General features: G+C 35.7%; 2 protein-coding genes and 1 pseudogene across 7 annotated transcripts in view; 1 reads left to right on the top strand and 2 right to left on the bottom strand.

The window, feature by feature from the left end:
- The window catches only part of LOC107568432 (ephrin type-B receptor 2), a 177,605-nt gene extending 169,889 nt beyond the window's left edge, over positions 1–7,716 (bottom strand). The window contains exon 1 of the mRNA XM_016254435.1: positions 7,564–7,716. Within this exon, the coding sequence (XP_016109921.1) occupies positions 7,564–7,618 (55 nt within the window). The 5' untranslated portion in view covers positions 7,619–7,716. The remainder of the gene's footprint in view (positions 1–7,563) is intronic.
- Positions 7,717–21,699: 13,983 nt separating this feature from the next.
- On the top strand, positions 21,700–57,146 carry lactbl1b (lactamase, beta-like 1b). Of its 6 annotated transcripts, XM_016254198.1 has the most exons (10): positions 21,700–22,161; positions 32,061–32,158; positions 40,737–40,914; positions 44,963–45,032; positions 49,727–49,877; positions 51,272–51,378; positions 52,286–52,443; positions 54,294–54,541; positions 55,682–55,787; positions 56,010–57,146. In XM_016254198.1, the coding sequence occupies exons 4-10, from the start codon at positions 44,970–44,972 to the stop codon at positions 56,986–56,988; spliced, it is 1,812 nt and encodes a 603-aa protein (XP_016109684.1). In that variant the 5' UTR covers positions 21,700–22,161; positions 32,061–32,158; positions 40,737–40,914; positions 44,963–44,969; the 3' UTR covers positions 56,989–57,146. The 6 variants fall into 6 exon arrangements, with proteins under 6 accessions (XP_016109684.1, XP_016109541.1, XP_016109755.1 ...); XM_016254269.1 differs by lacking the exons at positions 21,700–22,161; positions 32,061–32,158; positions 40,737–40,914; positions 44,963–45,032 and adding an exon at positions 47,641–47,809 and having other exon boundaries at positions 54,294–54,386; positions 54,480–54,541; XM_016254055.1 differs by lacking the exons at positions 21,700–22,161; positions 32,061–32,158; positions 40,737–40,914 and having other exon boundaries at positions 44,864–45,032.
- A 5,997-nt stretch (positions 57,147–63,143) lies between these two features.
- On the bottom strand, positions 63,144–66,134 carry LOC107581998 (neuromedin-U receptor 2-like; annotated as a pseudogene).
- Between the last annotated feature and the right edge of the window lie 5,955 nt (positions 66,135–72,089).

Genomic DNA, 72,089 nt, shown 5'->3' with positions numbered 1-72,089 from the left:
ACCTCAAGGTAGAAAAACACAGCGATCATTCAGCTGTTTTAGAAAATCCCACATGACCTTCATATTTTGTAGCATACAGACCCTCATTTGTCCTCTCTACACTAACATTAAAGTCAGCCAAGCTCAGGTAATGGTCAAACTGCCATGATACGGTTCTCCATCTTTGAGATAATGTGTAAATAAGCACAGAAATAGCTAAGTATATGTACAGAACATAATGTGAAACAAAAAGCGATTTTAATTGATTGTCAACAGCTGCATTCATGTTTTTCCGCACACATTACAATTGTAATTAAAGTTTGTTTAGAGCAAATATGTTCATTGCAATTTGCAAAACTGTAAAATTACCAAGGACAAGAAAAAAGTTTTTTTTTTAAATCCCAACAAAAGCAGTAGCCAGATACAATACCAATGAGCACAGAGAGCACAAAGTCAAATTAAAAGTCATTAAACATAATCAACTCTTAAAGTTTTAAAACAAATCTTGAGTCATGCTGCAATACTTCACAGAAGCCTGAACCATTCGACTTATGAGCATTTACATTTATTTATTTAGCAGACGCTTTTATCCAAAGCGACTCTGAGACAACAAGCAATTCATCATAAAGAGGGAAATAAACACAGGAAGTGTTTCTAATACAAAGTTTCAGACATTGTTTAGATTAGTACAAGCTAGACATTTTTAAATGAGCATTAAAGGAAGAAACACAATATCAATCAATTCATTTTTCCCCTCTGACATCTGGCACCAATTGGTTATTGTACATGTGTGGGGAAAAACCAATTTGGGCCACTTTCAAATGTGAATTTAAATGCAAAATATCTGATACCTGGCCATTATCTTACATTTCAATACTCATATATGATTTAGGCTTGCCGCGATAGACGGTGCTGCAACACCGGTTACGTCACTTGCCCACCGCGTCACCAACCCCCACCGTCGTTTTGATTTTTTATAGTAATAAAAATTATTTAGTTCAGTAAAAGGACAGACACTACAATTAAAAACTGAACACGGCTGTTCAATGCAGTGTGCCGAAGGACAGTCGCATCACAGATCAGATTTCATTTCTCCAGTGAGGAGAGTGAGTCGAGCTGACTGACAAGAAGAGTGGGGTGAGACAGACAAGACGATCGCGGATGATTTAGTTTCGAAACGAGATGCAGAAGCGTCTGGCAATATTTTGGATTTTTAAAAGCCTGTTGACTTTTGCTGTTTATCTAAGGTGATTTTTTTAAAACATTTGTTTCTTATTGGTTCTACATTGTTCGCTGATTTTTATTTTATTTAAACTGTGTCACTTATTTATTTTATTTGACATTTGTTTTGCTAATAAACGTTCTACGGAAAGCGAGGAAAAGAAGGAAAATTCAAACGAACTAAAAACAAACAATTGCTTTATGCCGAATTGCCGCTATTTGAAAGTTAAAGTAAAATGGGCACACCGCTTTTACAAGCTATTTAAAAGTGAAGGAAAGCGAGGAAAAGAGGGAACGCCCCGCCCCCACGGTGATACCGGTATTACCGGTGTTGTCACACGTCGATTAACCGGTGGGAAAATTTCCTCACCGTCACAACCCTAATATGATTGTCATCATATTTTGCAATTGTAATATGACAGGTTAGATCTGAAGTAAAATAATAAGGTTAAAGAAAAGTAATAAAAAAATAAATATAAAATAAGGTTAGAGAATACATTTTAATTTCTATTTGTCAATTAGGGTGGGTAGTCAGAGGAACCAAGAGGAAGTTATCAATCTACTGTCAAAAAACAAACTAGAATGCAAAGAAAAATAATGTCATATTCAGTAAAACATGAAAAATGGAGGTAACACTTTACAAAAAGGTTCTATTTGTTAACATTAATTAATAACAGTTAACAACATAAACTAACAACAACAAAAATACTTATAAAGTATTGATTGCAACATTTAAAATGAAAAGTTGTAGTCTGAGGTTTGAAGGGATATATATTTCTACACCACTGGAGGTGTGTGACCCTTTCATTGGAAGGAGTGACATCACTTTTCTGACTCATCCAGAAGGGAGGAATGTGGTAGAGAGTAGGGCTGCTAATATATAGCTAAAAAATGTATCAACGATATAATGTTTCATATCATTCGGTATCGATAATTATTGAAATTTTTTATAACCTTTTTTAAAACAAAGAGCAGCAATAGAATAAAACGTTTAAATTTAACCCCTGTATTTTTAAATCAACCCAATTTATTGAGACAAACAACAAATATTTTTTGTTTAAACAGTCAAACACAAAATAAAAATTAAACAAATATCTAATTTCTAATGTTTTATATGCAGATTAAATAGGTCTGAAGGAAACTTTTGGCTTGTCTCCCGAAGCCACAGGAGGGCGCAATGAGCAAAATAATGCAGCACATTAAATTGCCAACGCAAAGGAAATAACTGTCTATAAAAAGAAAAATGTGCATTACGTCTAAATTAACTCATATAAATCAAACATAATTTCGTAAATTGCATAAACAATTATGAACAGAACCGCAACATGTATTTATGCATTGCTTAATACAAAGAGCCGAATCGCCCATCACACAGATTGCCTTTAAAAACATATGAGATGCAGTGAAACGGAATAAACCTCCACAAATTCGTGATGCGTTTTCTAAAAGTTTAAACCGTTTTAACTTTGCATGGCTTTCTATACATCTCTCTTGTGAGACGTGAGAGCAGCAGTTATATTTGTCCGTCTAAAAAATGCGCTTTGAGCTACTATATTTCTCTAATATTTTGAATGAATAACTGAGCAACTGCGCGTCTTGTGGGCTACTTATAAAACATTAAAATGCAACAACGTCACTTACATCATCATGACTGCATCTCGCGCTCCACTAATGACACTCCCAGACACACACCTAACATTGAATTGTACTATTTTTGCATTCAAATGCAAATGTTTATTTTAAATTCGACTGATATTCTTTTTTTTTATTCACAATCTCCTCATCACAGGCAGGCACAGCACTCAATTCAGCATGTGTTCGTGTTTGTGTGTGCGGTCTGCGTCACTCATAGCACATGCCTATATTGAATATTTTTTCTATCGTTATCGAAGAGGGTGAACCGTCGATAAATACTGATACCGTTTTATCGCCCAGGCCTAGTAGAGAGTGCCTCTGATCCACCTCTATAGGGAGTATAAAGGGAGTTTCCAGTGAGCATCAGAGTCACACTCAACACACTAGCAGGAAACTGCCTGGACCAGACCAAAGTAAGCCTATATTACAGGAAAATAATTAGATAGTGTGAGATTTAGCGCATGTGGATCACACCGATATGGTCAAATTCTGAAGAGGGGAGTAATGAGCAAAATAAGTTCGGCAGTCATTACTAAAATGATTTTTCAATTTCTGCTAAATTGCCAGTCATAATTACATAGCAAGACAAGTTTAACTCTAACCGGCATGTTTTATTAAATAGACTGACTCGACTTAAACAAAAGTTAACTTCTTTGATAGGGTGACTGTCAACAGATTGTGAATTCCTTAAATTGCTGAGTGCATAGGCAGTTGCCAAACACAAGAACCTGCTTAAAATACACAGCAAGCGCAGAAGTGACACACTCATGAAACAAAAACCTCCAAGTCCAACACTGTCAAAGATAGCATGCTGTGTCCAAAGCTGCTGGATTTCTGCAACAACAAAAAAAGCCCATTTCCCATGAGTCTCTCTGCTATTCCAGACTTTCTGCATGGTCAAGGTAGCCCTCGGCCGTTCCATCGAAACGTGACACCCGTCTCACTTGAGAAACAACTGGTACCAGCACTAATTGAAATTTTGCATGCAAAGTGACAATAGCCGGGCCCTGGGCAGCATGGATTAGACACTGAATGGAGGCGGATTCTTTGTGAACGCCACTGTGGAGGCTGGCGTACAGACGGGCTCCCTGCATCTGCTCATTCAGCGGACTGAGAAAACACAGGATTGAGAGCAGCCGCTCGCTATACCTTCTATCTAATCCTGTTTCTGAACCTCTATCACCACCTCTCCACCCCACGCTCTGCCTTTTGTTACTCGCCCGAAAAACTGTAATGCTATGTGTCGACTTACGCTGCAGTGGCCCACACTCGCTGTATAGCTAGAAACGGACAAGACGCATTTACATTTGAAAGCAGATTATTCAAACTTGGCAGGCATTTCAAAGTGGAAGTGTTGATATGAGGGCTAAAATGTTAACAAACAATAGCTTGAATTATCCCTCCCTCTGTTGTTTAGAGTGTTATGGAAATAGATTGTGAAAAGCTTAGCTGAAACAAACTTTGCCCTGACTAGCACAAAATGCTGAGCAAAAAAAAAAACTAAATCGGAGAAACAGCAGTATTTGTGTAACTTCCGAATCAAATGAAATTCAAATTAAATATTTTGATAGCTTTACAATGATAAACTGACCAATAAATTACAAAAAGCAGAAACTAAAATAAATGGAAAATATTCATATACACAAGTCATGAAAATAGTATTGTGATACTAGATTATCATCAAGGCCCTTATTAAAACCAGCTGTACAAGCTATTTTTACTCTTGAACAAAACAAGGTTGTAGATTATGTGCAAACTTACTAAAGACAAATGTCTAAACATTTTCCTCATGTTGGAGAGCACGTTAATATATAATCAGCATTCAGATATTTGTATACAGTATGGGAACAGACGCAGCTGCATATGGGACGTCTCAAGATGAGAGAGAAGTCACATTGTATCATGACATTATGACAGCAAAATGGAATGCATGCTGGGAATATTGAAATAGTGAGGAATCTTTTGTACGACTGGTGTCCTACTTACAATAGATGCCAACTGTGACGTCGTAAAAACAAAATGCAGCTCAACCGCGGCCCTACAGATAACCTGCTTAATAGCATTTTAAAACCATCAAGCATTTAATTGTGATTGTAAATCACATAATGCAAATCCAGCGGATATAGTAAACATTCATTTTCTAAATGTATTCGTTTAAAATCCTATACATAACATTGTGTCATTACACTGAAGCAACTGAGACGCAAAGCAGAACAGAAAAAAAGGGGGGGAAAGGCAAAATCAGACAACTTTGAAATAGAAAAATGACACAAAATACATTTTTTAATAATCACTGAAGATGCCACAGGCACAAGAACTAATGCTAAATTACACTGTAACTTCAAACATCTGCATAATGCAAGCGGACATTAAAAAAAAATAGCCACTGAGGAAAACTTCAAAGTCCCTAAGACTGGCAGCATCATTTGATGTAAAAACACAATGAAGAGCTGCTCCATATTTTATGGTCACCTATTGGGACAAATCTGTCTAAATTCACGAATGCAATTCCCGCTTGGGCTTGAAAAAAAGCACTTGATGCACTTTATTCTAATACTAAAGCAGCCGCAAACGCAAGAGCAATAGAATCTTATATCTTGAGTGTCACTACGATGGCCATGCAACCTGTTTTAATTATGATATTTCACACAGACAAGTACATTAAACACAAGAGAACTTGCAGCAAAAATGCATTTGAGTTACCACATCACAACTGAAATAAAACATCTAAAATTACATGAGAATTTACACACTTAGCGAGGCGAATAAATGCTGTTGTATAAGGCTTTAAGATGACGTCAAATCTCACAGACCCATCTCCACTACTGCCTGCCATCACTTTGTTTTTAAGGTCGAGGCAGCGTTGACCTCTTTTTCAACTCTCTAATTTTTCATGTGTAAGCGCAACGCTTTAACACCATTGGCTGAAAAACTAGGGTGACAGTCAGACGAAGAATGTGTATTGACCAATCACTCCTGATTTTGCGATTAAGCAACACAAAAGGAAAAATAAAAAAATCTTAATTAGACGGGGGAAAAAAGCATTAAGACATAATATTATGACTAATAATACATACATTTACACATATATGTACACACACACACACACACACACTGTATACATACACACACCATCGTTAATTCTGGTGAGTGTGAAATACATATAGTTGCCAAAATCCACTCGATACAAAATATGGAACCTCTTTTCCAGTAGAAAACAATGTAGAAAATCATAATTTATACTTGTATGTAGAATGAAGACAGTGATAAAAGCAACATTTACATTACAAAAAAGAAAAAGGTCAAAAACTTTTAGGACCATAAGTGCTTAATCAGAACAATTATTTTAGTTCTTTTAATTCCTTCATTAAAGGCCCAGGCTTCTTCTATTTTTTTATTTTATTTTTTTTTTTGAATTACTGTACATATTACTCATTATTAAAAGCCTGCCACGTTTCAAATTAAATTAAATTTGGCTGTGAAATATTTCAACGTTTTAAGCAAGTCCATGGGAAAAAAAATGTACCTCTTTATTCAAGTGACATGATTAGTAAAATGAATATTCAAAACTATCTGGAATTGAAAAGTAGGTACAACATAAATGTAAAAAGTTATAATAATGTGTAAGTAGTTATGGTTTATACTGCTCCGTTATTATTATTTTTTAAAGAAAGATTTATTAGCAACAGAAAAGGCAGTCCTGCAGTGCTGTTGAATGAGCTCTTATTTAATTAAAATACAGTTGTGCCTGAGTATCCAAATGTGTTACTTGTATTATGATTCTTTTTATTATTGTTATTATTTTTTATCTACACTGTTGTTAGTCTTACTGTGTGTTGAGCATGCTAAATATCTGATAAAACCTTTAATCCAAAAACATAAATAAAATGACCTCGTTTTAAAATCTCCAGCCTAAATGTACAGATTTGTGTATGCCTATATCCATCCATTACATGACAATAAACACAAGTATCATTAAACTTGAGAACTACAGCCACAAGAGGTTCCTGTAATACCAGCAATGCCTACTTAAAATTCATTGAGCATAATTCACTAGACACAGACACTTCAAACTGAAAGTGTGTTCAGTAAGTGAGAATAAAGGACTGTATTTGGTTGTGTTGTAATTGTATGCTCACTGAAACCTGTTTCATTGTCCAACACGCCGAGTCCAGCATCACCATTTCAGCTCTGAATAACCCGCTGCACAGAAGCTTAAAACAACACGTGAATGAGTTAAAGAAATATTAATAGAGAAAAATAAGATTAGCATACCTATAGAAGGGGTTTGGGTTTAATATTTCACCTCAGAAATGAAGGGACGCGAATCTCGTGCATGGCTCTCGCGCACACACGTATCCGCGCGTGGGATAAACAAAATAGCCGTTTTAATGTTCCTACTGCATATTACATTATGATAAATATATTATTTCTCCAACTCATAAAGTCATTTATCTGATGCTCGCCAAATAAATGCGTTTATGAGCCACCTGTGATGATTTTACTAGAATAGAATTTGCCTGACAGAACAAGCTCTATCAAATGAATACGTTCCTGTCAGGGGGAATTTAACCGTTAAAAAAATCTCATTCCACATTCGTTAATTAGCGAAAAACGGTTTCGTATCTTATTTCTTGGATGGCATTCAAAACTAACGTGCCGTGACCGTAAACTCTCAGTTTGTCGGCAAGATGCTGGACTCGCAAAACACGGGGAGAAACATCTTACCTTCAATAGCCAGGACCGAGGGTAGTGTCCATAAAATCCAAAGGATATCCATCATTGGTTTCTTAGGGGAGGAATTATATAAAGTCCAGACATTCAAATAAAATGAGCCCTGAAAGCCATTGATATCAGACGCTGGCGCAGACCGGCAGACTTTCACCTTCCGTTGAATGAATACGATGCCATAAACACAACTAAAATCCTAAGCGAGTATGGACGAGACCAAATGAGTCAGACGAGGGGGGACGGTGGTTGGGAGCTGCGCGTGAGATCGGCTGGAGGATGAATGTGCATAGGAAACGTCGCTTTATAAATAAGACAAAGCTGTTTTAAATATTATTTCAATAATAAGAATCAACCCGAGTCGATTCCCGTCGGACAGACTATAAAAGCGTCAAGCCAGTCAACCCGAAAGCGCAATTGTATTCGGTCCCACCTGTCAATCAATGCAAGAGCGTAACTATTCAGCCTTATCAGCGGATGCGGTAGAACAATTGTGACAATTGGGAATACAGGGAGGTGTGAATTTAGACAGACTCTTAGATGATTTATAAAGATGAATCGAAAATTATGTTTGTTGTAATTGTTGTGATGGTATCGGAATAGTCTGTCGCCTTCGTTTTTTTTTCTTCTGTTTACCACATTCTTCATTAAAAAAAGTAAAAGGTAAGATGGCTTTTAAAATTACTGTGAAACGATGGGTATACATAAATACCAGAAAGTGTATAAAATAAACATATGCTTATTATATAATTGTTTCTAAAGTATTCACGTTTATATTGTGCTTAATAATATATGTTTAAAATAAAACATCTAAAATTACATGAGAATTTACACACTTAGCGAGGCGAATAAATGCTGTTGTATAAGGCTTTAAGATGACGTCAAATCTCACAGACCCATCTCCACTACTGCCTGCCATCACTTTGTTTTTAAGGTCGAGGCAGCGTTGACCTCTTTTTCAACTCTCTAATTTTTCATGTGTAAGCGCAACGCTTTAACACCATTGGCTGAAAAACTAGGGTGACAGTCAGACGAAGAATGTGTATTGACCAATCACTCCTGATTTTGCGATTAAGCAACACAACAGGAAAAATAAAAAAATCTTAATTAGACGGGGGAAAAAAGCATTAAGACATAATATTATGACTAATAATACATACATTTACACATATATGTACACACACACACACACACTGTATACATACACACACCATCGTTAATTCTGGTGAGTGTGAAATACATATAGTTGCCAAAATCCACTCGATACAAAATATGGAACCTCTTTTCCAGTAGAAAACAATGTAGAAAATCATCATTTATACTTTTATGTAGAATGAAGACAGTGATAAAAGCAACATTTACATTACAAAAAAGAAAAAGGTCAAAAACTTTTAGGACCATAAGTGCTTAATCAGAACAATTATTTTAGTTCTTTTAATTCCTTCATTAAAGGCCCAGGCTTCTTCTATTTTTATTTATTTCTTTTTTTTTTTTAATTACCGTACATATTACTCATTATTAAAAGCCTGCCACGTTTCAAATTAAATTAAATTTGGCTGTGAAATATTTCAACGTTTTAAGCAAGTCCATGGGAAAAAAAATTTACCTCTTTATTCAAGTGACATGATTAGTAAAATGAATATTCAAAACTATCTGGAATTGAAAAGTAGGTACAACATAAATGTAAAAAGTTATAATAATGTGTAAGTAGTTATGGTTTATACTGCTCCGTTATTATTATTTTTTAAAGAAAGATTTATTAGCAACAGAAAAGGCAGTCCTGCAGTGCTGTTGAATGAGCTCTTATTTAATTAAAATACAGTTGTGCCTGAGTATCCAAATGTGTTACTTGTATTATGATTCTTTTTATTATTGTTATTATTTTTTATCTACACTGTTGTTAGTCTTACTGTGTGTTGAGCATGCTAAATATCTGATAAAACCTTTAATCCAAAAACATAAATAAAATGACCTCGTTTTAAAATCTCCAGCCTAAATGTACAGATTTGTGTATGCCTATATCCATCCATTACATGACAATAAACACAAGTATCATTAAACTTGAGAACTACAGCCACAAGAGGTTCCTGTAATACCAGCAATGCCTACTTAAAATTCATTGAGCATAATTCACTAGACACAGACACTTCAAACTGAAAGTGTGTTCAGTAAGTGAGAATAAAGGACTGTATTTGGTTGTGTTGTAATTGTATGCTCACTGAAACCTGTTTCATTGTCCAACACGCCGAGTCCAGCATCACCATTTCAGCTCTGAATAACCCGCTGCACAGAAGCTTAAAACAACACGTGAATGAGTTAAAGAAATATTAATAGAGAAAAATAAGATTAGCATACCTATAGAAGGGGTTTGGGTTTAATATTTCACCTCAGAAATGAAGGGACGCGAATCTCGTGCATGGCTCTCGCGCACACACGTATCCGCGCGTGGGATAAACAAAATAGCCGTTTTAATGTTCCTACTGCATATTACATTATGATAAATATATTATTTCTCCAACTCATAAAGTCATTTATCTGATGCTCGCCAAATAAATGCGTTTATGAGCCACCTGTGATGATTTTACTAGAATAGAATTTGCCTGACAGAACAAGCTCTATCAAATGAATACGTTCCTGTCAGGGGGAATTTAACCGTTAAAAAAATCTCATTCCACATTCGTTAATTAGCGAAAAACGGTTTCGTATCTTATTTCTTGGATGGCATTCAAAACTAACGTGCCGTGACCGTAAACTCTCAGTTTGTCGGCAAGATGCTGGACTCGCAAAACACGGGGAGAAACATCTTACCTTCAATAGCCAGGACCGAGGGTAGTGTCCATAAAATCCAAAGGATATCCATCATTGGTTTCTTAGGGGAGGAATTATATAAAGTCCAGACATTCAAATAAAATGAGCCCTGAAAGCCATTGATATCAGACGCTGGCGCAGACCGGCAGACTTTCACCTTCCGTTGAATGAATACGATGCCATAAACACAACTAAAATCCTAAGCGAGTATGGACGAGACCAAATGAGTCAGACGAGGGGGGACGGTGGTTGGGAGCTGCGCGTGAGATCGGCTGGAGGATGAATGTGCATAGGAAACGTCGCTTTATAAATAAGACAAAGCTGTTTTAAATATTATTTCAATAATAAGAATCAACCCGAGTCGATTCCCGTCGGACAGACTATAAAAGCGTCAAGCCAGTCAACCCGAAAGCGCAATTGTATTCGGTCCCACCTGTCAATCAATGCAAGAGCGTAACTATTCAGCCTTATCAGCGGATGCGGTAGAACAATTGTGACAATTGGGAATACAGGGAGGTGTGAATTTAGACAGACTCTTAGATGATTTATAAAGATGAATCGAAAATTATGTTTGTTGTAATTGTTGTGATGGTATCGGAATAGTCTGTCGCCTTCGTTTTTTTTTCTTCTGTTTACCACATTCTTCATTAAAAAAAGTAAAAGGTAAGATGGCTTTTAAAATTACTGTGAAACGATGGGTATACATAAATACCAGAAAGTGTATAAAATAAACATATGCTTATTATATAATTGTTTCTAAAGTATTCACGTTTATATTGTGCTTAATAATATATGTTTAAAAAAAAATAAAAAATAGAAGCATCTTTCAATGTACAAACAAAATTGTCTGGCATTATGGGCATTTGAAACGTAGTTTTAAAGAGACGCAGATGTTTTATATGTACACACTGAAGCTAAATCAATGAGAGCAGAATGAGATACAATGTGTCTGGCAGCTGTGACCAACTCACTAGGCCTCATTTGCAATTTTAACAATGTGTGTGTCTAACAATATTTCAATGCGTTTGTGTATGTGCCTAGAACAACTAAAATACAGTGTAAAAAGGTCAGTCAGAATAAGCTGATAAAAGTACAACAGGAAAGCAAAATGTCTTTTTTTATTCAAATACAAGCCTATATATATAATTTTTTATATATATATATATTTTTTTAATATATATAATATTTTGTAAGCTAGTTTATGGAAGTACAATATAATAAAGCAAATTAATTTGTCCCTTAGATGAAAACAAAAACAAACAGATTTTCAGACATTGTAGCAGCTTTGTGTCTTTGTTCAAACAAGACATCTTGAGCATGAATTTAAATTGTCAGCACACTTCACTCGGTTTCCTTTCAGCACCCGGGTGATTAAAAATAAATAAATAGATTATGAACCTTGAAACCTTGTAATGGATGAATCATGTTATTTTTCAATCACTTATTCCATTGAAAACAGTGTCCCGGCAAGAGATGGAGGGTATTAAATTTGTTATGTGAATAATAATGGTGTATAATTTAGACACCTGTTCATACTTTTCTATTCGCTACCTCACTTATAAAATAAACTCATTTGCAATTTAGTAAAATAAAATAAAGTAGCAGACTTGGTGTAGAAAGAAAGAAAGAAAGAAAGAAAGTCCTGTGCTCTCTGGTATGTAGGGCTTTTTTATTCTTCCCTACAGCTCAGTTGACTCTTGAAAATCTCTCAAAAGTCTGGACATAGAGTTACCTTATCTCAGCTGGTTGTACTACACATAGCTGTGCTGTTACACATCTTCAAATCACTATACAGAATGCTTTACCAAGTAATTTGTGTGTGTGTGTGTGTGTGTGTGTGTGCGTGCGTGCATGTGTGCGTGCGTGCGTGTGTGTGTATATATATATATATATATATATATATATAAAGAGTTCGGATGCAAAAGCCTCTAAGTGCCGTTTGAAATTTAGTTCTAAAATGAGCATTTTTCTCAGGCTCCTATGTTTATGTCCAGTTATTTCACTTTAATGGCAATGAAAAGATCCTATTTATTGCCATTAAAGTGAAATTACTGAACCTACACATTGGAGCCTGATAAAAAAATATTCATTTTAGAGGAAAATTTAAAATGGCACTTAGAGGCTTTTGCATCTGAATTCTTCATATATAGCCTATATAAAGAAAAATTTTAAAAAGAAAAAGAAAGAAAGTTTCAAAAGGGTAGTCACTATAAATGCAGGTTGTATTGATTATATACTATTGACAAGCACTGTGATTCTGGTTAAATGAAAAAATTATGAAAAATGTAATTAATTTATGAACTGTAGAGCTGTACTAGAACTGCATTACATTATTACTATTTTCATTTTCTTACCTATATGTTCTAATTTTCCACAAATATTAGTTTTCAGATGAATAATTTAAATAATGTGTCTCTGTGGGTCAGAAGACAACAGTAAAATCCATTGCTCACTGGTATTTCAGTAAATCGATATTTAAAAAAAAAAATAACTAAAGCGCACAAATCACATTTTTGCTTTGTTGTTAAATCAATTTCATGAGTGGATTTACCTTAAAGTGAGAATGTGGCCTGAAAACAAGCTTTGATTAATCACCTCCACTCACTTTAAAGCAATTGGTACGTTAAGAAATTATACTCGCTAAAAATGTGGAAAAAAGAGGACAGAAAAAAAATCCCTGAAACAGATTATTAATAGATAAGCTTTTGACCTGTCAGTTGTAGTTTGTAAGAAGCGACAGTTGAATTTATGTGCCATTGTGTGCCAAGCCACAAACTCAATTTTGAAATATTCCTTAAAGCAATATACAGTACAACTGATTACCTGTCTCAACAGCTGGTAGTGTAATCCAAATAATGTTAAGCATAATAACCAAAAACTGAGGCACTAGCCCACGGCGAAGAGGGACACAGGCAGAAGGTACATTTTGGAGAAGCCCACGAGCTGATTTTCTACACAGATGGAATGAAATGAGTTGTTATAAGCGACAGTAGCAGGGTATGGGGCACGGATCTCAGATTAATGGCAGCTGAGACCACTTTTACCATTCCCTGCGAGGTCACAGAATTTGACCAAGTAAATCACGGCCGCCTTAGAGGATCACAATATATCAGAACGCAGATATAGACCTATAAGGTGTCTGTCTAAATAACCTGAGACTTGCGGGCAATGGCAGGATTAAGTTATTCTGTTCCCTGTTATTGAATTTGGAATCTGCGTTTTGTTAGTATATGCTCTCATGGAACAAAGCTGTTATTGTAATATAAAGAACTGGCAGTATTTTACTTGAAAATACCAGTCAGTCTGAGGAGAAATATCAAAGGATATAAAACTAGACTAACCATGGGAGACTGGACTTTAATACTTTGACTTATGTCTGCTGGAATATCAAGTAAGAAATGTTTTAAATTATTTTGATCATTTCCCGTATGGAAAAGAATGTGTATTGTGAATTGATACCATTCTCTAGTATCACTGGACATCAAAGAGAAAACTACTGTGTGTGAGAACCGTTTCTGGAGGAGTCATTTAGCCTGCTCATTTTTTAAACCCAAACCATCACATTATAACATTAAAATCGCATTATAACATTAAAATCCAAACCAAGGATTACATTTTAAATTAAGAAAAAGAAATGGTCTAATTTATGTATATAGTTTAAGTTGTTTTGGACGGTCTCATGCATAAACATGTTTAACTGCATGTTAATAGCACCAAACTGGTTTTTGTGTGGGCTCTGCACATTTTTATGCAAAACCATATATTAAAAAATAAATAAATACATGATTAAAAAAAATAATACCAAAAATTTAGCATGACAGCAATATTCAAATTTAAGTTTTGTTTTGCTTTGCAAAATTAGTATGTATGTCACGTGTATTTTATTGTCAAATGTAAATTGTGAAACATAATACAGAAGCATAATATATAAACAACAATATATAGGTCTAAAATTAATGCAAAGCAAAGCTTCCTGAGGTTTTCAAGCCAAATTCAATCCGAGTGTTGCCCTTTTTTTTCTTTTTTTTTGGTGTGTATTTTGATTAATTACAGATCAAAAAATGAATAAATAAAAGATAATGCTGAAGGTTGTGCCCAAAAGTTCAACACATCACACAAATATAGGGTATCTAATCTATAGGGGATCAAATGTGCTGTGTGTAACTTTGAAGCCACTGAAAAATATGGGAGCAAATTGCTTCAACAGTGCCACCTAGGGGTAGGGAGAATCACTTCCGTCTTCATTCTCATTCTTGAGTTTCTAGTTTTTAAATCAGTTGTAGTTGTTTTCTTTAAAAAATATATCTTTAATAAATAATTTGGGTAAACTTTGATTTAATTTAATTAAACTTTGGGTAATATTAAATAGCATTAGTACTTATTCAATTTGGATTTGAAATGAAAATGCCAAGATTTTATCTCAAGTACTAATGTCTTACAAATCACCTGTAAATCAATTATTTTCATCCATAACATACAGTACATACACAAACTCCCACATTTTAAGATGAAAATCAATGTTCTCCTTGTATCCGTTCAAAAGCAGAGCCATTAAACAACCTTTTAGACGTTCTAGCCACCCTTATCTGTATTTAGCTACTGGCATGGCTGTCTGCAGAACTTAATGAAGGTAGGCTTTAAAGTGCTCTGCTATCTGTTAATTATGTGTGCTTGATCTCTGACCTTTGTGTCAGATCCTGGCTGCTCTATAATCTGAGAAGACTCTTCAGATGTGGATTAACCCTCGAGGGACACTGCCTCACAGGTCAGAGAGAAAAGATAAGGCTTTTATACAGGCACTTCACATTCAAGGCTTAAAATTAAACTTGGGCTTGACTTGAAGCGTATTCCACTTGGGATTTCTTTTGCGGTTACATCTTTTTTTCCCCTATTTTAAGGTGATAAATGAGCCTTCCGGCGATAAGGGCTGAATATAATGTGCGAATTTGAAAGTTAATGAATTCTATTCTTTAGAGTGAGCGCAATAATCAAACCCATTGATATACAACGCCAGCTCTCTGTACTTCCCCTGTGGTCAGGTTTAGTTACTGCTTATCCTATTCACTTAAGTCATCCTATTAGTGTTTCAGTGACTCGCTGCCAAAAGGTGAATTTAACCTCAATTAGGCTGTGCAGATTTAATCATGAGGCCAAAAGTCCTGTCCCTTTTTAATTAATTTATGGAGGATTATTACCATGCAATGTGCAACTTATGTGATCCGAGTTCCTATAAAAGACGAAGGAAAAAATGCAGTAAAGCTATTCGTATGAGATCAGAGCTAAATTGGAGGAAAGTTATTCTTATAAAGTAGTTTTAGCCATTTCTCATTCCGCATTACCTCACTTTTGGGTTGTTTCGTTGCAAGAATGCGCTCAGTCAATGTGTCACCGTGTAGCATTGCATCTTTATCTGTTTTTGAGGGAGAAAAGGCTGTGTTAAACAGTCCCGGAGACCGAAACCTCACAAATCAGACACTGCAATTCAGCACATAGGTTTTATCACCAAAATAAATCCACATCTGTCACGGAAAAACATAGCCTCTGCAAAAATGACTCAAATGAGTCATAGATAGGCAAAAGGCATGTTTCAACGTTTGTCGTCAATCATAGACCTTATTCTAATTGATACAGCTCTCTTCATATAAAGTGATGATTGCTCCAGCAGCCACGCTGAAGTACTTTGGAGGGGTGGTTGGGGTAACTTTAGAGCCAGACCTCCTGTAATGTTCCTCAGGTGAACGTATGCAGCCCTAAAGAGTGGCTTTCATTAACGACATGAAACACAAGCTCCCTGTCCATAGCTTTGTTCACTTTCCAAATGCAGATTTGCCAGAATTCTCTTGCAAAGCTCCTGTGCATCCTGTCAGATTTCTTGTAGCTGAAAAATATAATCCCAAGAAGGGGATTTTCTCGTGTGCACCTGTGTGCGCATGTCAAATGCCATATGTAACTCTAGACAAAACATGTGCGTTAGTTTCTGTGAAAAGCCAAAGCATATGTTGATTTTGTGGAGGATGCTTCAAGCTCCCTATATTTTCATTCAAAACAGACTGTTTTGTTAAAAGCCGAGAAAGATTGGAAAAATTACATAGATAATTCCCATTAACCTTCATTCACTTACGATCTGACAAAAAGATTCAATTTATAATATTGGTCTTTAAAAGCATATTTTAAGCAGAATTTAAAATCTTAGGTTAATCTGTAGTCTAAGTGGCCTTGTTGAAAATACAAGAATGTGTTTCTGTCTGAGATGTTTTGGAAAATTTGGGCACATCTAATCAAATTTGGATACCGATGAAGAATAAATTGCAGAACATTTAGATTTATATTCTCTTTTAAATAAAGGAAATTAAAAAATAAAATAAAATAAAGAAAAAAAGTAAAGCGATAAATAAATAAAGGATGGATTATTATTATTATTACCATAACAATCAGTATGTAACTAGATAGCTAAATAAAGTAAAGTGAAAGAAAGAACGAAAGAAAGAAAGAGAGAAAGAGAAAGAAAGAAAGAAAGAAAGGATTATTATTACTAATATGGTTATTAAACAGCTGCATTGTTTTTACTTCTGGGTCTTTGTCAAGCTAGCTAAATAAAGTTTAAAAAAGCAAAATAAAGAAAAAAGTAATAAACATGATGGATTATTATATTTTTGTAAATTTATTAATCAACTGAAATGTTGTTACTTAGTTATAGGTCTCTATCAAGCTAAATAAGACATACAAATAATTAAGTAAATTAATGGTGAATACAAGTTTTCAGCACTGAACTTAAAAGGCTGAGATTTCTGCTATACGTTTTAAAAAAAATTTCCCCCTATATTTTGTCCACACATCTAAAACACCAGATGGAACTGGTAAACAGGATTCGGGGGTTAATAGGATTAGCCACTGTGAAGGTGGACATTTTAAATGTATTGGGATTCAGTATCCCACCATACACAACAGCATTTACCGTTCCTGACATAATCTCCAAGACTCTGTCCACTCCGCAAAGTGAAAATCCTCTGTTTACGGCAAGTACGGCAGCTCAGTGAACTAAAAGATTAAACTCTCCATGTGTCAGTCAAACCATTCACTTCCAGTACATTTCCATAAACATACCATGACCGACACTAACGGCCCATGATGTGGAACCCTTAACATCTGCCTATAGAAAGTGTTCAATGAAAATGTGTTTAATCCTTAACAATTACATTTAGCAGACACATATTTTGGCCGATCAGTACTCTGGCAGTCTTGTTAATATAATTCGCTAATGCAAAGACCTCACCACTTTCAAACTAATTCCTACTGTAAGTTACTTTCTGCAAATTCGGTAACTATTCATTCTGTGTTGTTCTTCTTCAGGAGATTATTACCGTGCTACATCTGGAAGATATTTTCCCGATTTACCACCAGGCCTGTGGAACACTCATTTTTAATCACTGTTTCGTGGTCTGAGGGCGGCTGGGAGCACCCATTTCTTACTGGGCTCCTCGGTACCATACTGGCTGTAAAGAAATACAGCGTTGTGCTAGGGAGCTCTCAGCAGATGTTTTATTAATGGATGGGGACGACAGTGTTATGGCCAAGGCGGTGAAACCTCAGCAATTACTTTTTCAGAATAATTTCAAGGTGTTTAGATGGTGCCTAAACATGAATTACTCTCCAGATTTTCTCCTGTTCGGGATGCTTATTTATAATAGTTTTAAGATTGAAGTACATTTTTTTATTTTAGAACTTTAAAAAAATTAATTGTTAATTTTAAAAAATCATCTAATAATTTATTTCGAAGCTCATAACATTTAATTTGTATTTAAATAATGGAAAACATACGTGATTCTTCTGGGTAGAGAAACTATTTTAAATGAACAGAAATTTAACTGAACTTATATTATCACTGTTTGAATTCATAACATGATTTCTAAAAAAAAAATATGTGTAAAGTCATTTTTGGGGTAAATGTGAGTGACTTTAATTTGTGTTTTTATAATAATCGATAATTTTGTATATTTTGTATCCTTTTGTATAAAGAAGCAATTAATAATGAACAAATTACTATACCATATCATTGTTTTAAATCGATAACATAATTTATTAATTATTTTTTTTAAAAATTACAATATTTTGGGTAAATTAGTAACTTTAGGAATAAAAATTACATGTCATTTCCAAAAAGAATACTCATTGCAATACTAATTTTCTGTACTGAACTATAAAGCTACAGTTTTAAAATAATAACAACAATTTTAGGCAACACTTTACTTAAAAGTGTAAAACACTTTACTATAAAATTCGTTTTAATGCATTAATTATGCCTTGTAATGCACCTTATTGTACAATCTCATGAATAATTGTAACCATAGTTAATACATTATAACACTTATTAATTCATTGTTACACTATGTATTTTAAATTTGGTTATAATTATTTAACACAAGATATAATGTATTACAATGCACATTAAGAACAATTATAATGCATTATAACCCTTTATAATGCATTATACATAAAGGCTTTAAGTAAAATGTAACCCTTTTTTTTGTAATGCATAAAATTACATATAGATTTTTTTTCTCTATCATATTTTTTACCAGTCCTTTGATGTGCTGATGCTTTGCCAGTATTGTAAATTGTGCCAATAAAGTACTTGAAATTTAAATTATATTAAAAACAAACATTATGCCTGTAATGCGTTTTTTGCTTTGTACTATTAAAAAAATCTAATTCAATCAAATGTTTTACCCTAATACAATTATTGGATCAGATTGAAAAATTAGCAATGTTTGTCAGGCTATAAGAGCTTCACAGAAACAGAACTTAATTAATAGCCAGTTAATTATTAAAAAACAAATCTTGAATATATACAGGACTTAAACGTTACAAATATGGTTTTGTGTATGTGTGTGTATATAAGCAACTGTGTGTGTATTACTTTGTGCGGAGCAGCAGAGTTGGGAAATAGAGCAGAAGAATATAAGAGTGACATACAAGAATCTGGATCATTCTGCCTCAAGATGAGCGGGGGCAGCGAAATAGCAGACTGAAGGATCCAGGGGTCGTTCCTATGACAACCTTTGCCCAGGGAGTTTGCTGACCCCTTCAGCCTGCCAATACAAGCAGAGTACAGATTGTAGGTCACATATGGCACAGACAATCCAATCAGGACTAATCTGGCTTGACTCAGGGTCATAAATTACACTGCAAAGCTGGCTTCTACCCAAGCTTATCTCGCTGGACAGGTCAGGGCCACATTAATGTGAGTTTATGAAAACAATACGCACAAAAGAATCTAGTGTTGGAGTAAACACTTGTTAGCATGATACCTTTCTGTTGGCCTGTTTCTGGTGAAAATATTCTTTGGAAGACAACAGTACAGAAACGAAATCATTAGAAGTCCCCCCCCCCCCAAAAAACGATTTTCCAAGGAAAAAAGATATATATTCAAAAACAATAAATCAATGGCATTAATTTTTCCACTAACATCAGATGAATGACCAAAGCTAAATGCTGTGGTGACAAAAAAAATCTGAACATAAGGCTCAATCAATCAATCAATCAATCAAATTTTGCCTGCATCCCAGCTGTGGAACCACAAAGGGGGCTGTTAATCTTTCTTTTGTGTGTGTATAAATTTGTTAACCAAAGGCTCTGTCAGTGACTGGTACTCAAGCAGACATATGCAGACTTAAAATGATTCTTTTGTACTCTAATTTCTCCGTTTGGCCCATCTGAAGCCCTCTGGTTCTGACATGCTTGTAGTCTTGTGCATTATTTATAATATTCTGCAGCAGTGAAGACAAACTGCCGAACAAGAGGTTCATGTCTAGAGTAAAATAAGATATTCAGTGTGCAAGAAACTGGCACAAAGCAAGATTGCTGACAGATGGGAAGCCATATTCTGTGCTTCATAGCATTTGCCAGGCTCTCATTTTTAATGATAGAGATGTTTCGTATGGCAAAACCTTTCTTTGCCTCATCTGACACCATCACACAGATCAACTGCCTTTTTTGCTGTTGTTATTTGTTTTGTTTTTTGGGGGGGGTGGGGGCAGCGTCTGCTGTTTTTCATAAAGGAAATTAACAGTAAAGACATTTATAAAGCTACAAAAGATTTGCATTTTTAATAAATGCTGTTCTTTTTAACTTTCTATTCAAGGAATCTTGAAAAAAAGTGTATCACGGTTTAGACAAAAATATTAAGCAGCACAACTGTTTTCAACATTGATAATAGATGTTTTTTAAGCAGCGAATCAGCATATTAGAATGTTTTCTGAAGGATCATGTGACACTGAAGACTGGAGTAATCGCTGCTCAAAATTTAGCTTTGCCATCACAGGAATAAACTACATATTGTAGTAATATTAGTATAATTGTAGTAACCAGTTATTTTAAATTGTAGAAATATTTCACAATATTACTGTTTTACTGTATTTCTTTGATCAAATAAATGCAGTCTTGTTGAGCAAAATAAAAAATTCCCAATGGATTCCATGAACAAACAAACAAACAAAACAAAAAAATTATGTGAAAAATATACATCTAGATAAATGTACTTGAGAAGCATACTTAATTTAACCTTATTTTTGTTCCCCAAAAAAATGTAAGTACTTTTTTTTTATTTTTTAGAATCTATGGTAAAAAATAATAATAATTATAATAATAATAATTGTCCAGAGTACATGTGGATTATAGATACTCTACATACTTGAGTCCTTATAATGTGCCTTTATCCAGAGAGACCCTGTACAGATTTCCTATACCATAATTCGTTTTTTATTAAGACTTCTTATTTTTTCTGGTTACTGGTCGACTGCTTTCAGAGTCATAGAGGACGATCAGCAGGGGAACAGGTAAGTATGATTTATTTGTCATGTCTTTGGAACAGCAAAACAGAGAAGATACAACCACCGAAGGGTCTGGTTTTATTTGGAGATGGTAGAGAAATTTAAGAAAGTTGAATGTACTGTTTTTTATATAGGCTGAAACATTAGCTAATGGTTTATGGCCTACAGTCTGCATCTGAGAATGTCTGTGATTTGTATATAAATATATATATATATATATATATATATATATATATATACAGTCTATATATTTTTTTTTTCAAGTGGGACAAACACACTTGTGGAAACACTTAGTTGTCACCACACAATGCACACACACACTAAACACATCTACTTAAATGGTTATATAAAGCTGCGTCCACTAATCCAAAAGCAATCACTACAAAAAAAAGGGGCAGAGAAGAAATAAAGCTCTTAGAAATGAGCAGATGTTAAAAATTCAAAGCAAATTAAAATGACACACATATAAGATGCAAAGGTCAACGATTAGGACTCGGGTTCATGTAAAGAACTATGCTTTCCATTTCAGAGCAATAAAACATACAACTGTTAAGTTCACTCGCCTTGCACTCGAAGTTCAAATGAAGAGGGCAGACTGAGCTCAAAATGCCAGCTTAAAGAAAAGTTCACCTACGCCTCCTATCTCTGCCCCTTGGATGGAAATTTCATGAATGAACTGATAATAATCACGGGTGAATGGACGGTCACCTTTTCCAGTGAACGAGGGCCAAACGGAAATATAGAAACAGAGAGCGAGGGCAGCCACACAGCGGTTTTTAATGGACAGATGTGAACATCTCGATGAGACTCGGCGGTTGGCAAGCACGAGCGGACAAGGTCTGCGGAGAACGCTGAGCACCGAGACCTCATTTAGCCTCTCTGACGTGCTGACAGGGAGGAAGCAATCAGAAACAATATTCCAAAACCAGACGGCGGATAACTCATATTTTTCAGATGGGAGGTAAAAGCCTGCAGCTGCAGAATTAAACTAATATGATTTTGTCATTAGCAGTCATTAGATTTTTCACACAGGATCAAAGTAGCCGCCTCAGGAGACCATCAATCAAGTCGTATTGTTTAGCTAGATTTAGAGAGATGTCATTCAGAAATATTTAACATTTGACATTCCATCTGAACAAATTAGTTTTTTTCCCCCTCTAAGTATGTCTTGAAATCTGTTAAACAGCTGTTTATACTACACTTAGGGGCCATTTTTTAATTTTCTGGCCAAGGACATTGTTACAGTGTATTTTCCTACAATTTTGTAATTTTTGTTAGAGAAATAGAGTAGTTTACATCCTGTATGCATTCCACAAGTAACACTATGACACAGTTTTCTTCACATCTGACTGTGTTAGGATCTGATTACATGTCATTTATGCATCTGGAAAAATGTCTGCCAAAGTAACTCATACTGCATTCAAAGTATATTTTAGTTATTTTAGTTTTACTTGGGAAATGAACCCAAAACCCTGGTGTCATAAGCACCATGTCAAGTCAAAATACAGAAGCACTTTCATTACTGAAAGAGTCCAGATATGTTTTCAGTACTAATAACAACTAAAATTAAAGGAAAAATACAACGATGTTATGCAAGATTTGCTTTGATTGCTTATGCATTAAAAGCAAATCAAAGCTTTTCGAACTTCACATCTATTATGTAATTTTACTTATTACATTTATAGCTGATTAAAAATATTAAATATGAAAAAAAAAAACTAAAATCAATCATTGTAAATGCTACAAGTGAAATTAGGGATCACAACAACAATGTACACTATAAAATTTGATTATCCATTTTGAGATTTGCTCAAAATAATTTGCATCTAAATTATTAGCACTTTTAAAAATTAATAACTGCTAAATGACAGCAAGGCACAGGTAATCTAAAATAAAAATGAGAATGCACAATTAATTATTCCAAATCAACTGATACATATTACAGTTCAAAAGTTTAGGGTTAATATGCCATTTTTTTATAAATTAACACTTTCTCAGTAAAGGCATTTACATATTTACAACATTATATTTAAAAAAAACCTGGAAAAAATGTATTATTGTATCCACAAAAAATATTAAGTAGCATTTACTGTTTTCTACATTAATAATAGGAAATGTTTCTTGAGCATCAAATCAGCATATGAGAATGATCTCTGAAAGATCATGTGACACTGAAAACTGGAGTAATGGCTGCAAAATATTCAGCTTTGCATCACAGCAATAAATTGCATCTCATAAAATATAAAAATATTTATTTTAAATTGAAACAATATTTGACAATATTATTGTTCTGACTGTACTTTTTAATTATTTTAATGAAAAAAAAACATTCTACAGCCATGGTGTCACACCCCTTTGGACTTTTGTTGTGTTTTTATTCCTCATGTGTTCTGTGACCCAGTTTTCCCTCATGTTTGATTGTGTCATTTAGTTTAGGTGTGTCTGGTTAATTATCCTCATTTGCTACACTATATTAAGCCGAGCTCACACTGTGCGATTTTGGCCACGATTTGGTTGTCTGATACAAATTTTGAAAATCCTAAAAGATTCATATAATCCTAGGCTAAAATCTGACAGTCTCACAGTCACTGAACGTGTATGGGTTGATAAGGTAAAACTCCGGACAAGTTTTCTTGCGCGCATCCGTTTTTAACATGTCTTGACTGTCATACAGTCTGACATTAATGACAACTGAGATCCCACAGTGTGACATGATCATCATGTTCGTACAGTCTGATGAGTACAATCCTAAAGGACTTTTAAAAACTCGCACAGTGTGAGCCTGGCTTTAGTTGTGTTCTGTTCTCTGTTTGTCGTCCGGTCTACTACGTCCCTATGTCTGATCCTGCCTGTCCGACCTGTGTTCGCCCTTTTGTGGATTATTAAAGAATATTTGCATTGTTCATCATCTTCTTCGCGCATTTCATTCACCATAGCTGTGACAGAAGTCCGGACCTAGAAAGAAATTGTAAGGGGCGCCTTTCCCCCCGCATTTTCGTTTCGTTTTATTGAAAGTTTTTTGTTCGTTATGGATTGGGCGGCGAAATACTCTGTCGTGGCTCTGGGATTCGCTCCCCTTGCCGCCACGTCCCATTTCGACAACGAGACGTTGCAATCCCTGTTCCGGATCGGGGCAAATTACCATCACCCCGTGGACCTCCCAGACGCCACCGGACTGAACTGGAGGAAGGCCATGTTTCGGTGTCTGGAGAGTGTCCTACCCCGATCCTGAACACGACAGGACCCAGAGCCCAGCCCACCATCACCCCGCTGTGCGGAGCAAGAGCCTGAGCCCGCCGTGACCGACGAGCCATCGCCATATGGAGCGACCGTGCTGAGGATCGCCCCGGAGCTAGAGCCCAACACATCAGACCAGGTGTGAGAGCTAGCTACAGAGCTTGCCACGGGGGAGAGCGCTATGAATAGCGAGAGCGCGGAGGTAAGCTCCGCCCACTGCACCATGACTGACGGTGAGCCAAGCTCAACTGTGATGTGGATATATATGCAGACATGTCTCCTCTTCTCCCGCCTTCGTCTGAAGTCTCTGTCTGCCCTGAACTATCTGCCAGTCCTGAAATGACCACGGAGGTCGTTCCCCTGTCCACCGCACTCCCAGTGTTGGGAGTCGCGATGTGGTGTGTGTGGGCGGCACACACCATCCCTGAACCCTCAACCTGTCTGGATTTCAAACCCACCCTCTCCATCCCTCCATCTGATCCGCCCTGGTTCCTTCTGCCTCCAAAATGGCTCCTCCCTCTGTCTGATCCGCCCAGGCTCCTCTGGTTTCCTCCCTGGCTCCTCCCTCTGTCGTCTTCACCCTGGATTCTGTTTGTCGTCCTCCTCCCGAGTGTCCGTCCTCCGCCCGAACCTCCACCAGTATCTGTCTGCCTGCCTTCCTGTCAGCCCTTTGCCATCCCGTCACCATCCCACATCCCCTCCTTTGTCTTCCTCCTAAGTCCCCTTCCATCCCTTCCTTTGTTGTTCCTGCGGCACGAGGTCACACCTTCCGGGAGGGGGGCGAACTGTCACACCCCTTTGGATTTTTGTTGTGTTTTTATTCCTCAAGTGTTCTGTGACCCATTTTTCCCTCGTGTTTGTTTGTGTCATTTTGTTCACGAGTGTCTGGTTAATTATCCTCATTTGCTCCACTATATTAGTTGTGTTCTGTTCTCTGTTTGTCATCCGGTCTATAACGTTCCCTACATGTGATTCTGCCTGTACGACCTGTGTTCGCCCTTTTGTGGATTATTAAATACTATTTGCATTGTTCATGGTCTTCTTTGTGCATTTCATTCACAGTAGCTGTGACATACGGTAGTGTATGTTTAACCAATAATCAATAAATTAAAAAATGTGTTGGTGTAACCTAATAGGTTGATTCAGTTATGTTGTTACTTTAATAAAATCTCTTATGAACCACATGAAGCACATATCTGACTAAATGCTTTTGATAGTGTTCATTTTAACATGATAAAACATCCTTGGGATTTAAACAAACTTCCAAAAGAAATGCCATTCTGTATCATGACTGAATGAAATATTACAGCCAAAAATACATTCATGTAAATCAGAAAAATTTTGTTATTTATTTACCATCCCACAAATTACTCAGCAAAACTTCCGACTGCTTATAGCACCACTCGACTCTTCATTCACCACCCGTGCATACACAATGTGACAGAAATGCAGAGTTTGGATTTGAGGGCACTAATGAAATTAAGGCACTAGAAACCGAATGTGTTCCTTCTCACAGCTCTCAAGCGCTGGGTCTTTAAAGAATTGTTCAGGTTCACTGAGCAGAGCTGCAACTCTCTGGTGCTGTCATGTGCACAGGAGCATGAAGGATTTCATTTCAGAATCACGCGGAGGTCACCTCCCCAGTGTCTTGTTTTTAGGGATGCATCTTATCCGAAGTGTGAAGGTGGTGGTGATTAGAAGTTGAGGAAGGAAAACAAAAAAAATCAGGGTGTTGAGGACGAGGTGGCAAGTTTTTTACGTTTGATGCTAATGTGAGCCGAAACGCTTCTCTAATGCCATTGCTCCAAATGGGAAAAATTGACTTTCCGAGGAGAGGTGCCACACGCCAGCACTCCGAGAAGCCGGAAAGAGGCTAAGTGGAGTGTTCTGAGCAGGCAACAGCGAAGCCCGGAGCACAAGCAAATATTTCATGATTAATTTAATATCTGGAACATGAACGCTTCCCCCGTATCATGGGTTGCGAGAGGACACAGACAGCCAGCGATCTGGGAGAGAGAGTCAGGAGGGGGGGAGACGATGGAGACTGGCATAGGGAGGAGGGGGCAAGAACTGTGTGCATGTATGTTTCTAAGGGCCAGTTAAGGGTTGAGAACACCCGCTATACTATGCTCTGGGTCATTGCCTGGACTCAATCTGTCTTGGCCTAATGCGCCTTGAACGGCGTGCCTACTTACGGTGGGGCCAACGGCAGACACACGCAACCTATCAGCGGGAGTTTTGCCTTGTCATCCTGCAGGGTCCTCCCTCAGTAACCTCAGTGACCGATGATGTGTAATGAGCAGCCATTAAAATAAAACTGTGGCTCTAGTGTTTTGTTTTTTGGATTTGTGGAGTCGTGTCTGCTCTACCTTGATTGTACGGCTGAATTGAATGAATTGCAGGGTAAACGTTGCATGCTGCCGTCCATGGGCAAACGATAGACAGCAAGACATTTTCTAAGGGTATTTTTGTTGAAGTTGGGTCACTAAAACAACAAGCAGCTCCACAACTGCCACAGGGTGTGTCTTAATCAGCTCCCTAGTTCAGTAATAACTGCACTTCCTAGCGAGACCATACTGCAGGACTGTCCCAGTTGAAATCATTTGTGCACCAAAAATGTTCACTCCATAGAAAATGCAAGTATAAATGTATAAAAATAGAGCCTTATTTTTTGTCTTTAATAGGGACTTTCTTTCTAATTAGCTCTCTTTATGCATCCCTAACATGCATAAAAGGAAAACAATGCTGTAATTTGTATTTGTTAAAAAAAGAAGCAAATAAAATAACGGCATTGACAAAATCTAATTAAAACAAACAAACTAACTAACAAAAAATAGAACAAAATTGATTTTCAATTCATTCATAAGATTTTAAATGAAAATTATACTTTTGACCACTTTTAAATTTGTTCTTTTGAACTTTTTATGCATTAAAATGTCTATTCAGCTTGGCCATCACAACAAATAAATTACATTTTAAAGGATTTTTTAAAATATATATATATTTTAAATAATATTTCACAATTACTGTTTTTACAAGAATGATCAAATAAACGCAGCCTTGGTTAGCATAAGAGACTTATTAAACAACAACAACAACTTACCAGCCACAGATTTTTGAACGATAGTGTATGTATGTCTAGCTTAAAAGTATCTCATAACAAACAAAACTAAATTTAGGAGTTAAATCTGGTAGAAATTACTCTCTTCAGTAATATCTTAGTAAGAACCACTTTTTACATTGTACAGTAGTAATGTCTCAAGGCCATTTCTAATGTCCAAATTAATGTTCAAGATATACTGATCCACATCATCACGAACTAGGGAACAGAATGAGACACAAGAACAGTTTCCCCAAGCGTAATGCATCAGTTTATCATTAGGAGGAAACCAAGGACAACATGCAAATTAGCAACACTTGCTGAAGGTCAACCACAGGAATGATCTAAATTCAAAGCATGGCTACACATCACTACATTATCTGTAATTATTCTCAGTGTGGCCAGTAAATACATGACTTTGAGGATGGCATTATTTATCGTTATTCCTGTCTAATGTCCCTAATTGGAGCCAAGAGTTCTCTAACAGGCAAATATCCCTTGTGATGGTGTTAAATAAGTGAATTATTCATTCACACAAACCTTTTTTCCTCTCTTTTTTCATTTTGTTAATCCATCTAGGTAAAGCTAGCTCGTGATAAGCGTGTAAGGGCAACTCTGACATGCAGAATCTGTCGGAAGCTCGTGAATGTTTAAGAAATCTCTAGGAAAACACTGCCAGCAGCACACTGAGTGAAATGATGTTAGTGCTTGTAAGAACACGGAGCATGTATTAAGCAAAATGTACAACTATAAGGCATACAGCAGCACAGCGAGAACATTAGCTATGTAGGTGTAAGTGATGTTTTTAGCATGTAATAGATCTTAATGTTTTAGCCTCTTTTGGGTGTTATGAAAATGTATGAATGGAAGGCAATCGTTTTAAAATATACATAACGTATATGAACATTCTTATCATTCTTATATACAAATTATTTTACATAATTCTTCCTATAAATATAAATCACACAAAAAATTATAATTAAATTAAAAACTTCACAGGACACATAATACACATGGCAACCTGCCTCAACCTGAAATATATGAAAAATATTTGTGACGAGTGGGGCGAGGCCGAGAGCTTTATAAAACTTTATATTATGTCTTTTGACATAGCATTTTTCAAGAAAATCTAGCAAAAATCCAAACACATAAAACAGTAGTTCGTAAAATAAACAAATTATAGTTATATATTAGAAATTTGCTGAGCTTGCATTATTGGTTTCCAGGACAGTTGTATTGTGTTCAGTTACTGATCCGGGAACAATAACAAAAATAGAATGATACTGGAATTTTTTTTAATTAAATATTTAATATCCTAATGTATGATGTAGGCCTATTAAGGATACAGCAAGGGTTGGAAACAAAGATTTTAAACAAAACCCCGGCTGAAAACACACATTTATGAAATTCATGGCCACCAAGATATAGCCTTTGCCACAAAAATAATACACCGTAACACTTTACTTAAAGCCTGAATAAAAGTAGTTATAATACATTAATTATGCCTTGTAATGCACCTTATAATGCACTGTACAATCTCATGAATAATTGTAACCACAGTTAATACATTATAACACTTATCAATTTATTGTTACACTATATGCATTTTAAATTTGGCTATATTTATTTACAAGATATAATGTATTACAACGCACATTATGAATAATTATAATGCATTATAGCTTTTAATAACACTTAGTAACGCATTATACATAAAGGCTTTAAGTAAAGTGTTAAAATTAGTTAGTGTTAAAACAAAACAAAAAAACAAATAAACCAAATAAACACAAAATGAAAGCAGATAAAATTTAACAAGAAGTTAACATATGATAAAACATGATTAAAAATCTTTAAAAATCTTACTAAAGGGCAAAATGCACAGGTCAGCAGATAACAGCACAACATACTGTAGTTCTCATGGATACGCAATTATTTATTCCACGCCGCTGGAAGCAGCCCTTGCCCTTTTTATTCTGAACGCTGATCAAAGCCCTATCCTTATGCCTCAGCCTTAATCACTCTAATGGCTTCTGATTAGAGTGTTTACAGGTCAGTACAAATGGGACACACCCACAACTAGTCACTCTTTGAGAGGTGGTGAGTTTTTAAATGTCTAGTAATAAAAATATTAACAACACCAACAATCAAAATAGTAAATAAATATATAAATATTAGGGCTGTCAGTTTAACGCGTTAACTTAATTAATTAGTTATGAAAAATAACGCGATTAAAATATTTTAACGCAGGTAACGCACTGACCCCGCCCCCAGACCTGTATGCCATCTTACGTTTCATACAGTTAACTGTTGACAAATATGATGCAGGGCAACAACTCCATACATGCAGTTATGCCCTAAAATTCAAAATGTTGGTGCAAAAAATGCCCCTGTATGAGTTTTTATCTCATATTTATATCATACGATATCACGCGACCAGCGAGAGCAGTATCACATGAGTGCTGATTTTGTCCCGAATATCACGACTTTAAATGTTATTTTTTTACAACAGTTCAGTAAATAAGAAGTTGATATTGTGTTATATTTTAAACACAATATTATGTGATTTTGCTCAATTTTGCAGAGAACGTATTACCATAGCAGAATTGTTGTGCATCTCCGAGCAACACAGCAGTGTTTAGTTTCTGAATGAATCCGCGTTTTAAACAAATCTTGTGAATCAAATGATTCAAAGTCCCATTTATAAAGAGAGCCGTTTACTGAATTCCTGAATGAATCAGCCGTTTGAACGAATCGAATGAAAGACTCATAAAGACGTTTATACTGCCACCTGCTGGCAGATTAATTTCTTATTTAGCGTATCATTTCATTAAAAAAGAAAAAACATTAAAAGGACAGTTCACCCAAAACAATTCAAATTCTGTCATCATTTACTCACCCTCATGTCGTTTCAAACCTTTCTTTTGAGTATCATAAAATAAGTTATTTTGAAGACTGGTAACAAAGCTGTTTTAGTTGCAATGACTTCATTGTATGAACAAAAAATACTGAAATGTTTCTCAAAATGATCTTATTTTATGTTCCCAAGTTCATGTTAGGACGTTGTAGCCTAAATGTTTATGTGCAATTAATTTTATGTTGAATCAAATAAAATAATGCTTTCTAAAAGCAAAGGAAATAAAGATTTTAAACAAAACCCCGGCTGAAAACACATTTATGAAATTCATAGCCACCAAGACATAGCCTTTGTCACAAAAATAATACACCGTAACACTTAAACCCTGAATAAAAGTAGTTATAATACATTAATTATGCCTTGTAATGCACCTTATAATGCACTGTACAATCTCATGAATAATTGTAACCACAGTTAATACATTATAACACTTATCAATTTATTGTTACACTATATGCATTTTAAATTTGGCTATATTTATTTACAAGATACAGTATAATGTATTACAACGCACATTATGAATAATTATAATGCATTATAGCTTTTAATAACGCTTAATAACACATTATACATAAAGGCTTTAAGAAAAGTGTTACATTTAGTTAGTGTTAAAACAAAATAAATAAATAAACACAAAAATACTGCAGACAACATTTAACAAAGCTGTTTTAGTTGCTCTTATTTTATGTTCCAAAGTTTATGTTAGGATGTTGTAGCCTAAATGTTTATGTGTAATTAATTTTATGTTGAATCAAATAAAATAATGCTTTCTAAAGCTACAATTTGTAATGTCTACTTGATACGTTCTAATTTAACACAAAAACAGCTTTAAATAATCTTTTGTGGGTATTTTCACAGTCAAATTTATTTTGCGATTAATTAGATTAATTAATTAATCGACACATCATGTAATTAATTAGATTTTAAAAAAATTATCGACTGAGCCCTAATATATATATACATATATATACACAGTATATACACTATATAACAAAAATTACAAGTACATTTTCTATTAAATGTATTTTTTCCCACTAATAAATATTTAACTCGAAGTATTTCTTAATCTAATGGACAGTGATACACCATGAAATTATTAAATACAAGAATAAAGCTCCAGTACATTACAAAATATTAAAAAATGCTTTATAGGGGTTATGACAGGGGTCCTTGGTTCAAAAAAAGTTTGAGAAACCTTATGATAGTGAGAGCTGGCATTTCAAAGAGTTTTATAAATATGAAACAGAGAGATGAACCAATTCACCCGACCATGTTTTGATTCACACTCGCTTAGCTTTGAAAAGCTCTCAGAAGACTCTGCTTTAATTCCCTTTGAATCTGTATTGAAATTCTTAATGTGTAGAATGTTCAATCCGCTTCGATTAGACATGCTGACCCTTACTGAAAAAAGGCTGAGCCATATGTGTTTAATCAAAGTGTGTGCATATAAATATGTAAATGCTTACATGACCGTGTACACTAATGCAAATGTTCTCAGAATGTTCAAGAGTGCACGTATGCATTAGGGAATAGCCACACTTCCGCTACAATGTGAATGCTTGCGTGCCTGTATATGAGTGCATGTATGTAACTGTAATATTTGCTGTAGGCATTGTTCTCTGCAAAAGAGGAGGCTGTTTGGAAGATGCCGTCCTGCTGGCCCAATGCCAGACTGGATAACGGGTGCGATTCAGGGGTCACTGACTGGTGAGAGCTGACCTTTTGAACTATGGGATATTAGTTGCTCCTGTCGATTTTCTTACCCCCTCTAGCTTCTCTGCCCCGGTTACACTGTCTGAAAAGATCAAGTGGAGAGGGCTGCCATTCTGTTGGAGCAGCCTGCATTACGTAGAATAAAACAGCGTTTCCGTGCCACTGACTTTTCATTTCATGTAAGTGTCATTTTAAACACATTTGTCAAAAAGTACTATTAATTCCTTAGGTGTGTCAGGAGTTTTATGAATTCAACATGTTGTTCCTACAATACAATAATTTTTATAACTCAAATTAAATATGTCTAAATGTATACAATAAAACATTACAAATAATTTTAATTGATTTTACTACTAATGGATTTTTGCCAAGTATCCTGTAGATTTGCATTAACCTATAAAAACAAAACAATTTAAGAAATATTTAAGTGTTTCTTCAATTTCTCTAACCAGTGTGTTTCAAACTAATATCCTAAAATTACACACATTTGTCTGATAATAAGAATGTGAAATATTTCAAACTTATATATATTTTAACCCTGGACCACAAAACCAGTCAATTTTTTGAAATTGGGATTTATGCATCATCTGAAAACTTGATGTATGTTTTGTTAGGATCGGACAATATTTGCCTGAGATATACAACTTTGAATATCAGCAATCTGAGGGTGCAAAAAAATCAAAATATTGAGAAAATTGCCTTTAAAGTTGTCCGAATTAAGTTCTTAACAATGCATATTACTAATGAAAAATTAAGTTTTGATATATTTACAGTAGGAAATTTACTAAATATATTCATGGAACATGATCTTTACTTAATATCCTAATGATTGTTGGCATAAAAGAAAAATCGATAATTTTGACCCATACATTGTATTGTTGGCTATTGCTACAAATATACCTGTGATACTTATGACTGGTTTTGTGGTCTAGGGTCACATATTATAAATAAATACATTAAGTGCCAAAGCCAGAGCATTTTTCTGAAAAAAATTTAATAGAAATAATTCCTGAAATTAGTAAGTATTGTGAAGGTCATTTTTAAAATTAAGAATTTTAAATGAATCTTAACTAACACTCCTCTTCCTTGCATACCTAACATCTCTATGCTTTTGAGAACAAAATGTACCAGCACTTTAGTTAGAATGTTGCAATAATGGATGCATATAAACAAGATGGCTAGACATCTGTCTGAATATAAAAATAATCATAACAACCCATGACTTGAGTAATGAGCTGAAGTAATCAAAAACTACATTTGCTTTGTCAGTAACAGGAGAAGTTTGCTAAATTCCACATAAGAACCAATTATAGAAAAATGGTGTAATGAATCATCTCATCTTTGCCATGTACTTATAAACTGTTGTACTCTTTATGTTGTGGGAATTCTCTGTGATTAGTATGAGGTCCTCCCGGCCGGGATTAAAGCATGTTCAAAGGCATTGTCTAGACTCTAGAGTCTATCTGTTACTGCTGTGCAGCAGGTTAATGGAACATTAAAGATCTTAGTCCTGAGTGATAATGTTCAAAAGGGGCAAGACGTCGTCCAACTCAGTATGTGCTAGATATAGTATAAATTTGTATGTGTATATATTTCTGTAACAATAATAATAATAATTTGCTGTTGTTAAATTACCATCATTAACAATGTCTCAGGCATTAGCTAATTAAAAAAATTAAATGAAACAAAAAATATATATAATTGACAATGTAAATGTCAGTAGTTTTTTTTTTTTTTTACTTTCTTACGTTTTACAATAATAATAATAGGAAAAAAATCTCTATCTAACCACCATCATATTCATTCTCACATTGTTGTAAATGGCAACAATGCCCATGAAATTCCCAAAATGTCAATTGTCAATAGGCGAGTTTTCCGCAGTCCTGCTTTGCTTCAGTGTGCTACACAGTTTGTATGAAAGGGCTAGAGGACACTCTGGATAAAATCAGTAAATGGATCTGCACAACCGTCAGCAGTGAAATAGGCATGAAGCCTAAAGAGGCACTCACAACAGATGGAATTTCCACTCCATTGTATGGCATACAAAACGTAGGATGGAAGTTACACAAAAACACACGCACAGGCCCTGTTCTCTGCTGCTTCTCTCTCGCTCACAAACACACACACACACACATATTCAGGGCAGACTTGGTGGTCGTCATCTGACCTAGACATATCGGGTCATGCTGCTTTGTGGGTTCCTACAGGGCACGTCGTGTCAAAATGCCACACTCCTGACGGAGGGCTGAAAACGGGTTGAAGGTCAGGGTGACCGGATGAAAACAGGAGATGCAGGCAATCAGCATGAGGAGCACTCAAAAGCAAAGGGGGTCTGTTCTGTTTGCCCCAAGAAGGAGAAGCGAGAGGCAGAGCCCCTCTCATTATTTCAGAGTCTGTGGCAGCAGACAGCAGACACTGCGGGCGACAAACCCGGCATTCACAGCAACCTACTGAGGCATGAGGCGGGGGGCCAACATGGGTGAAAACATTGTGTACTATTGAGAGACAAGTGGCAATGGTGTTTTCTTCTGCTTCAGTAGTTCTAAAAAGGATTACGCTGAATATTTAGGCATTCTCGCACAACACTAAAACACTCACATAAATCTACAACAAGTGCGAATGATTAAAGGAACAGTTCACCCAAAAATGAAATCTCGCTGAAAATTCACTCACCTTCAGGCCATCCAAGATGTAGATGAGTTTGTTACTTTACTGGAACAGATTTAGAGAAATGCAGCATTACATAACTTATCCTGCCGTGAATGGGTGCCGCCAGAATGAGAGTCCAAACAGCTAAAAAACATCACAATAATCCACATGGATTATTAGCCAACGAAAGTAATCTTGTCTGAATCAGGACAGAAATATGCAAACAGTTCTAAAAACATGTCTCTGGATTTTGATGTTAGAGGACACTTTTTTCACAAGAGGAAGTGTTATTATGGACTAATATTTTGGCTAGAAGTTATGGTTTAACGTTAAAATGCCTTAACAATGGATTTGTTTCTTATAAATACACAGCTTTTTGTTTCACAAGACATTGGTGGATTGGAGTCGCGTGGATTACTTGTAGATGTTTTTTATCAGCTTTGGGACTCTAATTTTGACGGCACCCATTCACTGCAAAGGAGTAATTGATGAACAAATTATGTGATGCCAAATTTCCTAAAATTGGTCCTGATGCACAAGCAAACTCATCTACACCTTGAATGACCTGAGAGTGAGGTCATTTTCAGCAAATTCAGCAAATATTCCTTTAAAGAATTCTGAAGTGCTGGAATATCTACGTAGTTCAAAAATGCAATAAAAATAACAGTTTAATGAAAGTTTTAATAAGAGTATCACAAAATGTCAATATTTTATTCGCTCAGCCTCACCCTAAGGATTCATCTTGATTGTGAATATTTGATCAGCGATGGAAAAATTAGTGTGCATGACAGCAGATGACAACTGTAGCCATGTCTTGGTGCATAAATGCCAAATAAAACATTTGGAACATGGCTGTAAGGCACTGCAAAGCAGTCAGCTCTGTTTTCATCTGGACGCCAAGTTCTTCTGGACCAAAGGGGAAAATGTCAGGCATGCATTTTGTTGACTGAAACAGTGACATTGGTGAAAAACCACACGGCGCTCATTTGAGAAGAGGCTGACTCTGCATGCATTCTCTGGTGGATAGGTCACCCTCAGGGATGTTCAGACGGCACATCGACCCAGACTGCTCTCCAAAAATGCTCGAAAATAAATACTATGAGACATACTGTGATAACCTGAATAACTGTGAATCTTTAACAGATGTGAGTGTGGAATGCTTATTATTTGAAACAATAAAATACATTTATTTGTATCTAACTCATTGCGATTAGGTGCTCTGCATACAATTCATACAGTACTTCCTTCAGATGAAAAAATTATTTTCATTTCATTCATATACTGCTACTGTACTATATATTCTGTTAAATGCTATACAAATATGATATCTTGAACTATTTTCCATAGCTTTTGTAATTATAATATGTGTGTTCCTGTGGCTCAGTTGTAGAGCATTGCGTTAGCAGTTAGCAGTGCAAAGGTTGTGGGTTCAATTCCCAGAGAACACACATCCTGGTATAAAATGTATAGCCTGAATACACACTGTAAGTCGCTTTGGATAAAAGCGTCTGCTAAATGCATTAATTTAATTTAATATGGCATCAATGAGTCATGGATTTTTTTGTATTAATTGCAACAAAACATGATTATTCACAATTATTCATGATTTCTTAAATCAAACATGCTATGCTGGATTAACGTCTAGACTTTGCCTGGTCACTTCAGGGCATGAACTGTCCTAGTCAGTCTCTGACCCTTGGCATTGTCTGACTGCTTACAAGAGCAATGTTTTCTAATCAACATCTCATGACATCTGCTTTACACTGTGGATTAAAGCGCAATATTCAATATCTAGAAATATTAAGGTTCAGAAACAACCGTTTTTTCAAAAAACAACAGTCGTGCTTCATTCTTGTCCACCACACAGCTTGAACGTACAACTGTTTTCTCTAATTTACAATTTACACACACTACCATTTAAAAGTTGGTTTTGAGATTTTTTTTAATGTTTTTTTTTTAATAGAAAGAAAGAAAGAAAGAAAGAAAGAAAGAGAAAAATAAAATAAAAACAGTAATACTGTGAAATATATTAATTTAATTTAATATGGCATCAATGAGTCATGGATTTTTTTGTATTAATTGCAACAAAACATGATTATTCACAATTATTCATGATTTCTTAAATCAAACATGCTATGCTGGATTAACGTCTAGACTTTGCCTGGTCACTTCACTTCTTTTTTTTAATGTTTTTTTTTAATAGAAAGAAAGAAAGAAAGAAAGAAAGAAAGAGAAAAATAAAATAAAAACAGTAATACTGTGAAATATTATTATAATTTAAAATAACTTATTATTATAATATTTAATCCTCATGTATTTATTTATTTCATTTTAAATGGAATTTATTCTTGTGATAGCAAAACTGAATCTTCTGCATTACTATAGTTTTCAGTTAAAAAAATATATATTATTGAAAACAGTTATGCTTAGTATTTTAATGGAAACCATGATACAGAATCATTTGATGAATAGAAAGTTCAAAAGAAAAGCATTTAAATATTTTAGAACATGTACTTACTGTTACTTTTGATCAATTTAATGCATCTCTGCTGAATTAAAGTATTGTATTAAATTCTTTCAAAAAGAAAAGAAAAAAATTATTGACCCCAAAACATTTGAACAGTAGTGTATATGCAATAGAAATGTGCAAAAGAAGGTGAGAAATGAATAAGTATTTACAATCCAGGTTATACCAAGTTTTTTTGGTGCCTGTGCATAAAAAAGGATAAAATGAGGTAATAATAGTTAGAAAAGCAGTTGTATATGGGGATAAAAAAGCAAATCAATTAAGGAAACAATATTGCATCTGAAATCATCAGACAATCCTCTCTTTGCTGACACCCTAAAAAACTAGATTCATGAAACATGCATAATACCATCCTATCCTGTCTTCCTCCCACCTCTGTGGACTGCAGTTCCTTTAGTGTTCCCATAGGCTTGTGTTGGCTTGCTTTATTTAGTATGTTTCCTTAAGCCTGTTTTGGAGAAAACTTCAATTGCACACTGTCCAATTAAGTAAAGCAATTTTGTGAAAACTGGAAAAGAAGGGTTACATGAGAGGTAGCCTAATTTGGGTGTGTCAAAGCAAGCTCAAAGGGCAATGAGAACGGTCATCTTGTGTAATACTGAGGGGTGATGCAGAATGTTCCCTCTAGAGAGCAGCACATAATCAGGTTTTCCATTCAGAGCCCACTTTGTATTACAATAGCTTTGTTCCGTACGCCATCTGCTGGTGATACATTTCATCAACTTTTTGCAAAAAGCCTCACATTGCTACTTGTTCATTTTTATATGACCTAAACCAGTGTTTTTCAGTCCTGGAACTTTTTTGTGCTGATCTCAGTTAAATGGTCAGTCTTGTTTATGCCCTGTACTCCACTTTTGAGTATTCTGCTGGGTGAGTTTAATATACATTCTGTCCTAGTGATTGCCAGTTATTTCTATAGTCTGCCCTTGATTAATTAGCAGAAATACATGCAGGGCCGGGTCTAGCTTCTCTCCGCTCCAGATTCTTCTTATGGCCCTCAATCCTCCCCAGGATACATAATTTGCTTAATCTTTGTGATAGCACAAAATATAAAAAAAAGAATCTAAACATTAAATTAGTTACATATTAAAATGATCAGAGATATAGTGCGGTGGTATTTTTCTTGAGCGCCTTCGTGGCGCACATCCCTACAGCTCCCCCTCACTGACAGAATTTCATGTGAAACGTTCATGCCATATTACTGTAATTTTAGATTATGACTTGTAAAAAGCACTCACGTCCTTGTCCTTTTTATGAGCTATTTCCTGAAGCTTTCTCGCTTCTCAAGACGGCCACCGATAATCACATACAACAGCTCTTAATTGCACTCTAGTCTATAGTCAAACGCGCTCAAACCAAGGCAGCCTAATGCTTGTCCCTGCCAGCTTGTATCTGTGTATTCGGTAATACTGTGGAAAATTAGTAATGGAACCGTGTCAGATATTTCAGTATCGGTATCAAAATATAGATATTTATGATAACACTACCATGTTGTTTATTTCTTCAAACTTTGAGTCCATAAATTACGCTGAGCTCCCTCACTGTCTGATCAGCGCCTGCAACAATGACTTTTCCCGGTTCAGATATCAGGACTTTTATTGGTCCCTTTACGATCGGATATCTTTATTGGCTACTGAAGTGCCGTCAAAGGTTTGAATATTAATTAAAATTGTGGGCGTACTCAGTAACGAACTATGATTTAAAAGTAACCAAGTAGATTATTTTGCTTAATTTGTACTTAAGTACAAGTAAAAGTACAGCTTTAAAATATACTCAAAAAAGTACAAGTACCCGAAAAAACTACTTAATTACAGTAATGTGAGTAGTTGTAATTCGTTACCTCCAGTTTTTGAAATGCCCCCCCCCCCCAGTCACGCAAACCTAGAACCGGCCTGAATGCATAGTTTGTAACTACAATTTGTCTCCATCGAAACATTTAAATTAAATAAATATATATTTTCATGTGGTACGTACCTGAAACAAAGCTCTTGAGTATCGTAAAACGCACATTGTAGTAAGTAGGCCATGATCCAGGTATGTCAAGGGTTGCCATCTTGAAACGCTGCACCTGCTCAACTGGACATCAGCGGAGAAGATTCGTCAGTTTGCTGAACATGACCGATGTTAATTTCGTACAAATATTAATTTTGTATAGTTATTTGGAGTTTACAAAATACCCGTTTTATATGAGAAGTCAAATTAATTGTGCAACAGGCAGTGTTGCCAAGTCTGCGGTTTTCCCACGGAATTTGGCTATGTTGCCACGGGTTGTTTTTAATGTCCGCGGGTTTAAGCAAACCCAATAACGTGACATTTAGCCCCTATAATGCTAATTTTACCAGGGGAACCTCGCCAAAAAACATGTATTTTACCACCCGGAACATGATTTCCTCCATTTTTAAAGTTTACTCCATCTGCAATATGCAAAATTGTCTGCCATTTATGACAAATCAAATCAACAAATGAATAAGTAAATACCTTCTGGCAAAGATTTTTGATGCCTGTTCCAGAAACAGTCTGTCAACTCAATTACTTTATCAGGTAGCAGTAAACAGTATGCTAGCCATCTTTAAACAAAAAAAAAGAAGAAGAAGAAAAGAAAAACAGAGCAAGAAAATTCAAGTCAATTTGTGTAGCGCATTTCACAATCTATGTCATTTCAAAGCAGCTTTGCAGAGAATCATACATTAATGGCTCAAGCCTTAAAGCTCCCAGTGTGCAAGCCAAGGGTAGCTGTGGCAAAGAAAAAGGAGCTAGGGGAGAGAAAAACCTTGCAATGAACCGGACTCTGTTGGGGGAGCCATTTTTGTGAGAGAATCAGACAGTCATTGAAAGGCCTGTAGGTGGTCAGCGGATGTACTGTCTGAGACCAAGTCTTTATACAAACTCAAGAGAGTCTGTAAAATGTGCATCAATAACATATATTCTACTATGTTTTCAAATAAGTATTTTCTCCCACATTTTAGTAGTTTGGTTTCCTTTATCACAGTATACTGCACAAATACATATCATCTTTTTTGTTCTGCAAAGTTGTATGATGGTGTATGGCAAGTGAATCATGACAGAATTGTTCTTTTAGTGTATAGTATTACCTGCATACAATTTCTTCATAAATCCACCCAGTTTTCCAACAACTCTGTCAAACAATTAATAAATCTATTTAATGAAAAGCAAAGTCAAGTGAATGAACTATACCTGATAAAAACCTTTAATATTGTATTACAGTGTCATTGTACCTTGCATCTTGGCCTCGAATGCAATGCATTTAATACACTTTTAATTGTGGCCTAAGTGTCCAAATAAAAGCAGCATTGCATGCCAGGCCATATAGTAATATTGTCTGCTGTCTAACACTACAGCTCAATCATTGTGCTGCCTATTCTCCACTGTTGGCAGATGTTGCAGATGGCAGATAATCCAGAATCTTGGGTCTGATGCAAGCTGGATTTATCTATGACCATGATACCAACATCTGTCGTGACTTCACAGTAAGCTAGCTGAACACGAGAGAGCGTTGAGTGTGAATACTCCTTCATCATCAAAGAAGTAAAGTGTTCCTAAACCTCAAGTAAAGGTAAGTTCATATTAAAATAGATGTGTTTATTGCAATTTGGTTTAAGCAGTTACAATAGAAGAAAATGTGTAGTCTAATGCAGTGTACATAACTGCCATCGTCAATAGCAGTTCCTTTCCAAAGTGGAAAACATGACAGAAATGTATGTTGATGTTGAGTGTGACTGAAATTCTTTTCTTTATAAAATAAGGGCATATCATGTTTATTTTAATGTGTATATGTAGTTTTTTATTGTGAATGTTCTAACCGTTCTAAGCAATTTTTGCATATGTTTTATTTGAAAAATTTCAGTTAAAAATTTTGTGACAGGACAAAGCATGATACTAAAAGAAAAAAGGACCAGAATTATTGAAGCCTGTAGGAAACAGCAAATCACATAATCTCACTAATACCCATGGTTCATGAATGCTTGCTAACTGGTTGAATTTTGCATTAAAATATTGCACTTGTCATTGAAAAATGGCGTTTTGCATTCACTATTTTGCATAACTTCATCTTTTCTGTAAAGCTGGTTGTACGTTTTTTAAAAGAAAATGATTTGGCTTATAAAAATATTACATGGTTTATGTATGCGAATCCCAGAATTGTCAAATTCTGTTTGTGGGCCATGAGGGAGTTTGTCTGGACTGAGAAGCTTGCAGATGGCCTCTTATACGAGCCACTGCTGTATATATTAAGCTGGTTGCTCTGTGACTGAGTTCAAACAATATTGTGAGTCAGCCTGCAGGGACAGCATTAAAATGATGACTGTTTATGAAAAATGATGTGAAGAGGCGAGTTTGTACTCATATCACGTGCACATTTTCCTGGTGGTCAAATTATCAGTCACACTGAGGTTTGGATCATCTGCTTTATCTGTATGGAAAGAAAGAACAGTAAACGCAAATTACATCATCACCAAAACTCTACTCTGCAAAGAGAATTGCATACATAGCATAATTTGACTTGGCCTTTAGCAAGGAAGGGAATAGTAGTTTTTTTAGGTTCAAATGAAGAGCTTTAAATGGAATAAAAGCTTACTACTTACTGAATACTGCACAATATATCATATTGTATCATTAATAAGTAGAACAAAAGGCACTATTCCATCCTAAATGTTTTAAATCGTAGTAGTGTGCTACTTTGTTGTCCCCAAGGTTATTATAGTTAACTAAAACTTAAACCATAAAATAAAAAATATATAAATAAAACCTATTTTATTTCAGCTTTAACTAGCATAATTTGACTTGGCCTTTAGCAAGGAAGGGAATAGTAGTTTTTTAGGTTCAAATGAAGAGTTTTAAATGGAATAAAAGCTTACTACTTACTGAATACTGCACAATATATCATATTGCATCATTAATAAGTGGAACAAAAGGCACTATTCCATCCTAAATGTTTTAAATCGTAGTAGTGTGCTACTTTGTTGTCCCCAAGGTTATTATAGTTAACTAAAACTTAAACCATAAAATAAAAAATATATAAATAAAACCTATTTTATTTCAGCTTTAACATTTCTAACATTTTCATTTACAGTAGTTTAACGCAACGTACTAAAATAAAACTGAAATAAAAACGATGTAGTTAAAACACCTGTATAACTGTAACTATAAAAACTATAATTTAAAACTTTAATTCAACATTAAAAAATTGTCACAAGACCTTACAGTATTATCACATGACCTCATCACATTGCATGTTTAATTCAGAAGGTGTCTTCCATATTTCATTTTGGAATTAATATTGATTATTTTACTTTTTTATCCTAATATTTGTATTAAAAAAAAAGTATTTTTATGTCATGCACTCTAAAAATGCTGGGTTAAATACAACCCAGTGCTGGGTTAAATAGGGACAAACCCAGCAATTGGGCTGTTTTGACTCAGCATTTTTTAGAGTGTGGTTTGATTAAATACATCAAGAAAGGGGTTAAAAACTGGGTCATTTTACTTCGTTACACACTGGTTCACCCTAGAAAGGTCAACTGCTCTGTTGTATACTGCTCATTTTGTTAAGTAACAGGTCATCTTATACAGAAAATTTACACTTACTACACTCTAAAAAATGGTGGGTTAAATATAACCCAGCATTTTTTAGAGTGTATATATTGTAGCAATAGTAGTAGTATGCTAGTGTGCTATTCCAAACATATAGTCAGTAATGTTCCTTTTAATACTTTTAAAAAATTGTACACTGGTGCAGTGTGAGATGCAAATCCATTCCCATTACCCAGTGTAGTCTTACCAAAGGGCAGCATCCATTTGGAAAATACTTGTATTTATTATAATAAATACAAGTGTTTTCCAAATGGATAATGTGCTATAGCATGTCATCAAACACTCCCAGGCATGTCTGTTTTTACAAAACAAGTTTGTAATGATCCTAAATTTTGCCCTCTCCAGTTGTGGCCATGTTATCGTATTAAAGCCCTTTGTTGAGCTTCACGTCATTGAATTCATCCTTATCATTGAATTCAAATTTCCATCCATCAGTGGCAAAGCATTTTGTGAGCTTTACAGCGAGATAATTAGGATTCTCAGAGACTAAAATAACATGAGTTCATTTAATATGCAGTATTCATTCATTCGAAATTGTGTAATTCTGATGCCACCAGCATTGGGTTTCAAATGGAAAAGGACGAATTTCAATTGAAAGTGTACTGATGAAGCACATCCTGTGTTCTTTTGAAAAACAGAACCTTTACTGTTAAATGTTAAGTAATACTTCAGTGCATGTTTCGTTGCATGATTCAGCTTGTGAACAGCAGTGCTTCACTGAAAAATGTAGGCTGCTTTTTTATTTGCTAGACCAAATTGCTACCCTCTCAGGACAATGACTCATCTGCACTGCAGCATATATTGTTCAGATTTCACCCTGCATTTATATGAATGTGAGAAAAGAACGGGTCTTTGGTGGGCATGTTAAGCTCTCAGGACTTTGCTTGTGACACATTTTCTGAGTTTTAATTGCTCACATTCACATATAACTCGCAGGATGTGAAGGCTCATCAGATATGTGCTATTGTTCCCTGAGCTCAATAGACTGAGTAGACGGTCAGAGCCCGTAAGAGTAATGTGCCGTAGCCCTATAGAGGGCTTGAAGTCATGTTTGACTGCCTGGGTTTAAAAGGTGTGAGTCACATACAGATGAGAAGATGTACTGAATTTCTTTCTTATGCTGAGTTAACAGAGTCGAATGCAGTAGAAGACCCAAAAGAGAAGAATTTATTCACAGGTGGCAACTGCAGATAACTGAAAGAATGGTGAAAAAACGACAAGCCTTCAGCTGAATAAAACATAGACTGGTGTGAGGAGCAATTGTTCTCCAAACTGCTGGAAACAAGACAATTAACACAGTTAACAATTTAATCGTTATTTTCAAAAATGTGTTGGTAACACTTTATTTAAAAGCTTTTATTTATAATGCATTATAAAAGTAGTTTTAATGCATTAGTTATGCCTTGTAATGCACCTTATAACGCATTGTACTGTACAATCTCATGAATAATTGTAACCACATTATAACACTTATCAATTCATTGTTACACTATGCATTTTAAATTCAGTTAGAATTATTTATGATGAGATATAATGTATAACAACGCACATTCTGAATAATTATAATGCATTATACCCTTTAATAACCCTTTATAATGCATTGTACTGAAAGGCTTCAAGTAAGTGTTTCCAATGTTTTTTGGGAGTTGCAATTTTTATTTAATTTTATTTTATGCCTGCATATTTCTGCATGTTTGGTGAACCGCATGATATTTAAAAAATGTCTTCCAAATATAATCTTGAAATTAACAGATTTTCACTTCATGATCCCCAGAAATATGAATTCTTTTGAAAGAAAATTTATTTCAGAAAATAACAACAGTTAGGTGTATGGAAGACATTGTATGGTTGAACAGTTTTTTTGTTTTTGTTTTCAAATAAATTAATGGGTAGGACACAAACGATTGTCAACTCATTTGCCTATTCTTAAAAAAAATGCAAAATGGGATCTTGCCTCTGTTTCCATGTAATTTAACAGAACTAGAATTGTCTTGTATTTTCCGCTTTGGCAGAGAAAACATGGGAGAGACGGGGAGCAAGGTGGTCTTGAGGGAGACATCTGTTGATGGAGTCCAGCCCCAGGTAATCTCCATGCACACTTCAGCTTCATAGCCCAAACACATTCTACTCCGCAGAGAAATTGTGCATGGCCAAATCAAACACAAATCCTTCTCTTAAAAGTAAACATAACGGAACGTACTAAAATAAAACTGAAATAAAAACGATATAATTAAAACAACTGTATAACTGTAACTATAAAAACTATAATTTAAAACTTTAATTCAACATTAAAAAATTGTCACAAGACCTTACAGTATTTATCACATGACCTCATCACATTGCATGTTTAATTCAGAAGGTGTCTTCCATATTTCATTTTGGAATTAATATTGATTATTTTACTTTTTTATCCTAATATTTGTATTAAAAAAAAAGTATTTTTATGTCATGCACTCTAAAAATGCTGGGTTAAATACAACCCAGTGCTGGGTTAAATAGGGACAAACCCAGCAATTGGGCTGTTTTGACTCAGCATTTTTTAGAGTGTGGTTTGATTAAATACATCAAGAAAGGGGTTAAAAACTGGGTCATTTTACTTCGTTACACACTGGTTCACCCTAGAAAGGTCAACTGCTCTGTTGTATACTGCTCATTTTGTTAAGTAACAGGTCATCTTATACAGAAAATTTACACTTACTACACTCTAAAAAATGGTGGGTTAAATATAACCCAGCATTTTTTAGAGTGTATATATTGTAGCAATAGTAGTAGTATGCTAGTGTGCTATTCCAAACATATAGTCAGTAATGTTCCTTTTAATACTTTTAAAAAATTGTACACTGGTGCAGTGTGAGATGCAAATCCATTCCCATTACCCAGTGTAGTCTTACCAAAGGGCAGCATCCATTTGGAAAATACTTGTATTTATTATAATAAATACAAGTGTTTTCCAAATGGATAATGTGCTATAGCATGTCATCAAACACTCCCAGGCATGTCTGTTTTTACAAAACAAGTTTGTAATGATCCTAAATTTTGCCCTCTCCTGTTGTGGCCATGTTATCGTATTAAAGCCCTTTGTTGAGCTTCACGTCATTGAATTCATCCTTATCATTGAATTCAAATTTCCATCCATCAGTGGCAAAGCATTTTGTGAGCTTTACAGCGAGATAATTAGGATTCTCAGAGACTAAAATAACATGAGTTCATTTAATATGCAGTATTCATTCATTCGAAATTGTGTAATTCTGATGCCACCAGCATTGGGTTTCAAATGGAAAAGGACGAATTTCAATTGAAAGTGTACTGATGAAGCACATCCTGTGCTCTTTTGAAAAACAGAACCTTTACTGTTAAATGTTAAGTAATACTTCAGTGCATGTTTCGTTGCATGATTCAGCTTGTGAACAGCAGTGCTTCACTGAAAAATGTAGGCTGCTTTTTTATTTGCTAGACCAAATTGCTACCCTCTCAGGACAATGACTCATCTGCACTGCAGCATATATTGTTCAGATTTCACCCTGCATTTATATGAATGTGAGAAAAGAACGGGTCTTTGGTGGGCATGTTAAGCTCTCAGGACTTTGCTTGTGACACATTTTCTGAGTTTTAATTGCTCACATTCACATATAACTCGCAGGATGTGAAGGCTCATCAGATATGTGCTATTGTTCCCTGAGCTCAATAGACTGAGTAGACGGTCAGAGCCCGTAAGAGTAATGTGCCGTAGCCCTATAGAGGGCTTGAAGTCATGTTTGACTGCCTGGGTTTAAAAGGTGTGAGTCACATACAGATGAGAAGATGTACTGAATTTCTTTCTTATGCTGAGTTAACAGAGTCGAATGCAGTAGAAGACCCAAAAGAGAAGAATTTATTCACAGGTGGCAACTGCAGATAACTGAAAGAATGGTGAAAAAACGACAAGCCTTCAGCTGAATAAAACATAGACTGGTGTGAGGAGCAATTGTTCTCCAAACTGCTGGAAACAAGACAATTAACACAGTTAACAATTTAATCGTTATTTTCAAAAATGTGTTGGTAACACTTTATTTAAAAGCTTTTATTTATAATGCATTATAAAAGTAGTTTTAATGCATTAGTTATGCCTTGTAATGCACCTTATAACGCATTGTACTGTACAATCTCATGAATAATTGTAACCACATTATAACACTTATCAATTCATTGTTACACTATGCATTTTAAATTCAGTTAGAATTATTTATGATGAGATATAATGTATAACAACGCACATTCTGAATAATTATAATGCATTATACCCTTTAATAACCCTTTATAATGCATTGTACTGAAAGGCTTCAAGTAAGTGTTTCCAATGTTTTTTGGGAGTTGCAATTTTTATTTAATTTTATTTTATGCCTGCATATTTCTGCATGTTTGGTGAACCGCATGATATTTAAAAAATGTCTTCCAAATATAATCTTGAAATTAACAGATTTTCACTTCATGATCCCCAGAAATATGAATTTTATTTCAGAAAATAACAACAGTTAGGTGTATGGAAGACATTGTATGGTTGAACAGTTTTTTTGTTTTTGTTTTCAATGAAAGAAAATTTATTTCAGAAAATAACAACAGTTAGGTGTATGGAAGACATTGTATGGTTGAACAGTTTTTTTGTTTTTGTTTTCAAATAAATTAATGGGTAGGACACAAACGATTGTCAACTCATTTGCCTATTCTTAAAAAAAATGCAAAATGGGATCTTGCCTCTGTTTCCATGTAATTTAACAGAACTAGAATTGTCTTGTATTTTCCGCTTTGGCAGAGAAAACATGGGAGAGACGGGGAGCAAGGTGGTCTTGAGGGAGACATCTGTTGATGGAGTCCAGCCCCAGGTAATCTCCATGCACACTTCAGCTTCATAGCCCAAACACATTCTACTCCGCAGAGAAATTGTGCATGGCCAAATCAAACACAAATCCTTCTCTTAAAAGTAAACAGTAAAGACTAAACAATTAGATTATGGCTTCTCTTGTTGAGTCAAAAGCAATGTACTATTCCTTTGATGCACTGTTGTTTAGTTCATGACCATCTGTGCTTATATTTTCATGTGAGTGTGCATGTGTAGTTTATGCACTTTGAAGAGGATGTCAGTGCTAAATTCACACTCCAGTAATCTCACAGTTGGGTATTCATAGGTGATGGTGGTTTCTTTCATCCTGCTGTCAAACCCTGCTGCTTCTGTTAATCCCAATGTACCTCTAGGTCAGTTGGTCCAATCACAGCCTGCTATAAGAGTCACATGTCAGGGTCTTTTTTGATAAGTGGAGTGCATTAGTGTAGATTTAGCACCTGCAAATGGCCTGATAAAATTTGTGTTGGAGAATATCTGACAAAAGATGACTCTGAGTGACTAGTGTTAAATGTACACAATATGTGACAAATTAAAAAATGTGTTAAAAAAAACAGTACATATATCTTTGTGTCCCTTATGTAAACTTTCATGTAGTCCCCTCAGGCATGTCCCCTTGTTGACATTCAATTTAAATGCTCTTGCAAGATGTAGTCTGCCATGTCTTGAGACAGATAAAAATTCTCATGAGATTTCATGTTTGATTCTCTCCATGTGGGAAGTCTAGTAGTTTGGAGCAGGGAACGATGCAAATGCGCTAAAAGCGTGAAACAGCAGCCAAGTGAATCGATTTGCAGGGATTAAGATAAAGAACCGCCCTGCTCTGATGGGGTTTAGAGGGCTAAATCTTGGGATTATGATGTCAGGTCAGACGCTGTTGTGGGAGAGGAAATTGAATTGTCGAAGGGAATCTGACAGCCAGGATTATGCCACAGTCAGTGTGGTGATGGCAAGAGTCAGATCTGTGTCTGCCCAGTGGTTCCTAGGGTGTGACTACCACGGAATTGGATTTTCCACTTAAGAAGAGGAGGAATTCCATACGGAATCTGCACACTTTGGATTGGGACAGCTAGTTGAAACAGAGCCATACGTAGGCACAATATTACAAATGAGGCTTTACATCTGGTGAGTGTCCTTATATATGTATTATTGTTGTAAAGAGATTTGGTCAGCAACTACATGCAGGTTTTACATCATAATTTGTTCTCATTGGCTAACTTTATCAGTTTTGTTTGGCTTTTTTCTTGCAGTCATTAATTATATTTTGAGTGACTCACAGCATGAAGAATGGAGTAGCCCCAGAGACACAATATGCTTCATTTTCTCATTTATTCTTGTTTTTATGTGTGGAATTTTGATTCATTGAATTGGGAAAATGCATCTTTATTTTTAAACACAGCTTGGATGTACATACCAGTCAAGGTTTAAGGTCAATAAGATTGACATTATTTCCAAAATAAAAAAGGTTCAAATATATGCTGTTCTTTTGAATCCTTTAATCCTCTTTTCAAAGAATCCTTAAAAAAATATCTCAAGGATCATGAGATACTGAAGACTGGACTAATGGCTGCTGAAAATTCAGCTTTGCATCATAGGATTAAATTGCATTTAAAGATATATATTTAAATAGAAAACTATAGGATTAAAATGCATTTCAAATATATATTAAAATAGAAAACTGCAATACTGTAATAATATTTCAAAATGTTACTGTTTTTACAGTATTTCTGATTAAATACATGCAGCCTTGGTGAGCACAAGAGACATCTTTCAAAAACATTTAAACAATCTTACCAACCCCAAACTTTTGAATGGTAGTGTGTATATATATTGAACTAAATACCCCCCAAAATCTGTTTTCCTACTGTTAATCTATTTTTGTTGTTATCCTTTTTGATAGCTGACGCCAGCACTTGCCATAGACGGGTTAACCAAAACCAGCAAGATGAAGGTGAAATGGACCCAACTGGGCCTGGTGTTTTTCTTACTGCTGTCCATCATCATGACTTCTTGCTTCATTTGGCAGTACCAGCTGCCCAAGTTAGTTCTAGGTGAGTGAGTTGTCCACAGGTCATGTGTTAATGCACCTTTAACAGCTCCAAGACTCCTTCCTTGTGAAAGGCTTAAGTCACACTTTTAAACTTTTGAAGAAGATATTTTATTGAAATATCTTTCAGTTTTATAAAATACGTCCTACTAAATATTTATAACTGTAACAAACATCTGACTGTTTTGGTGTCAGACGTGCATGTCTGAGAGGTTACACGATGTGTGATTAGTAGATCCTATTATCTGCTGTCTCTGAGAGTGGGGATTGACTTAGAATACTAAAGATGGAAGACTGGCTTCTTTTCTAGGTGAACGTGTGGTGGAGCTACATATGTGAAGCAGTTTTGTGCTGCTTAATCTATAGACCACACACCATTATGTGATGAAGTGAATTCACTAAAACACAATCAAGTTTAACCAGGCATTATGTAAACGCAGTAAATCACTAGTCCAGTGTGTATTGTTATTGTCGTTCCTAAAACTATTAAAGCATTTTTGTTAATTAAAAAACATGGATAAAATATAAATATTAGGTAAATGAAATTAGAAACTAAAATCTGAAAGTTTAAATTGAAGCATTAAAATGACTAATTGGTAAGTTAAAGCTAAAACTGAAATAAAAATAAATTAAACCTAAATAATATAAAACTAATAATAAAAAACTAAATCACAAAACAAAATTACTAAAAATCTAACTAAAATTAAATAAACTGAAAATAAAAGATAATTCAAAATATGCATGAAAACTATAAGAGTTTATAAATAATAAAATAACACTGGTCATTGTCATTCTGTTCAAGTGCAAACACATTCTATAATAAGCCAGTTCTCTTTCCAGTGTGTCTCCTCCTCAACAACCTGACACTCAGAAATGGCCAGCAAGATGGATAATTGCAGCATGCTATTTGCATTAAGCACCAATTTTGTCCATTGCCTGATTTGCATAATTTCTTTGGTCATTTGGTGCCTGTGCAGTTCATTCGAAGTGAATTTAACTCTAATCAGTTAACTCCCTTTATAAAGATGATTTTTTTTCAACCCACATGATGGCTTATGTTATTCTCAAACGTTGTTTACAATTTTTTAAACCATTGAAATGTATATATTTTTAACCAGAACAATAACAAAATGTATTCAAGCAAACATTTGTCTCTATTGATGTTCATTTTGTTATGAAAATTAAAGTGGGGCTTATTATTTGTACATGTATGTCGACCGATTATCGGTCTGGACGATTTTAAGCATTTATGGTTATGGTACCAGCCATTTTCAGTGCTCTGTTCACTAAATTTCAATGTTTATGCAGAAATCTCTAAACACTCCTCTTAGAGTTTCATCTTAGGTCGTTCACTTTCTTTTTTATATATATGTGTATGGCTGTGTGCCCATTCTTAAGAAGAAAGTAATGGGGAAAGATCCAAATCTGTGAGAATGTGCCCTCGCTTCCCGGAGCCCACACCTCTTGAACACCCCATCCCCTCTTTGAAGGAGGCACTTGAGAAGGTAAGCATGTAAAGATTGAAAACTAATCTCTTCACTGCCCAAAAATCATATTTAATCAGTATTTTTGTGCTCTTTGTTCAGTGATTTTGTTGAATCTAATAATTTGCTTCCTCCTTATTCGAAAACTCAAGTCTATATCATGATTTCAAAATGTCCTCTTGCACACTAGATGCCATTAGAGCAAAACCCTTGGCTGCAAGTGCACCAGCTTATAAATGCTTTTCCTCCATTTGTACCTGTGACCATTAAAAGCATAAAACACCTTCATTGCTCTTTAAAGCAGCGGTAAAAAATAAATTACTGCTGCTGGAGGCATTCCTGACAGCACCTTAAAAATGTGTTGCATGAAATGAAATTACAATGTCAGATGTGGTAATCAGTGTATGAATTATGAATATGAGAGAGCCACACAATGATCCTTGAGGAGTTTCACACAATATTTAGACAAAAACATGATTAGGAAATATAACTCATTTGTCATCATAAGAGTGTTGGCTCATAGACTAAGTACTTTAAATAAAAAACCGCTCTCAGTATTTAAGGACTTTATTATTACACTGAAATGTGTAATTTATGTGCCACTATCATCATCAAATGGAATTGCAAAAATACTGACTTTTTTCAAACAGGTTTCCTGAATACTCTGCCCATCGGCCATTGGTTGGTCCAACAGAATGTTCCACCTCAAAAACACATGCCATTGGTTGAGCTGATTCTGCTGGTCGGCATGCTAAACAAAGCAATTTTTTTTTGATTGCCACTGTAATATTTCTTGTCATGCTTACTTACACTTGTTTGTACTGGAAATATATACGTTCAAAAGCAAATCACATTTGACTATAAATACATTCTATGTATGCCGGAATCGTTGTTGCCATATTAACTAATGTAATTGTCATTTATCTAGGTTGATGCACTTCTGCGCAATAGCATCAACCCCGTCAGTCTGCCCTCATTGTCAGCTATTGTTACTTACAATGACACAGTACTGTGGACAGGGAACTTCGGCAAGAGAAATGGAAGTGATCCTAACTCTGCACCACCAAATGAATACACCATTTACAGGTAAGACATGTATATGGTATTATATAATATATTTTTAAATATATATATTTATGTGTTATGTTTTTTAAAAATCCATGTATGTATGTATTTCATATTAAATTTAATTTATTATTATTATTTACATTTATATATATATAGTTTTTTTTTTTCTTTTTTCTTTTTGAAAGTTGGGTTGTTGTGCTTCAGTTAAGTAAAAAATCTAGTTGTTTCAGGTGCAAGTGAATTAAAAACTAGACCAACACGAGCATATTGCTTTTTTTCAGTGCAGAAAGCAATGTGCTGAAACGTTTGCTCATGTTGGTGTTGCAAACCTCTTTGTTTGACTTGAAAGTTACATTCAAAATACTTGCTCATACTTGTTGATAGGAGACATTATAAACTTGCCTCTCCATAGCACACAAATCACCCTCATATAATAAAGTCTGGCAATGAGAGGGAACGTTATCATAATTGCCAATTAGGTGTCTGTGTGCCCCCCCTCCCTTTTTTTCCTCCCCCTTCTCGAAGGTCCTTGATTTGGACCCATATAGCTGCAATCATTCAAGCATCATCACCTAAGAGCTATGCTGCTCTTTTTCAGTGAAGAAGCACACAGCTCCACAGTTAGAGCCCAATTATCTGCCAAGCCTGATTTAATCAATCCAAATCCACTCCTAATTTGCTCATTTTACATTACACAGTGGAGCCATTTCAAGCACCACAGCTTAACGTTGTTGCATTTTCAAAGTGGACAATAGCCAGACTGCTTTCTCTATTGAAAGCCATGGACTCAATGTTGTTATTGTTTTGTTTGTTTGGGGGTTTTTTTTGGGGGGGGGGGGGGGGGGGGGGATTTTATATTTACAAAGATGTAGATTTTATATTTACAAAGGGAAAGGGTTTGTACAAATGTCGCATAATTTGCATTTACATCGCACACACATTTCCCTTAGTTTTTAAAACCTCTCAATGGATTGTATTGCTGTGCTGTGTTTAAGGCCAAAGATTATTTCTAAAGGTCCTGAGGGTTGGCAGCTGCATGGTATGGTCTTGAATACAGATGATGAAGCTGCTGGTTTTTATCAGATCTTGAGAATATATAGCCACTTTCCCTGCCTTCTGAGAAGTAATCTTTTCTGAGTCCTGTTAATGCTACTGAGCTGCTTTTCTCTAGTTCTAGCTGTAAAGATCATCTTGTACACAACCCAGCTATTGTTTGCATGCATGGCTCAAATTATTGTAATGGATTGTGGAATGGTTTTATGACATTTTCAGAGTCAAGGGTGTTCACAAATATAATCCATCTTTGAGTAGCGAGGTGTTTTGACCTGCATACTCACATGGCTGAGAAGTATATAGGATTTATGAGGGTACTCTGTTAGGAGATGTCATTTTCATTGTTCAAAAGGCTGAGATTGAACTCATAAACCACTCAAGGACAGTCTCAGTGTCAAGTTCTGACGCACACTGGGTTAGCTAGTCAATCAACGTCACACAATACAAACAACTGAACAAGTCAGGAATTGTTAAAAGCCTTTTCAGAACGTAAAGTCTATTACAACAGTGAAATTTGGAAATATGACAGTTTTATTGAAATACACAAAAAATAAAAATTAATTTTTAAATAGGGATTTTTTTATGACATGCTTTGATGCTTAAAGTAGCATTATACTTGACTTGATGTCTAGCAATTCCATTGCATTTTAATGATTAATAATTTATTTTCATTGCTGATCTCACAGCACCAGTGTGAAAGCTGTTGACATTTTTTCATAACCAGATTATTTTCATAAATAATAAAAAAAATCTTATTTTGAGCGCATTAGACTATAGAAAGCGTCTGAATCTTCTGCATGATTGCTCTTCTGTAGAATTGCCAGTGTATCCAAGATCTTTCCCACCCTGATGCTGTATCGACTGTGGGAAGACGGCAAAGTGGGCTCTCTGGATGACCCACTGGAGAAGTATGTGGACAACTTCACCATTAAAAACCCCTTGGGAAAAAGCAGAGACTCTGAGCTGAAATACGTCACTGATGGGCTGATCTTCCTTGACAGCGGTGAGGTTCAAATCCGATCATCCTCTGTAACATTAAGAAGAATGGCCAGCCAGCTTTCTGGTAAGTTTCCAACTTCCAGTCTTGTGTCAAGAAGCAATTCCATGATTGCACAATCAACGAACGTTGGAATGACAACACAGCATGTAATAACCATAGCAGTAGGTCAAAATGAATGTTTCTTTGAACTCAGCGGTGGGCCAGCTGTCTGACCTCAGTTGCTAGTAGCGAACATGGACAATTTAGTGGAACAAACTCGAGAGTCTCATTTTTTTTTTTTTTATTAAAAAACTCATCTATTGCAATATCACAGAAATGAGAGTAATATGCCTGTAGTGACTGGCGAAATACGCCTTCACTTGATGTGTGTGATTACTGATCTCGGCAGCTATGCCAGCTAGTTAAAATGAAAAGTTAATAGAATTTTTAATCCTTTCAGTGCAGAAATGAAACAGTCAAAGCTCTCATCAGTGTTAAAGTCTATTGCTGTTGCTGTCTTCAGTAGTTTGCTGTTGTTCCATCTCATCCATTCTTTTTTTCAAATGTAAAGCAATGGACACGGACAGTGTTACGACCTTGGACAAACTTAATTTATGCAGAAAAATTCAAAGCTTATATCCAAACTGATCATACAGAGTATGTCTGGTTAGAAAAAATCTGGTTGTGCACATGCAGAACATGCTTTATTATGCTGATGATGAAATTCCGGTCACACACACTGTATGCATACCTTAGCATGCACATAGCATGCGTTTTTGTTACTCTGTCTTTAAACTCGAGTTTAAATGTCCAGTTACTCACAAGCTGCTGCCATTTTTGAGTCCGATATAGGTTTTAACTCCAAAATCCTTCAATAATAACCTCTGCAGAGCCCGCACTACATTTATCCTCCTTCATCCACATTTCCTTACTGTAACTTGGCAGCCCATGTTTCAAGTGTAGAAAGTTAAATGATTTATTCTGACTTTTGAATTATTACTTAATCAGATTATTGGTGTGAATGAACAGGACAAACTATTTTGTCCTTAGTTTCAATACAGGCTCTTCTTGTGGAGAAAGTTTGGTGTTCTGAACATTTTTGTTCATAGTACAAGTTTTTTGAACCCTTTAAGAGAACATGAATTTCCCTAAGCTGCTGAAAGCAAATAGCTTTTGAAAGAGTCACAATTATGCATTATTCACCATATTGTATTTTTTTTTAAGGTCTACCCAGAAGACTCCGTGGAACTAACTTACTGTGGAAAGGGAAGACCAAGGCTGCAATCAACCTCCTGCAAGATGATGTGCTCGTTGCTGATCCAGGGACCAAGTAAGTTTCCACCGCATTAATTTAGCTGATTTATGTAACCGTATTTGTTCCTATCAGCTACTTTAAATGAACTCATTTTGTGCCATCTGAATTGCTGTTTCTCTGTTGAAAGGTTATGGACCATGACGATAATGATAATAACTTTTCTGTTGTCTCCTAATAGCACGCCTTTGAGGTTGAAGGAAGATTTAACGTATTGTTCTCTTCAAATTTCCCTGTTAGATGTCACTACAGCAATTTGGCGTTCTCTTTGCTCGCCCATGTCCTATCTGAGAGAGTTGTGGGTATCAATTATCAGCGATGGATCACGGATAACATTCTGGGCAGGCTGGGAATGGAGGACACAGGGTTTGACATCAATCCTAGTATCCAAAGTCAAATGGCTGTAGGTGTGTACACCAGTGGCCAAACAGCACCTCTTTATGACTTGGGCTGGTACCGCCCCTCTGGCCAGATGTATTCAACAGCTGCTGACATGGCTAAATTATCAATGATGTTACTGGGAGCCTATCACCGCAAGCTATTGGAGCCTGACACTTTAAAAATTATGCTAACCCCTCTGTTCCGCTGCGACAAAGACTACTTCGCCAACCGCACCGGAACACCGTGGGAAGTGAACGAACAGATGGGATATGAAGTGCTTCGCAAGGATGGTGATCTAGATGGCTACTCCGCTACATTCTCTCTGGTGCCTCGGCTTAAGTTAGGATTGGTGGTGCTAATGGCAGGTACACGGCCACAGAACCAGGATATGGTTTCAAAGGTCTACTCGCATATCATTCCCGCCATGGAGAGGGCCTTCAGGGAGGCCAGGCGGTTTCTTATTCCTCCCCCCAGTCCTGCACCCTACGTCGGCTTTTACACTTACGGCAACATCACGTTTTATGAGATTAAAGCAGGGCCAGATGGTGTCTTGATCATGCAGCAGTTTGGACCTCAAATAGAGGATCTCATCCCTGAGCGGTACCGGACCATAAAATTGAATTACCTAGTGGACCGAGTCTTTAGAGTTGTGTTTGAGAAAGAATATCCTTGTGTGCTGCGTGTCAACACTGCATCCGTGTCCCTCGAAGCTCAAGACGGGCAGCTGTTTAACTTTTATGTCTTTGACAAGAAAGGCGTGTCTCCTGGATTCGATGCTCCAGGGCTCAACACATATAATGTGATTAGAATATCCCGCAGACCTACATTCTCTAACTGAGGATGAAATGGTTACTGAAAATTGTGCTCTGAGACACTGGGGGTTTATATACAAGCGATTGAATCAAATCATAACAGTGGATGGTTATCACTGTCATTGTTTTTCCTGTAATAGCTTGTTTACCCTGTGAAATTTCAGCATAACCTATATTTGCACATACATTCATATCCTTGTATGTATATATATATATATATATATATATATATATATATATATATATAAATGTCCTTCAGTAATAGTAAGAAGCTTCACAATCTTCAGAATGTTTAATTTCACTACGTTTGACAGTGGCCACAACTTCTTTAACTATGAAAATTTAACAGTAAATTTATAAAAATGCAGACTTAATTTATGGGTATATGATTGATTTAATCTGGTCTCACGATTACATTAATCACATTGTTCCTAAGTGTTTGAGTAAGAGTTGAGCATTAGCCATTGTGTGTGTGTGTTTACATGCTGTCTGTCTTCATCACTGCTGTCTGCAGTCTGTGGGCTCTGTGTGTCTCTGTCTGTCCTCAGGGGAGGAGGGCTACCAGACGAATCGTCCCGCATCCGTGTCCCTCGAAGCTCAAGACGGGCAGCTGTTTAACTTTTATGTCTTTGACAGGAAAGGCGTGTCTCCTGGATTCGATGCTCCAGGGCTCAACACATATAATGTGATTAGAATATCCCGCAGACCTACATTCTCTAACTGAGGATGAAATGGTTACTGAAAATTGTGCTCTGAGACACTGGGGGTTTATATACAAGCGATTGAATCAAATCATAACAGTGGATGGTTATCACTGTCATTGTTTTTCCTGTAATAGCTTGTTTACCCTGTGAAATTTCAGCATAACCTATATTTGCACATACATTCATATCCTTGTATGTATATATATATATATATATATATATATATATATATAAATGTCCTTATATTTCATACATCATATCCTTCCTTTTATATATGTATAACAACCTTTGGTAACACTTTACAATAAGGTTCCATTAGTTAATGTTACTTAATGTATTACCTAACATGAACAAACAATGAACAATACATTTATTACAGTATTTATTAATCTTTGTTAATGTTAGTTATTGAAAATACAGTTGTTCATTGTTAGTTCATGTTAATTCACAGGGCATTAACTAATGTGAACAAGCACAAATTTTGATTTTAATAATGCATTAATAAATGTTGAAATGAACATGAACTAAGATTAATAAATGCTGTAGAAGTATTGTTCATGCTTAGTTCAAGTTAACTAAAGTAGTTAACTAATGTTAACTAATGAACCTTATTGTAAAGTGTTACCCAACCTTTTTTGTACAGTTAGCATCATACATAATTTATTAAAGGTATTTCCTCATTATGAATGATCCATGTGTTTTTTTTCCCCAAGCAAAATAACATTATTTGAATAATGAGCTCTTATGGAATTTATCTCATTGGGTTTATTGGTCTCACTAAATCACTGTCACATTTTTATTTTCTATGCTATTGCAACTGAATATGCAGAAATAAATCAAGTTTCCAGTGCTTTAATAGACTTTTATGCAAAATAAGCTTTGTTTTAAGTCCTGTTCTATGTAGGAATATTAATGTGATGATTATTTAAAAGTTCAAAGAAAAATCTTTTAAAAAGATTTGAAAATGACAATCATTTTGATTGTAAATTTTCAACATGTCCATAAATAGCATTGAAAGGTCATTACGGATTCTCTGACTTTTAGCGTTTTGTACTTGGGTTTTCTCCTGTGTTTTATTATTATTATTATTATTATTATTATTATTTATTTTTAAGAATAAGAATGTAATTATGAGGATGCAAATAAGTTTTGTCTCCCAATATTTGCTTAGGTCTAGTTTGCATGGCTGAATTAATACAATTTATTTACAAAACTATACCAAACATACCAAAATAAACAGGTATCTGCAATGGGAGCCTAGCTCTGCAGTATGTGTTAAAATAGGGGATTTGGAAAGACATACCTGCTAAAACTGATAACATATTCAAAACCTTTTTAATACAGTGTGCAAAATTAGTTTATGCATGTACCTATACTTGCAAATGATTTTTGTATTGTATATGAACTTAGTGTTAAACCCAATGTTTTTCTTCTATCTCTAATGTTCTATAAATTAATCTAAAATATCAGGGGGTATTTTACCCCCTGGAATGCGATTTTTACCAGGAGACCCCCCTCGAAACACGATTGGGCTGGTTTTGGGCTAGTTTTGAGTAGCAATTGGGTGGGTTTTGTTGTAAAAACCTGGCAACCCTGCACACGAGTCCGGTGGAGAGAAGTTCTTCAGTAGTTATGTGTAAGTAGGCTGTCAAGGCTATTTTATTCACTTTAAACATCGGATGAAGTGTTGTTTTTTTCTCTTTAATACAGATGATGCTGGATCATTAATATATTAGTCATGACAAAATATTATGATATCCGATGTACTTTTCTGAGCGATAATAAGTTTACCTAGCTTAGCTCATTTAATACTGTAGCTTGTTGGATAGTAAGTCACCCACTACAACTAGCAGGGCGATAAGCCTGAGTGTGAACTGATATTAGGCTAATATTGTAGACCTACCAATGTGTTGGGTTTTGCTCAATATGATGTTAAGTGGCAGGTGGGCTTGGTGAGGGTGAATATCTAAATAAGTCCTCAGTCCCAAACGAAACTACTAAAATACTATGTGGAGGATGCAAAATAATTTAATAATTCTAGTTCACCCAAAAATGAAACTTACCCCATGATTTACCTATCCTCAAGCCATCCTAAGTGTATATGATTTTCCTCTTTCAGAAGAATACAATCAGAGTTATATTTAAAAGCATCCTAGCTCTTCCAAGCTTTATAATGGCAGTGAATGGGTGTTATTTTTCAATAGTCCAAACGAAGTCTAATAAAGTGCATCCATCCATCCATAATTAAAGAATGTGCTTTACATGGCACCGGGGGGTGGAGGGGTGGGGGGAGGAGGTTATAAAGGCCTCCTGTAGAATCGATGACCCCAATGAACTTTTACTTAGTTAAAAAAAAATGGTTCCCTTCATCTCAGTGGAATAAAATTAATTGACTTTTCAACATTTTATATCTATATTCACTATATTGTCTTGATTCAGTTGTTGAAGTTATGTAAAACATTTTTTTACAAATCTGTCCCTTGGGGTCAATATGACCCCACATTGAAATGAATCGGAAATGTGAAAAAAATTATATATTTTTTTTTATTTGTCAAAAAAAAAAAAAATTTCGGTATAAATCTGAAAATTTCCACACAGAAATGAAGGCCTGGTACTAGAGCACAAATACAATGTATAAAAGACATGCTCACTCACTCACACACACACACACACAAACAAACAAACACACGCAGGTATGACTGCCACAGAGAGCATTTGTATAGAATTTGGCAAAATAAAACCAGCCAAAAATGCAGAACAAAGATATAAAGGGGTGAGACCTAATGCACGCACACGGGCACACTCACACACACACACACACACACACACACACACACACACACGCACACACACACACAGACACAGGTATGATTGCCACAGATAGCATTTGTATCAAATTTGGCAAATGAAATCAGCCACAAATGCAGAACACGTTTGAGATAGACCTAATGCATGCACATGCACACACTTCTGCATATTGCTGTTGGTTTTATTTACATTTTTAATTTCTTCCACATTCTAAAGTTATTTTATTTTTATTTTTTTTACACTTGGTTCATTAAAATCAATAATATGCAACTACAATCTGACTCTAAGTCTTGTCCTTTAGGTGTGTTTTATGTGGCATTTTTCTGTCAAATTTCTGTGGCATTTTTTGAAAACAGACATTTCAAAATGCGTCAAATACCACAAAAAAATATACCATTTAAAAGAATATTAAAATGAATGGCTCTCTATGGCCCTCTGCTGGTCAAAACAATTTATTTCCTAAACTGTAATCCTTTTAGGTTTATTTCTAACCAGCAGATGGCAGACATCTACATCTAACACCTAGATCAATATCCAGAAGTAACTTAAATAAAATTTAGGTCGTCCTTTAAGTGATTTTTTTCATAAAACATGTATATTTCACATGCAAACTAATGGTGTAGTTGAGGAATTTTGTGGTAAAAAGGTACAAAAGTACTTCATATCTCCCAAAACACAGCATTAATGTATAGATGAGAAGTAAACAAAAAAAATGATATATTATTTGTATGATTAAAAATTTATATATTTTTCACAATTACTCTTTCAATGTTTGAGGTCATATTGACCCCAAGGGACTTAAGTGTAAACAGGAAACGAGGACCATTTGAGGGTTAAGAAAAATATCTATACTTAAAACTTTATAAACATAAATTTCTAGCTTCCGCTAACTGACATACGCACGTTCACAACAGAATGTCATTGCAGGCGGACGTCGGCGTAGAGTAAGCTCCAGTGAAAAGTGATGAACGCGGAAGCGCAGAGGAGAGAGCAAAACAAACCACTGGTCATGAATTATAAGTACAAAACTTTGGAATTTGTAAGGAAAAATGTCGGAGGATTTCGATATAAGCCAAGAAAAGACTGGCTTTCCTTTGATAAAGTAATAAAGTACTAAATAAAGTAAAGTAACTTTGTTTCCTAACTTATACTATACGCCGACGTCCTACATCATCCAACAGAACAGCATTCTATTGTGAACGCATGTACGACAGCTAATGGAAGTGAGAGATTACGGTTTATAAAATGTTAAAGGGGTCCTATTATGCTCTTTTACAAAGTCTTGATTTAGTTTTGGGGGTGAACTAGAACATGCTCTCATGCTTGGTGGTTCGAAAAACACATTATTTTCACATAATTTACATTATTAAAATACCTCTCTCCCCAGGCTGGCACAAACGGCTCGATTAGTTCCGGCTTTGATGAAGGTCCACCTTCCGAAAAACAAAATGTGTTGTGATTGGTTAGCTTTCCCAGTGCGTTGTGATTGGTGAACAGCTTAGACGGTGTTTCAGTACTGCCCCGCCTCTTGCTCTGTCTTTCAACAAAAACAAAGACGTTCGGGCACGGAGGTGAAAAAAACAGTGTTCCAGGCGGTCGCACACCGGACGAGAAGCGCAGAGTCGCGCCACGGCTTTAAAATTCAAATACATTATTTTCTATGAGTGTAGGCACACCGGCGGCACCGTTCGACGTCTGTCCGCGGCGCCCAGCTATGTTGTGTTATATTTGTAAGAATTGTTCTAGAACAGCGGTTCTCAATCCCAGTCCTCGCGTACCCCCTCTCTGCATGTTTTGCACGTCGGACCCCTTTATATATGGATATTTTTCTTACAAAAACGCATCGATTCGCTACAGGAGGCCTTTATTCACCCCCGTAGCTGTGTGAGGCACTTTTTATTATGGATGGATGCGCTCTATTGGACTTCTTCTGGACTATTGAACAATAACACCCATTCACGGACATTATAAAGCTTGGAAAAGACGTTTTTAAAAATAACTCCAATTGGATTTGTCTTAAAGATGAAAGTCATATACACCTAGGATGGCTTGAGGGTGAGTAAATTATGGGGTAATTTTCATTTTTGGGTGAACTATCCCTTTAACATGTAGTTGATTATACAGAACAGGTGATACAGACTTCATGTGTATTGTACAGATGTCCAATTTCATTTTTAAACAGACGCATAGCAGCAATTTTGATATTTATTAATCAATGGCCTTGTTGTCTCCTGTTATTTCACTAATGTCCACATGAACCGTAATACTGACCATGAATGCTGTGGCTCTTCTGCAGAAATGTACAGTGTTTTATTTTCATTCTAATTGTTTTCTTTGGACAAGATAACTACACTGGTTATCATTAGCTTAAGGTGGTGTTTAGCTTCAAAAAGCCTGATAGATTTATCCAAATATAATATATTAATCCAATATTAATCCAAACCCAGTATGTGTCTATTCACATGTATTTTAAGGAACTGCCTATTATGTACATAGTATTGTAATTGACACATTTCACATCTTAGTCTTTTTCTGTCCTTTGTGAGAGGTAACCTAGGCTTCCCATGTGAGATCACAGCTCATGTTGTCTCACATGAAAGCATTCATTCTCTGGTTCCCACCTGCTGCTGATAATGACAAAAGGATGTGAGCCGTCCGCGTTCCTGCTCTTAGCCTGGATGTTGGAGATCAGTGGGGGGTCTTTGGGGATGATGTAGAAAGGTGTCGAGTCATTACGAGAAGAGCTCGATGGCAGGCGACTGCACACCAGCGCTTGAAATCGCTCCCGGAAACGACTGGAGAGAAGGTTGTAGATGATGGGGTTAACGGCGGAGCTGAGGTAAAAGAGCACTCCTGAGATTATGTGCACATATTCGAATATGTTATGCATGTGGTCCGTCCAACTTGTGATGAAGCTCCACAAGAGTCGGTCGATGTGGAATGGAGCCCAGCAGATGGCAAACACTAATACCACCAAAACTATAGGAAGAGAGAGAGAAGAAATCAAGTAAATAAATGTTACAATCAACTGTAAAAGCAAGCCCTCAGATCCACAGACTGCCCTTCAGGCATCATTCCCAGAGCTCCACTGGCATCTCAGTCCCCCACTAGAATACCTGATTCTGATTGGTCAGCTGTATTTAGGCCACATACTTTATGCAAGTGCTAGTATTCAGTTATTAGCTTCTAGTGACGCAAGATTCTCTTAATGCCTCATTGTGTTGCAGAATATGGAGACATGCAATTCATTACCAAATGAAAGTGCATGACCTGGCAAACACAAGTTCACATACTTGCGTTAAGTATGTTTCTGGCTTAATATTCAACAGCATCCATGGCAACCAATCCAATTGAAACTGACGTTACTTTCACACATGTTGTATCACTTTCTCTTGGTTTATACAAACCATAATGTCACCATCTTGTAGTTATCGACTGTACTGAAAATCCAACACAGTCTCATGGATTTTCATAACTATTTTACTTCTTGGTGAATTGGAGGGTAATTCATATAAAAATTTATATTAATATATAAATATATTCATATATAAATTTGTATGATCCCTCATATGCTCATTGTTGTACGATCTGCTTACACCCCAGTGTCAATTATGTTGTTTAGGAGTGGTTTACATTTTTCTGAATTAATTTGTCTGGCGTTTCGCTAGGGTGAAGAAGAAAACTTTAAATCAAATTATTCAATTAAAATGTAAATCATTCACTAAATCAATTAAAAATTACTATATACTATCCAACATAAAATGTTTATACTTTGGACTAATTGTTTATTCAATGAAATGTAATCAGTAGAGTGCTGCAGGCTGCAGGTCTCACTCTATTTCCCCTGACATTGAAACAGAATGAATTGTTAGGTTGCAATCTAACAGTTATATTATATACAGTAAAACTGAAGTTGTGAGTCATGCGAGGCATGAAAAAAAACTTTTGTTTTATTAGTACAAAAGGTTTTCATTTTTATAAAACTATTTTTAGTCATATCAAAATGCAAGCTCTGAAATCATGAGGCACTTTCCTTTTCAGGATAAAAATGCACTGCTAAATCTTCTCTCAAACACTAGCTATATATATATTCCATAAAATATCAATGTGGTGAGCTTATCGTTGAGTCTATAATTGAATAGCTTTAATAATGAATAATTTGTGCCATGACAGTTTGTAATTGTATAGACACATGCACTATAAAAGCAGATGAAAGTGTCTTGCTTCTAGGTCCCATTCGCCATGTTGGTTCACTTTACTTTGCGAGTCTTACCAGAGCAGAGAACCATTATATGATCATAACACCTGGTAAAAACTGAAAGATGCTCTGGGAATAGTATCATCGCCATTAGGGAAAGGCATCCAGATGGATGTTTTCAGACATCTAATTGATCCTCAGCAAGCTTTTACAGTGGGATTTGTATTTGCTATGCCATTGGATTTGTCATAATAATGTCCAAAATTAAACAAAAGGAAATGTTATGTTTTAAAACATTTTATAAAAGTGAAAACCTGTTGAAAATAAAAAGGCTTTTGTTTCTTCTCTGAACCATATCTTGCATAACTCACTGCCTTAGTCTCACTATGCAGTATATTACTCATAGATTTTAACCTAACCGTTAATTTGGTGTTAATTTTACTGGAAATAGAGTGAAATGCATGAGAAATACTGCCTGCAGCATTGTGTGGCCTTCCTCATTTTTTATGCAAAAAAATAATTTATCATATAAACAAAAGTTGTATATATATAAGGGATATGGTCATCACTCACAATGCATCTTGGTGACCTGCCTCCTCCGTCTACTGTGCAGATGGATTTTCCAGCTGTCTTGGTTCTTATCCAGCTTGTCCTTCCTCTGCTTCTGTCCCCTGCCCAGTGTCAGACCAATCATCAGATAGAGCACACTGATCATCATCATGGGGACAAAGTAAAAGAGCACAGTGGTGACCTGGATCACCAAGTTATACATCCATTTGGGCTTGAGCAGGTTGCAGGTAGCTGATTCCAGAACCCTCTCTGGCAGGTACTGGTACTGCAGGCCATGAAGCGAAGTGTTTGGGATGGCGCAGATCAGGGACAGAACCCAAACGCTAGTGATGACCCTTTGAGCGTGCTTGTTTGTAATCGTGTAGCGGGTTTTGAGCGGGTGAATCACAGCAATGTAGCGTTCCACGCTCAGCACTGTAACGTTGAGCACAGAAGCAAAACAAACTGTCTCAAATAAGAAGATCTTGAAGCAGCAGATGCTTTCGCCAAAGGGGAAGGGGTAGTTCTGCCAGAGCTCGTAGATTTCCAGTGGCATGCCGAAGATCAGCACCAGCAGGTCTGAGATGGCCAGGCTAAAAAGATATAGGTTGGTGGGTGTCCGCATCTTCCTGTCTTTAGTGATCACAGTGCAAGTGAGGAGGTTTCCCAAGACCCCTGTGATGAAGATGAGGATGTATGTAAAGGTTACGGGGAAGAAGAAAGAAGATTGTCTAGGGCCCAGAAGCCTAAACAGAACTTCATCCATGGTCTGAAGGTGACAGCGTCCACTCTCATTGCCGATAAAGTTGAATGTAGTGCTGTTGCAGAGCACATAATCCTGGTCTGATCCATTCACAGACTCACAAAGGCAGGTCAGAGCCATCATGGGAATTGAAGGGTGAAATGATTAAATGAGCCTGTCTTGAAGTAAGCGTTTGAACTGCTCACCTCTCAGACTGCACCTTCAGCATGATGGAGACCTGTGTCAAACAGTTTTGCACAATCTAAGTGCAGTCTAGACAATATAAAGGCTGATGCAGTTTAGCAAGCAGTATGTTTACAGGAATACTATCTACTTTTTCTCTTGATTGTTGTTATTTCCTCAGTTCCAAACTGATTAGAAACATCCTTAACAATTAAACAGCATGCCTACTGCATAGAAGCAGCTATGTTTATATAAAAATGTTTATTTTAGCCTATGCATGAATCAGTATGCATCAGCATTTTGTCTAATTTATATTTTATATATATAGCCCCCCCCCCCCTTTCCCCTACTAAAACATCAATGCCATCTAATCTCAGCTTGATTGAACTGGTTTGTGAAATGTGATGAAAGCTATTTTATTACCAGTCCAATGTTCTCTTCTAGTTATAACCAATTTGGTCATACGCATGCTCTAGATCTACTGGACCAGCTTGGACTAGCTATATTGATCATAAATGACCACCTTTGTCCATCTAGAAAAAGTATTTAACACCATCTGCCATCAGAAGGATAACACAGGGTGCCATAACTCTAACCTTGTATGGCATGGTTCAGATTAGCCTCTAATAATATAGTAATCAAAGAACAGTCAGAACAGAACAGTTTTAAAAATACCCCACATTACCTCAACGCCACTGTCCCAATTTATCTGACCGGCTTGCTGGTATTCAAACGGCAATAATCATGACAGCTGTTTGCCCCGCTTTACCTGATGTCCCATTTTTTCTGAACTCACTAAATGTAAATCCATGGAAATGCATATACCCAGGGGCAGTGAATACATTTTTATAGCCCTTAGTCGTTTATTTGAGATATGTTTCAAATGTCAGTTTTAATGATTAGACTTATTAAATTTGACCAAAGCATATTTAATTATTTTAACTAGTTGACCAAAAGATGCAAATTTCAATGGTTTATTCACAAAGGTTCACAAAGGTTCAATGTGTTTATTTATGCATGCAAAAATCTTAAAAAAAAAAAAAAAAGATTAATTACATTACTTAATAGTAGCAGTTTACATGACATTAAAGCATGTTTGTAAAAATATATATATTATATATATTTATTTTATTTATAAATGCGTGTTTCGTCGGTACTACACAGCTGCCTGAATTTGAGAGTAAAAGTGTACTTCATATAAATGTTACTTCAACAAATACATAATTTAAGCCTTCAGTGTTGTAATGTTAAGAAAAGCAGAAAGACACGCACCTTTCCGGCGTCCTCAATGCACGCGCACCGCATCCAGACTGGTTCTTTCAACTTGATTTTAAAGCATTCGCGGTAAACAATCACTGTTTGAAAAGCCGTAAGACCGTGCAGCCATAACAGGTGTCATTCGCAGCCATTACAGTGCCTGTGCCTTGACTGAATTGCTCGGATGAAGGATCTTTGCGGTGAGGACGCACCCAAACATCCAATGGGATGACAGGCTGCCGGGCTTTCATCCTTCTCAGTGTTCGTTTCTCAGGGATTTCATCTGAAAATCAAACAGATTTTGCCTTTGATTGTTTATGCATCACTCGTTTTAAAGTGGATTCAATGGACCGGGATGGAAGGAGGCAATTGATGATGGATAGGTGTGCGTCAATCAAGTCAATATTTCAAACGCTGGCTGACTTCAGTAGAAGAGTGTTGTAAACGTCTCTATTGTTTTCTTATTGTAGCGCTTTTAACCCTTTCCTATATAGATAGATAATGGAGCGCTCTGAGTTCGTATGAATAAACTTTGTTTTATCAAATACTGTGAGCTAAGTGTGACTATTTACTCACTTCAACTTATTCTGTACAACTGTGTTTGTTACTTAGTTCCTTGGGTCCCTTAAAATTTAAAATGAAATCACATAAACAATAATGAATTAGAACTCTTCAACAAAATACTAAGCCGGCAATATGAGCTCACACTTAACATTAATCAATATGAAAGTCTGTCATTTTCACGTTGCAGGCCTGTTTGATGCTGGGGTACGTTGTGGTCAACAAATAAACAAAAGACCGCTTCACTCAACACTGAGCAACGAACCAAAAAAAAATACCTTGAACTATCCAATCAGAAGAGCGTGTTTCACCTCACGACGGTAGATGTCCGTCAACCCCACTATCGCGGCGACTTCCTTAAGGCCAAAGGAATTCCGAGCACTCACGTTAACTCACAAGTCATCTGGAATCATCCTCATCTGAAACTGCCACGAATCCTCAAGCTGACGACTCGCCAACTAAACACACAATCCATCCGAGCAAGATAGACACTGTTCAGTCTCTATAATTAGTCCATTCGCTGTATTAGTAAATGGAGGCTGGAACTAACACAACCAGAAATATTTTGTGGAGAAATAATTCTTCCCCGTCTCTGTAGTATAAGTTTCTGTTCTCGTTTCGACAACACACTAACTACATAAACTATTGTAACACATTATAGCATTAGTTACACTATATCTTTTGTGAAACAATATCACACCAGATGATCGCACGCTCTTCTCCCTCGTTCAATTTTTCCCTCAATTCTTCCCGCCCCCTTCACCTTAATCTAGAGCATAGATTGGACATCCAACGTGGACAAGTGAATACGATTGGATAAACAATAGAAATATGAAAAAAAAAATATAATAAATATCAACTTAATTAACATAGAACGTATCCACCACCATATACATTTATAAAATGCACATGAAATATATATGTATATATATAAAAAAAAACTTGTAAATTATTACACCGGGTTACATTATGTTGATATATTCGTATCTTTAAAATAAAATCGTTCACAAGTTATCTTTCATTAATTAATTAATTAATTAATGTCACGTACAAATAATAATGTTATGTAAGTGATAATGCGTTACGATAAAAGCCATATGAATAAATGAGCACCAATAATAATTGATAATAATTCAGCATAACAGCATATTAGAATGATTCCTGAAGACAAATGTGACACTTAAGACTGGAATAATGACTTCTGAAAAATCAGCTTTGCCATCACAGGAATAAATTACATTTGAAAATATAGTAATATAGAAAACCATTGTTTTAAATTGTAATAATATTTCACAATATTACTGTTTTACTGTATTTTTTATCAACTAAATGCAGCTTTGATAAGCATAAGAGATTTCTTTCTAAATATTCCATATATATTCCTATATTCCAAATAGACCTGTAGTGTGTGTGTGTGTGTGTGTGTGTGTGTATTTAAGCTACATTGTGGGGACCGGCCTGCGGAGCTATCTATATAGGGTCGAGACCCTTTTGATGGTAGGGGCGTGTTTGTTTTGGTGATTTCAAATGTCAACATTGGCTACCAGAAATCGCTTACCCCACCTTTAACAGTTTATAACTTTCCTGAGATAAATGCAATGTTATGTGACGTATTGTTCATAAACTGTTTCATTTGCCATCTTTCTTTCATTTGAAATGCTGATTGAGCGATTATATGGACATGATACATTTTCGTAAGTTGTACCTTACTGTATCTTTCAACATTCCTTCTGATGTTTATACATGAGAGTGTATCATGAGAAGGTTCCTTTCATGCTATAAGTAAGGAATAATTGACCTATCAATAAGCCCCTCAACTTGAACGCAGATGACCCAATGGCAGTTGAGTATCAGTTGCACGGGGACCAGAACTCGGACATCTTTAGGTTTCAGCGCCATAGAAAATCTTCGGAAGATCCATAGCTTTCATCGGTTTGATGGTGTTTATGCTACTAAAATTTTAAAATTATGTGCCTAGGGGAACTTGTAACACTGATTCCAGGTATCCTTAGAAGATGGGCAATGTAATTTATTTTATTCCATTTCTTAAACCCAAACAAAAGAGCAAAATGTCCCTAAGTATTCAACCCCAATCCCAATGAAGATGAAAACGTTCATTTTGGGGTTGTCATACACTCATTAAGATACGATTTTCATCTACTGAAGAAGAACGTTAATGTCATTTTGAGCTTCAATGTATCTCTGGCTAAAGCTAGCTAACATTAAAGTTAGTGAGTCCATGCTAACGTACAAACCTAAATCGCTCACTTCTCTCGTTTGCATTGTGATTTGTATTTTTACATAACTATTTTAAAAAATATATATATATCCCTGCATGGCATATTTAAGTCCCACTTGAATGATGGTCCTTCTGTGTCCAAAATTTATCAAACACTTCTTGGGGCAAGGTTTTCACACTTACAGCCATTTCAGTGCCCACTGATACATTTGATAACACTCACTTAAAAGGCATGCAATCTTCTTTGACCAGCATCTTGAAGACAAAGTTATTGTTATTTTTTTATCATGTTGTTTATTATATTTCTTTGCTTCTGTTGCTGTTGTACGCTGTAAGGACCTTTGAAAAAATAATTAATAGTGATCTGAAATAATTTAGTGAAGTGATCTAGACATGTAATGTGGTCAAGACCTGCCTGGAACTACTTTGCCGTGCGTTTCCCTCAAATTAATTGCACACCCACCTTAGAACGTTCGTCAGCCAATCAGATTCAAGCATTCAACAGCCCATAGTATAAGTTGTTTATCATAGTATACTTTTACTACACTGGAAGAGACTTGCGCTCCACGCTGCCACTTGAACTGAAGCTGCAGCAGTCTGTCATTTAAGAGCGTTAAAATGGCATTTAGTGTTTGAATTTTGTGATAAAATGTATGTGCTCTTTGTGATCATTGGATTGGAGGCACATTGCAAATAATGTTTTGTGAAGGGGAAACCGCGGGCCTGGCAACCCTGGCTTGAACTATGAATGGTTCATAGGGTCAAATAGAACCCCCATTAATGCATTTTTTTTTAACTCGCATTATAATGCAACCTAAACCTAAATAACCTTAATTCAATACAAGAGAGACCTTTTTTCACACAAGTTGCTGTCTGACAGGGTTTTTATCTGCCTTAATCTGCCCTGATCATCGGCTGTTTTTAAACAATTGGCCAATGGCCGACAGGGGATAATTGCTTTTTTCAGTCGATACCGATTACTGACCGAAATATTGGTGCATCCCTATTCATAAATCGAACAGATATACAAGCCACCCTTTTGTCTTTGATTTGCTTACAAACAGGATGGGCTATACTGTATGTATGCAGTCAACTATACTCACACCTTTGGGTCAAACTAATTCAGAACCTTTGCTTGAATTCACTTCGGCTGCTTTCATGCATGTTCTTTTTAAGTTCTTTAAATTGAAAATTCTTTATTTTTATACTGACGGAGAAGAAAACCATGCAGATTGGATATATTTAAAGAGTGAATGAGTTATTTAGGGTATTAGGAGGTTAGTAGTTCATGCCACTAAAATATTCATGTAACTTTAACAATAATATGCAGCAATAGGACCAACACTAAAAATTCTTGAGGCCTGTCAAATATCATTTAGATACAGTAATTCAAATATCAGTTAAGAGTAAGTATAGAATCTACCAAAAAATGGCAGAATTTATGCCTAAGCAAAGAGTGAAATGCAATGAGTGCTGAGAGGAGATTGTCCATATGCATGTTAATGTGTTTATCAATGCTTTTCTATGCACACAACATGCATCTGTCAAGCTGAATTTATTTGATAGATTAATTTCTTCAATCATTGGAGCAATCTAAGTACCAATATTGGATCATCACCACTAAATTCATATTTTATAATGAAAAGTGAATACCATCAGAGTTTTTTTTCTATTCAAAGCTTCAGAAACATTCAAAAGCTTCAACCCTTACAGAACTTACAGGTTACATAAGATAAGATTAGATAAGATAACACTTTATTGATTCAAGTGGAACCCATGAACACCATGGTACAATGATACGGATTTACAGCCATTTCAGTTCCCACCGATACATTTAATAACACTCACTTAAAAGGCACGCAATCTTCTTTGACCAGCATCTTTAA

Source organism: Sinocyclocheilus grahami, unplaced genomic scaffold, assembly GCF_001515645.1.
Source record: "Sinocyclocheilus grahami isolate Dianchi unplaced genomic scaffold, SAMN03320097.WGS_v1.1 scaffold3.1, whole genome shotgun sequence".
NCBI classification, from domain to species: Eukaryota; Metazoa; Chordata; class Actinopteri; order Cypriniformes; family Cyprinidae; genus Sinocyclocheilus; species Sinocyclocheilus grahami.
This window is presented reverse-complemented; position numbering and strand designations above follow the sequence as displayed.

Coding starts and splice junctions, on each gene's coding strand:
- lactbl1b (XM_016254055.1), top strand. CDS start 44,886: ATGCAAAATGGGATCTTGCCTCTGTTTCCATGTAATTTAACAGAACTA. Junction 45,033..49,726: donor TTGATGGAGTCCAGCCCCAG/GTAATCTCCATG, acceptor CCTTTTTGATAG/CTGACGCCAGCACTTGCCAT. Junction 49,878..51,271: donor GCTGCCCAAGTTAGTTCTAG/GTGAGTGAGTTG, acceptor CCCATTCTTAAG/AAGAAAGTAATGGGGAAAGA.